The sequence below is a fragment of the Daphnia magna genome, linkage group LG1 (assembly GCF_020631705.1).
Source record: "Daphnia magna isolate NIES linkage group LG1, ASM2063170v1.1, whole genome shotgun sequence".
Taxonomy (NCBI): domain Eukaryota; kingdom Metazoa; phylum Arthropoda; class Branchiopoda; order Diplostraca; family Daphniidae; genus Daphnia; species Daphnia magna.
In genome coordinates this window covers 17,846,397-17,914,234 of record NC_059182.1, presented here as the reverse complement: position 1 = coordinate 17,914,234, position 67,838 = coordinate 17,846,397, and the positions used below count along the sequence as shown (strand labels likewise).

At 38.6% G+C, this 67,838-nt stretch overlaps 9 protein-coding genes across 20 annotated transcripts; 4 read left to right on the top strand and 5 right to left on the bottom strand.

Moving 5' to 3' along the window:
* Nucleotides 1–6,396: 6,396 nt before the first annotated feature.
* LOC116930854 (centrosomal and chromosomal factor) lies at nt 6,397–12,475 on the bottom strand. Its single transcript, XM_045177618.1, has 2 exons — nt 10,933–12,475; nt 6,397–8,963 (listed from the first exon to the last, which is right to left on the bottom strand). The coding sequence occupies exons 1-2, from the start codon at nt 11,906–11,908 to the stop codon at nt 8,386–8,388; spliced, it is 1,554 nt and encodes a 517-aa protein (XP_045033553.1). The 5' UTR covers nt 11,909–12,475; the 3' UTR covers nt 6,397–8,385.
* A 1,264-nt stretch (nt 12,476–13,739) lies between these two features.
* LOC116926238 (centrosomal and chromosomal factor) lies at nt 13,740–27,906 on the bottom strand. Of its 4 annotated transcripts, none has more exons than XM_045177630.1 (3): nt 26,521–27,023; nt 25,458–26,444; nt 22,692–23,407 (listed from the first exon to the last, which is right to left on the bottom strand). In XM_045177630.1, exons 2-3 carry the CDS (start codon nt 26,431–26,433, stop codon nt 23,121–23,123), a joined length of 1,263 nt encoding a protein of 420 aa, XP_045033565.1. In that variant the 5' UTR covers nt 26,434–26,444; nt 26,521–27,023; the 3' UTR covers nt 22,692–23,120. The 4 variants fall into 4 exon arrangements, with proteins under 4 accessions (XP_045033572.1, XP_045033565.1, XP_032788962.2 ...); XM_045177633.1 differs by adding an exon at nt 24,300–24,393 and having other exon boundaries at nt 23,271–23,407; nt 25,458–27,906; XM_045177637.1 differs by lacking the exon at nt 22,692–23,407 and adding an exon at nt 13,740–20,261 and having other exon boundaries at nt 25,458–27,904.
* Nucleotides 27,907–29,860: 1,954 nt separating this feature from the next.
* LOC116926231 (hypoxia-inducible factor 1-alpha) lies at nt 29,861–36,053 on the top strand. Of its 2 annotated transcripts, none has more exons than XM_045177580.1 (12): nt 29,861–30,136; nt 31,040–31,227; nt 31,345–31,502; nt 31,578–31,757; nt 31,860–32,119; nt 32,200–32,306; nt 32,422–32,569; nt 32,645–32,859; nt 32,958–33,295; nt 33,363–33,607; nt 33,700–34,225; nt 34,471–36,053. In XM_045177580.1, the coding sequence occupies exons 1-12, from the start codon at nt 30,105–30,107 to the stop codon at nt 34,735–34,737; spliced, it is 2,664 nt and encodes an 887-aa protein (XP_045033515.1). In that variant the 5' UTR covers nt 29,861–30,104; the 3' UTR covers nt 34,738–36,053. The 2 variants fall into 2 exon arrangements, with proteins under 2 accessions (XP_045033515.1, XP_045033525.1); XM_045177590.1 differs by having other exon boundaries at nt 29,862–30,136; nt 33,700–34,090.
* A 2,256-nt stretch (nt 36,054–38,309) lies between these two features.
* Nucleotides 38,310–41,459, top strand: LOC116926194 (activating transcription factor 3). Of its 4 annotated transcripts, XM_032933019.2 has the most exons (6): nt 38,310–38,490; nt 38,923–39,898; nt 39,979–40,216; nt 40,333–40,418; nt 40,485–40,546; nt 40,613–41,459. In XM_032933019.2, exons 2-6 carry the CDS (start codon nt 39,368–39,370, stop codon nt 40,842–40,844), a joined length of 1,149 nt encoding a protein of 382 aa, XP_032788910.2. In that variant the 5' UTR covers nt 38,310–38,490; nt 38,923–39,367; the 3' UTR covers nt 40,845–41,459. The 4 variants fall into 4 exon arrangements, with proteins under 4 accessions (XP_032788910.2, XP_045033577.1, XP_032788902.2 ...); XM_045177642.1 differs by having other exon boundaries at nt 39,346–39,898; nt 40,333–40,546; XM_032933011.2 differs by having other exon boundaries at nt 39,988–40,216; nt 40,333–40,546.
* A 25-nt stretch (nt 41,460–41,484) lies between these two features.
* LOC116926212 (actin-related protein 2) lies at nt 41,485–43,862 on the bottom strand. Of its 3 annotated transcripts, none has more exons than XM_045177650.1 (9): nt 43,701–43,862; nt 43,499–43,609; nt 43,400–43,414; nt 42,918–42,997; nt 42,719–42,854; nt 42,450–42,659; nt 42,234–42,383; nt 41,883–42,161; nt 41,485–41,818 (listed from the first exon to the last, which is right to left on the bottom strand). In XM_045177650.1, exons 1-9 carry the CDS (start codon nt 43,746–43,748, stop codon nt 41,651–41,653), a joined length of 1,197 nt encoding a protein of 398 aa, XP_045033585.1. In that variant the 5' UTR covers nt 43,749–43,862; the 3' UTR covers nt 41,485–41,650. The 3 variants fall into 3 exon arrangements, with proteins under 3 accessions (XP_045033585.1, XP_032788922.1, XP_032788932.1); XM_032933031.2 differs by lacking the exon at nt 43,400–43,414 and adding an exon at nt 43,128–43,145; XM_032933041.2 differs by lacking the exon at nt 43,400–43,414.
* Nucleotides 43,863–44,074: 212 nt separating this feature from the next.
* LOC116926174 (mucin-2) lies at nt 44,075–46,967 on the top strand. Of its 3 annotated transcripts, XR_004395894.2 has the most exons (6): nt 44,075–44,525; nt 44,592–44,769; nt 44,838–45,245; nt 45,306–46,426; nt 46,486–46,691; nt 46,768–46,967. XR_004395894.2 is itself a non-coding variant. In XM_032933000.2 (4 exons), the coding sequence occupies exons 1-4, from the start codon at nt 44,340–44,342 to the stop codon at nt 46,394–46,396; spliced, it is 1,863 nt and encodes a 620-aa protein (XP_032788891.2). In that variant the 5' UTR covers nt 44,075–44,339; the 3' UTR covers nt 46,397–46,967. The 3 variants fall into 3 exon arrangements, 1 of the variants encoding a protein (XP_032788891.2); XR_004395882.2 differs by having other exon boundaries at nt 45,306–46,691; XM_032933000.2 differs by having other exon boundaries at nt 45,306–46,967.
* LOC116926221 (macro domain-containing protein CT2219) lies at nt 46,659–47,964 on the bottom strand. The gene is made up of 5 exons (XM_032933051.2): nt 47,804–47,964; nt 47,473–47,730; nt 47,289–47,408; nt 46,975–47,078; nt 46,659–46,905 (listed from the first exon to the last, which is right to left on the bottom strand). The coding sequence occupies exons 1-5, from the start codon at nt 47,895–47,897 to the stop codon at nt 46,693–46,695; spliced, it is 789 nt and encodes a 262-aa protein (XP_032788942.2). The 5' UTR covers nt 47,898–47,964; the 3' UTR covers nt 46,659–46,692.
* Nucleotides 47,965–48,546: 582 nt separating this feature from the next.
* Nucleotides 48,547–49,309, top strand: LOC116926162 (ATP synthase-coupling factor 6, mitochondrial). The gene is made up of 3 exons (XM_032932977.2): nt 48,547–48,704; nt 48,841–48,998; nt 49,054–49,309. The coding sequence occupies exons 2-3, from the start codon at nt 48,850–48,852 to the stop codon at nt 49,217–49,219; spliced, it is 315 nt and encodes a 104-aa protein (XP_032788868.1). The 5' UTR covers nt 48,547–48,704; nt 48,841–48,849; the 3' UTR covers nt 49,220–49,309.
* Nucleotides 49,310–49,317: 8 nt separating this feature from the next.
* On the bottom strand, nt 49,318–50,571 carry LOC116926151 (protein NipSnap homolog 3B). The gene is made up of 4 exons (XM_032932968.2): nt 50,410–50,571; nt 49,997–50,249; nt 49,558–49,914; nt 49,318–49,487 (listed from the first exon to the last, which is right to left on the bottom strand). The coding sequence occupies exons 1-4, from the start codon at nt 50,413–50,415 to the stop codon at nt 49,414–49,416; spliced, it is 690 nt and encodes a 229-aa protein (XP_032788859.2). The 5' UTR covers nt 50,416–50,571; the 3' UTR covers nt 49,318–49,413.
* Between the last annotated feature and the right edge of the window lie 17,267 nt (nt 50,572–67,838).

Below are 67,838 nucleotides of genomic sequence, written 5' to 3'. Positions count from 1 at the left end.
TTTCAAGGGGGGAGGTAGAACCCCGTCGTCTTTAATGCGGCGTCCATTCGCTCCAATCGGTCAGGACCCATCTCATATATTCCTTTATCTTTTTGATGTATTGAATTTCTTTCTATCCGGGCAACGCCTCTTTTTGCACTTTCTGTAGACGACAGCTCTTTGCTCCGATTCCTAATCAAAAATTTTTTTTTTCTTGAAAAAAAAGTGGTAGGAAAACTCATTTTCCACGAATCTATTTTTCAATATGCGCGGATAATCAATGTCTAATTATGGCGAGTTTCTAGAATTGGTTTTTTGGAACAATTGATTTTTTTTTTTGTCGATCCACAATTTTATTAGACTTTGAACGTCCCTTTTGTGAGCGTTTTTATCGATTGCGGACTTTGAATGATACAAAGTAGTGCAATATACACTTTAGTATTGAAAGGGAAGATGAAATAAATCGATAGATCCCATTTTGATGTGAATCGAAGCTCCTTTTTTCTGTCCGGAGGCCAATGAAAACTGTCGTTAAGGATTTACCGTTACGCAATGACATCAATAACGGCGGAGCCCATCCATCAAACTGAGGCAGGAAATAACCAAATGTTTTCAAAAGAAAATTGGAGAAATCTGACAAGTTTCAATTGTCTTTGGTCATCTGCATAATATACTTCATCTGTTACGAATGGAAAGTTCGGAATCATCCCCCCCCCTTTTCAAACTAAAAATCGAAAGACGACAAGACAATGGTCATGTCATAAAAATTTTCGTATACGTTAATTGCCGAGTCTGTGGCAATCGACAGGGGCAATCCAGCTGGCCCTGACTTTTTTTTTTTTTTACTCCTCCGTCTACGTATATAGTTGCTGTTGACGAACACAACACGACACATGCAATAGAACAATAAAACCTATATCGATTTATTGACCTGTACTCCGCCCCTACACCGCCAGCCACCCCTCCGTGTGTGTTGCTTATCATTCGATGCCGGAGCTTTTCTTTTTTTTTCTTTCTTCCCAAAAGTAGAATTAATGGACACCCCCCCAGTCCCACCCCAATTTTCTTTTTTTTTTATATTTTATTTCCCCCTCCCTTTTTTCGTGTACGTGCTGGATCGTATCCTTATTTTTTTCTCCCTTTCAGCACAGCAGTTGTTCATTCTTCCTTAGCCTCACTTATCGGCTGCTTCCATTATTCTCATTTATTATAAATGGAGGAAATATCCCGTCTGCGTTACTGTCGCACGTCCCACATCAATTCAAAGGAGAGGCCCCGTTTTTATTTATTTTTTTTTTTGGGTTGGGACGTTTTGCTGCTGAACGTGAGGCTGAAAACGTTTTTGAAAGGTGTTGCCACTCCACCCTTCGTCTATACATCTTTCATGTGGGTTGTATATATAGGTAGTTGAATCAAGTTAGAACTCGTTGCTATTTTTTCTAATGAATTCTGGCGATGAAAGACATTTTCGGTAGGGTTTGAATGTTTTCTAATGAGCAAAAGGGGGGGGCCATTTCGATTTACTTCCAACGGGGAAGACAAGAGAGGGGGCACATGTATAAAAAGAATTATGCATATATTTGACGGATGGGAAGTTTAATCATCAGCTGATTTTGTTTTTTTAAAAAAACCCTTTGATCCATTCCAAATGGACTAGCGTATCCCAATGGGAAGAAGAAAGAACAACAAAAACGAGCCATTTCATCTATGACGCCATTTTGGCCGACACACAAAAGAGGCAATCACGAACGCTGGCTGTTCACGGCTCCAAATATGTCCAGCAACCATTTATTGGAAACATATTGGACCCATAAAAATGACTTGTGAAGAATTCTTCTTTTTTTCCTCCTTTATATCTGCAAAACCCTCATCCATCTTGCCACCATGTCGTTTAGACCAAGAATCCCCTCCCCAACATCTTTGATATGTAGAAAGTAATAAAACGCTGCGGGTCTAGTCGTCCGTCAAGAGCCTTTTTTTGTGTGTGTCTCTTTTCATCCGACAGGAATTTGTACGTCCCCCCTTTTTTTTAGATTTTTCCGGAAATATCGAGGAACTAACATGCGGAAGAATCATCATCCGCTGGACCACACACACACACACGAAACGGATCTACATTTTCGATTTTTATTCTTCAGCTGGACGAGATGTTACATTTCTCCCATGGTTGCCAATATGAAAATAATTTCACGTAGACGTTAAAAAAAAAACAAATTCGATTCAATCGAGACATGTGCAAACGACAATCGTTGAATGCCAGAGGGGGGGTACTTGTCTGTTTTTTTGTGTGTGTTGCTTTTCACGGTCGCGTGAGTGTGTGATTGAGTTGAGCTCTTCCCCTATCGCTAGAGATTCTGTCCGATTTCAAAAAAATATATATTCCTACTACCCCCTACTACTACCCCCGTCTGCAATGTGCCAGTGTCAACTCACAGTGCCATGGATTTCAACCTCCCCCGAACTTTTGATGCTGGGCCCCCATCGTCTCTTGTTCCATGCACACACACACACCAAAAAAAGGGGGGGAGGGACCCCTAGCAAAGCTTTCCAAGATTTGCTCTGGTCGTTAGTAATGGCCCTTTTCCCTTCTCTCTCTGTCTGAAGGCGCTCTATACACAACTGCTGGCAGCTGACAAACAAAGAGTCTGGCCATTGTCAACCTCCTCCGTTTCTTTAACGCTCTGTCGGTGTAGTATGTATTTATATATCTTGTATTTCTTTCGCAGGCCCCTCTACTTCCCTTTTTCAAGCTGGCCATGTGTCTTGTCTTTAAAAGATATACACACTCGCCCTTTTTTTTTTAAAGAAAAAAAAAGAGACGTCCGACTTTTTTCAATATTTGCCAGCCACCGACGCCAGACTTTAAAAAAAACGTGAGGATCGGCTGGACTGGCAAACGTGGAATACTTAAATAATTATGGGCCACTGTGACGAAGATGACTGATGAGAAAAGAATGTTACAAAGTTGTTAAAAATGAAATAAAAGATTCTTTTCTTGAATGTCTATTGTTATGTTGGGGAAACATTTTGAAAACAATGTGCAAGGTCTTAAACAAATGAGATTCTTTTTGAATCAGTGTCTCTTTTGTGTAAAAGTAGGATGACTTGGCATGGCACCAAGGAAATCTCTGAATAGATAAATCGCATGTTTTATAAATGTCACGTCCAATTTGAGCCAACTCTTTTTTAGATTCTCAATTTAAAAAAGGAGATTGAAAATCACCTGAAAGACAACAATCATGTTCTCCTTAGTATGAAACGGAAGAATTGCATCCTAAACAAGATCGACAAGAAACCGGTTATTTTTTTTTAAATATATAAATATAAACTTGTTTTTCCTTCTCCTCCTCATTTCTAATACATATAATACATCAATATTATACAAGTTTGCTGTCCCTTATTTTCTCTAGCAAGTCCTTTATGTACATAAAGGGCGAGTGGAAAAAAAAAAAAAGTTGTGTACAACAGACACACCCAAAAAAGAGAACGGCATCACAGAAAGAAAGAAAAAAAAGCGGAGGGGGGGATATATATACAAGAGGCTTCTTCGGGGGAGGGTATACACACTGTGTGTCGGATATTTGAACCATGTTGATATGCTTCATGGATCACACGAGCTGCTAGGTTCTCTCTCCTTTGTGCACACACTGTGCTGTTCAATGTGTGTTATGTGAGAAGAGAGAGGCTGTGGTACGGAATTATCCAGCTGGAAATTCTCAGGAAATTCTACACATTCAACAACACACACACACACACACACAAAAATTGAGATCACTTTTTTTTTTCTTTCTCTGTTTAAGAAAAAAAAAATAGAGAAATTCAAAAGATGGAACATTTTTTTTTTGAAAAAGGAAAAAACTTTGCTTTTATCCTCCCACATAACCGGTTTCTAAGCAATCGATCACGATCAATCGTCAAAACTCTTAGATAACGATTTGCTATAAACCCGTTTGCAGCTGTCGCAAAAAATTCGTAGGAGAAATGAATTCAAACTAAAAATATTAACTTTAGTTTTACAGGCCTCCGGTTGAAAGCAGGAAATGAGGGACGTCGAGAAGAATCACTACAAGTTGATGCTCTCGCAACGTGTGACACACACAAAGATGATTACAACAGCAGACGTGGCACAGAGAGGTTAAGGGTTGAAGAAGTGTCGTTGTGTCCGTTACAATCATTTCTTCAACTCTACTACATTTTAAGTCAATTAGCAGTCAAGGTGGAATAGTAGCAAGTTTACCGGGTACGTTGGACGTTTCGAATCAAACAAAGACGAAACGCAGTTGGCCTTTGTTTCCTTTTTAAAAGAAGAGAGACATAAAAAAAGATCGTACAACTTTTAATTGCTATACAGTAAGTAAGTAAGAAATGTAGGTACATAATTGTGGAAAGTTTGGACAAAGCGAATCTCTCTTTTTCTTTATTTCTCTAATGATGTTGTAAAATTTGGAAGAAAAACAAAATTAGAAAACGAGGGGAAATGAATTGCAACGATCTCTCAAAACTGGATCTTCATCGTTTGCAGCAGACGCAAGTGATTGGTCGGCAAGGACCCTGTCTACGACACGTAGAAATCCATCCAAGTTTAGGACACTAAACAGACGAGACAACTGGCCGATCTCTCGTAGGTCGTAACGTATACAATAGAGACCCCCCCCCCCACAAAAAAAATTAAGTTCTTTGACACACACACATAGAAATAAAAAGGGCATCTGCTGGGCCGCTCTTCGCAGTCGGAACGAGAAATACAAAGAAAAAGTACAAGTGGATGTTTCTACGCAATCTTTAAAAAACAACCTTTGGTGTGTGTGTGTGTGTGTGTACAGGGAATGATGTAACAAATATTCATCAATGTGTCTTAACAATTTCGTTTTTTTTTTTTTCTACTTTAAAGGGATTCAATCCAAACGTCTATTGTTGTTTTGATAACGAATTGAAAAACACGACCATGTTTGGGAGGGTTAGTCTTTTTTAGACAGAGAAGAACGGCGCTCGAGGCAACTAACTGAATTTCGTTTCATTCAATCGCGCCGCCACTGGTAGACGGAAGAGAGAACACGGTACACCCAATCAGATAAATAATACAGAAAGAGACGAATCATTTTCTGCCTTATTCAGCTCATTTTAATGAGCTACACACTTCCTTATATTGTAAATACATCCATTGATTTCCATCTTTTTAACATTCGTAATCAAAGAGTTTCCCCCCTCATGCCCCCACCTCCACCCCTAAATTGTTACATAATTGCAACGAGAAAGTTTGGGGACATCATTTCCCCCACCGATTGCCATCAACTTGCTTCCCATTTTAAATTCGTATATACCTCGGGAACAAACAAACAAAAAAAAACTGAGAGGGCTCTGGATGATAAGATCGGGTCGCGAGCCATAAGACGGAGGAGGGTTGTTTGTCACAGAGATATTGATCGATTGAGCTTGCGTGTTAGCGACTCTGAAGAAGAAGAAAAAAAAAAGGGAATCTTTAGAAAAAAATAAAAACTTATTTTTCTTGAGGATTTTCAGCACACACAATAACAAACACACACACACACACAAAAAAAGAGATAGAGAAAAACAGTCTTTGTCTCTATCGCTACTTTGTTTGTTTTCTAAAAAGGATGTGTATAAATAAGAACCCGGAGATTTTAGAGCCGGAGAAACCCTACACACACAAGTTGATGAATAACCTGATTCTTTCGTTTTGTTGTTCCAGGAGCAGAAAAAAAAAAAAAGGTCCATCTGGAATTCCGTACACGCACGCAGTCCTTTGAAACACAAATGTCAGCCGGAAGTTTGGTACACACACACACAAAAGAAATTCAAAATTTCGTAGTTTTCTTTTTTTTTCAATTCATTATTTTACCTTATGCAGCCAATAGTTTTCTTTTAAATTTTGCTTTATCGGCTGCGTATTTCATTAGCAAGTCCATGTTCGACGAACTCCCCCCTGAAAAAAAAAAATGTTTTCAAAGAATGGCACCTGGGTGGCAAAATAAAGAAAATAGGGCGCGGTGCCACATCTACCACCTTTTATTTTTGAAAAAAAAAAATCCTTTGCAGACGTAGACACAGCTTCGCAAGTGACACTGCATCGCTAATGACTTTCACAATCTTATTGCCTGCGCCTGAGAAACATTATCGTGTGGAGGGGGGACTGTGTGACCCTCGTCACACAGTTGTCCATCGCGTTATCAGACCTCGCCCATTCGGCTGTTCTTTGGCAACAAGGCGATTCTCTTTCAGTGTTTCCAAGAGCTGCACTTGTACACATTGTTGAAGAGTGTACCGTGCACGAGTAACTGCATATCTTTTTAGATATTCACAGACACTCTTTGGGTGTTATGTCGTCCATTTGTTGAGCAAAACAAAAATGTCGCCCCACTTTTCGTTGAAATTATTTAGAACAAAAAACAGCGGTTCTTGACATGAAAAATAATCGTGTATGATATCCATATTAAAGATGTAATAGTGTTTTTTTTTTTTGTTTAATTCACATACACACACACACACACAAGAGATGAGGGAGGGAGGGGCAAAATCCAGCAAAAAACTCGACCATTTTTTTTTCTTTCTTAATATATCACAGTTACAAGCACAAAATTGATTGATTTTACAACGAGACAGAGGGAGGGGGGGAAATGAAAATAAGCGCTATCGAAATGATGTACCGAAATCCATCGTGACCAATCATATAAAAGAAAATTAGAATCGTCTTACTTTTTTGTTGTTAGTTTTAGGAATTTGTTTTATTTAAAGAAATGCTAAAATATTCCCTCCTTTTCCGTGTGTTAAGACTTTTTTTTTTCTTTCCAAGTGTGTGTGTGTGTTCCATTTAAGGAGGGGGAAAAAATGCGACTAGTCACGTGACTGTGCCCGCACGTTCGATGAACCCATTTTTTTTTTCTCTCTTTCTGTTGTCAATTTTTTGCATCTCCTAAATTAAGAAAAAAAAAATAAACATACAAGGAGGAGGTTCAACTGATCGAACAGGAAGACTGTCTTCGTCCAAAAAAAAAAACAAACTGCAATCGCATTTCAAAAGAAAAAGACGACCGAAAAAAATCCAAAAATACACGGCCCCTGAGGATCAAACAATAAAAGGGAAAGAAGAAATGAAAAAGAAAAACGCGTGTGACATCAGAAATGAAAAAAAGAAATAACATGGGGTGGTGCATCCCTCCTCATTCCAGGTGAGAAAAGATGGCGTGTAAATTCAAAGGACTAGCAAAAGGATCCGAAAAATTATTTTTTTTTCGTCATACACACACAAAAAGTCACACACACACACATGGGGGGAAAAAAAATTAAATAAAAACACTGAAAATGGATAGACAGCATTTCTGAATCCCATTGGCCATTTCCCTATCCAACATTATACTCATAAATATGCGTGAAGACAGGGGAAAAAAAAAACAAGTGGTGAGGAAAGTAGAATGACGACAAGGAAATGATAAACAACGACGAGTTTTTTTTTCTTTTTTCGCTCTTTTTCCAGTTTTTTACAACTCGACTAAAAATGGGTTTCCCTTTGGAACATTCGAAAATAGATATATATATTTATTGTATATATATATATAGACCTATGTGGTAAAATTGTAGTATGTTTATGTATAGAAGAGGCACGTCAGAGATATAAAGTTTTTTTTTCCTTTCTTTTTAGACGTTTGTCGTGTGTAGGCCGCCATTTTGCGTTGACAAATGAGCCTATAACAATCGTACAAGCCGGAAAGGGATTTTCGGTTGTTTCGTTACACACACACACACACACACATAAACAGGGAAACGGAAAAGAATTGTGTCGTTCTCTCCCATTACTTCAAATGAATGAAAAAATGCAGCGCCAAAAAAAATGTCCCAATTTAAATCGATTTTTTCCTTCCCCTTCTTGATTCCTACCCTCACAAAATATTGGACGATAACACAAACAATCCAGTTTTGAAAAAAAGGAAAAATATGGGTTTTTTAAAAAACACCTTCGAGACGGGGGAGGAAAAATGAGGGTAGGATGATTCGATGACGCTGGATTGCTGATGGACGACAAGGATAACACACACACACACATACACACACATAATTTAAAATAAAAAACGACTGATGCGGGAATCCGAGCAAAAGTGTGGGTAAAACGGGGCGTGTTTTAAGGAATTAAAAGTTTGAATTGCAATTTTCAAAAAAAAAAAGAAGAAAAAAACGGAATAAGCATCACATTGGAAGAGAAACCAACTAACACAGTAATCAGCCTTTGATTTTGAAAAAAAAAAAAAGTTTTTTTTTTGTTTGTTTTCTGAGGAAAAACCGTCGCTGACAAAAAGAAAAACATGGCGGCCGCCTAACAAAAAAAAAAAATATGGTCGGGTAAAAAAAAAAAAGAAAAGGAATGGCGATTCCATCAAACAATTTCCTTTTTTTTCAGCAGTGAAACTTGAGAGGCTGAGCGGATGCATGCATCCAGGCTGGTGAGGACGTGACGTAACGGTGACTTGCGGCGGCGGCAGCAGCTGCAGCAGCGGCCACAAAAGCCGCCTCGGCCGCGGCCTGAATCGACGATGGATTCGGCATCCATTGAGCCGTCGAATAGAGTCGCTGCATCTTATCGGACGTGGTAGACATACCACCACCACCACCACCAGACGATGGAATCACTTCTGGTGAACGCTTCCGGCGCCTATTGATCACCGTTTGCGGCTGTTGCGGTTGCTGATCGATATTGTGAAATGCGGCCATCTGTTGGTAAGTGGGTTGTTGTTGTTGCTGCTGCTGCTGTTGTTGTTGTTGTGGTGGAGCGTAATTGAATCCGGCGGAAGAGGCGGTAGCGCCAGCAGGAGGACTCCAATGTTGGTTCATCCAACCCGCACCGCCACCCACGCCCGTTGGCCCCGCATAAACATTGGGAGGAGGAAGGCTGGGTCGAGCCGCTAAACAACAAGATGGGCATCCGCACGGAGCTCCTCCGCCGCCCGTAGAATTATTCCGGATGGCACCTGAAACTACGCACACACGCACAGAGAGAGAGAGAGAGAGAAACGGACCGTCAGCACAAAACGAAAAAAAAAAAATTCTTTTTCAAACTATAAAAAAAAAAAAGAAGAATCAACCAACCAAAATGTACGACATATTCTATTTATCTATTCTATTCCATCCTGTCAAGTCTCTCCGTCTCGACGCATTCACAAGGAAAAGAGAACAAGGAAAAAGAGATTGTGACAGAGGGGGGGGCGGATCGTCAAATGTCGGCCATTGGTTGACGTCACTGGAGCGGATGGAGGGGGTAGAGAGGCTATCTTTTCATCCATCCAAGACGGATGGAAGACTCTACAAAAGCTATTCCTGAAAGAGTCCCCCCTCTTCCATTTTCTATAGGAAAAAGAGCCAAAGCCATTCAAATGTTTTTTATTTTTATAATAGAGAAAGGACCAGCCAGAGAATCCGGCCGGATTTATCCCTGTCCCTTTAAAAAAAAAAGGGGGGGGGGGGAATGTCCATTATGACGACACGATGTCAATGTAATAATAGACGACAAAGACCGTTCCTTTTGGCCAATGGATGGCAACTCCAACGTGATAGTCGTGCGCATTTTTTTGTTGTTGAAACAATGGATGTGTCTACTTTCAGGGCCAATCGTTTCCCAAACTGCAATTGTCTTTTTTTTTTGTGTGTGCGAAGCCTTTTGATGAGACATTGTGAAGTGAGGCAATTAAAAAAAATAAAAATTGAATAATAACGTGTTTTATTTTGTGTGGAAAAGAGAGACGAATTCAACCGGAAGAGAAATTTCAGAGCGCTGAATGGAAGCTGCTAAATAGGAAACGGATTCAAACAATCAAGACGAGAACCAATTAATTTCCTGGAATTATTTTCATTTTGAAAAGAATTGAGAGGGGGGGGGATACAAAAATTGGCTCGAATAGAAATCTAGAGAATCTTAAGGATTCTTCCGCTTCAGCGATATTCATTCGAATATCTAAAAAATAAAATTGTGAGGATGTCTCGGACAAAGAAAGGGAAATGAGAAAATTCTGGAATGCCATCCGCATGACCGGAATCCAAGCACAAATATCATATTCTTTTTTTTTTTGTCCCCCCCCCTAAGAAATGGAATTCGAACATGAAAATAAAAGATAATAACGCAATGCAAGTCATAAATAGTTTTGCAACTTTTGTGACCGGAATAGAATCGCAATTTCTACGAAAGAAAAATTAATCCTCGGTACATAAAAAAAAAAGAGGCGTCGGAATCGGTCGCAATAAAAAAAAACCAACCAAACAAATAACGACATTTTTTTTTTTACGACATGAAAAAAAAAAAAATGTTCCGGCTGCTGGAATATTACTCGCATGGCTGGCAAAAGTCGTTTCGACAGGAAGACCCATTTCGAAAGTCTGGGCGGTGTGGAGAGAGAGAGAGAGAGAACAAATTATACTTTTTGCTCAATGTTCACTTGAAAAGGAAAAAAAACGGATGATGTGGGTTGTAAAAAAAAATAAAGTAGATTCCATGTATTCCCCTCCCCATTCTCAGACTACTACGCCATGTTTAATGATTACCTGGATATTATTACCTTTTCCTCCCTTCCATACCCGCAGGCTATTAATCCGCTTGATAGAATATCAATAATATCCAAGAGGAAAAAATCCCTCTCTCAAATAGATAAAGATGGCGTCCGGATAAAAAAAGGGGGGGGGGGGACGTCATTAAGAAGAGTTATACTATAAAGGGGAAAAAGAGGGAAGGGTATTAAATGACCTGTCAGGAGAAAGAGCGGATGGATTCCGAGGCCCTTGCGTTAATCGATACGAGCTAAAAAAGAAAAAGTAAAAAGGGGGAGGAAATGAGATTGAGCCCCATCACCTGATACCCGACGCAATTCCACCCACACAACCGTCTCTGTACGCCAACGGATGAGGATGAAATAAGATCGAAAGAGAAAGAACAAAAAAAAAAAAGTGACGACTTACTCGTAGAGTTGAGTTTCTGTTGTTGCATGGCTGCCGGATGAGACTTGACGGATGCGGCGGATGGCTTGTCACTTTTGATGCGAGTGCCTACCCCCTGCTGATTCCACTGGGGCGGATGGGACAGCGAGTTGGCCGTCGTCGTCCACGTCTGATAGCCAGTGGGCGTGGCCAATGGCACAGCAGAAGGACGAGGCGGGGCGAGGATCAGGAGCGGCTGGGCACCGGGTGGTGGACGTACAATCCGTGGCAAATCGTATTCGACGCTGCAATCCACGTGCAAAGGAGCGGAATAATCCTTTTTCGGATCGACCGATAGGCTGCGATTGACATTCGGCATCCGCACGGTGGTCGCGGCAGATTGATCAGCTGATTTCATTGCAGATTTCAAATTGCCAACGGCCGCCATATTGGTGGCCGCTAAAGATTCTTCGCGATTCTGATGTTTCTCCTGCAATGGCCGTCTGCAATCGTAGGCCTGTTGGAATCCATTCAACGACGGATATTGTTGTTGCTGCTGTTGTCTCTGCAAGTGACACATGGTACAACCAGACGGGCAAACACTAGCCGGAATGGAGTTTGATGACGGCCAAATTTGAGCGTGTTGATCAGACCAGACTGCTGTCGAACGCATTTTATCCGTGCATCGACGTTTGGCAGCCGGAGGCACATCCGTTGATGACGTCGTTCGTGACGACCAAGCCGATTCGGGTTGAGTCATTTTCATGGCGGTCGATTTGCCAGCACCAACGGCCGTTGTTGGTTGTTGGTGAAAGGCAGCAAAAGTGCTTCCGTAAGCCGGAATAGATGCCGAAGAGATTCGAGACGGTTGTGATGTCGCCATAGCGTTCGAATAAGCAGAGAATGAGCTGCTACGATTCGAACTGCTGCTGACGTCAGCCATATAACCGGCTGAGTAAACACCTCCTCCTCCTCCGCCGGCCGGAATTAATGGAGGAAACGCACACAAAGCCGACATTGTTGTATTGTGTATGTCGAGGCTAAAATGCCAGTCCTCCCCAATGGCCTAGGGAGCTTCTTTTCTCTCCGTTTCTCGTTGGGGCCCTTTTTTTTCTCTCTCTCTCTCTCTCTCTTTTACAAATGGCTGCCAGACAGCACGAAAAATGGGGGCCTATGGCGGGGGATGGAGAGTCGAGGGTGTGTGGAGGACAAGGGAAGAAAGAAAAAAAAAAAGATTCTGGGAACCACAAAACACAATGGAAAGAAAAAAGAGAGACACGAATTTTCTGCGTTGGCCACACTTGAAACACGAAAAAGATGAACACAGTATCACTAGATGTTATGTTGAAATTAATCCACAGACTAAATTTCTTTTAACACACGAATCAAACGAAGGGGATTAAAGAAATAAAAAGTCGAAAATGTTTCCTTTCTTCTCGGGAAATGTTTGAGTTTTTCTTGGTCTTGAGAAGCGTTGAAACGACCTTCTCTCTCACAACGTCAGTGGGCAACTGAAGTCGGCAAAATGGGCGACACAATGATGGGGTGTGCGATAGCGGTGGCGCTAGTATCGCCAAGCCAAGATGGCCGCCGCCTGGGTGCAGCCCGTAAGTTTTTTTTTTTTCTCCCCATTGAATCAACTCGCGTCATCAAGATCCCTATTCAACATCACGTAAACAAAACAACACACACAGACACACACAAAAAGTTGTGGCTAACGTTCGTTTGGCTTCTTCTCCGCCGCTTGATTGCGAATGAAAAAAACAACTCGATTTGATTTTTTTTTTTTCAGCCTCGTGGGCTACATATATACACGAGTCATTTATGATTTTTGATGGATGACGGCTCCGAAATGGCGCTGTGCCGGAGGGGGGATTCTCCCTTCCTTTTTCTTCATCTCAGCATGGCGGTAGATTTTTTTATTTTTCTCGTCCCAAAGACACAAACAACAGCCAGCAGGAAGAAGAGATGAATCGAGAGTTTGATTGCTACAACGAGCTTCTTTAAAAAAAAAGAGCTGCACGTGGAACAAGAAAGGGGTATGCCAGGGCAACCAAGAAAAAGACTGGACACATGTGACGTTGGTCGCGAACAAGTTGCAACATAAAACCGGAAAATCATCCAGGATTGGAAATTGTTTTCGAACATTACGTGGAAAAAAGGTGGCGAAGCATGCAATACAGGATATTATCATCTCTCTTTTTTTTTCGATGTTAAACTTTCGGGATGTTTATTGTGAAAAAAGAAAATGTTGCAACCGGCAACGTCATGGACCATCTTTTTTTTTTTCCTACATCCTTTTGACACGTCAGTAACGAGAAATCTACCTGCGTCATCTTTTTTTTTTTTTTTTTGAGTACTAGACATTTTCTCCGTATCCTTTCATCTTTTTTCTCTTTAACAACCCTCCCCCCCAGAAAATATCCTTTTTTCAATGTTTTATTCATCCCCCTTCCTTTTTAGATTTTGTCTGGCACAATCCGGACCATTGATTGCACCTGGCCCTCAGGTTTGTCTGGCCTTTTTTTTTTATATATATCTTCCGTCTTCTCTAAGCCGTCGTCTGCTGTCGTCTATTTCATCATGGCCATCGATTCTCAATAATAATAATAAATTCCCAATGACAGAAAACGATTCTCGGAATGCTTTCTAGTCGTATACACACACGTACGTTAAACATTGAAGGGGGGGGGACGTACAGTTAAAAGATTATTTCACACAAAAACTCCCGACATTCCGGCAATGATACGTTGTCTATACATAGTAGTAGCTCGATCTCATCATCATCACGTTTAATTAGAAGCCATAAAAAGCCCTTCCACCTTAAACAACAAACATTTTTTGTTTTCTTTTCAAACAAAAAAAAAAATATATAAATGTCTTAAATTATTGTTGGGGAAGAAGAAAAAAAAAAGAATAAACCGGAGATGCAGTCGTTGTCAAGTTCGCTGCTGCTGTTTTCCTTTTTAAAATGAAAACAATGGAGAGGTGGGGGCTGGAAAAAAAAACATGTGTGTGTGTGTGTGTGTTGTATCATCGTAGTGTGTGAAACACGCCATCTGACTATTAAAATAAAAACACTCGGGAGAATAGAAGTAGTAGAACGAAATAGTTCTACAACTCCCGCAGTCCCTTTTGTGTGTGCGTACCTGCGGGCGGCAGCGCTCCAAGCGGAGCCAGACTTTTTCGAACCCCAAAAAAATAAAAATAAAAACACATTACACACACCCCATTGTGTTTCGGGAGGAATAAGGGACGGATAATAACAGTTCGTTCTATACTACTGGCCCGTTTCTATGAAATACTAGAAAAGATTGAGAGAAGATGAGTGGGGTGGGTTCTTTTCTGAGTTTTCAGACAGACGGGGGGAGAAAAACCCAAGTTTCCTGTTGGGTTGCCAACTTAATGGCTATCCCCTCCAGGGGGGGTTAGTGCGTTGGAGGAAGAAAAGGTTCCCTTTTTATTTATTTTTTTATTTTTGAAAATAAGAAAAAAAAAGTTAATATACATATGAAGAAAGAAAAAGGGTGGGGGGGAGGGAAAATTCAGGATTAACAATACGACATATATGCATATGTACAATATATAGAATTTTTTAAAAAAACTTATGCTAGAGAGAAGATGATGATTCATGAGGATTTATCCGGAATTTTTTCTTTAATCACCGTTAGAAAAGTAAAATGTCTTTAACCGCCGGATTGGGACATCCTATTCAAATGGCGATAATCTCCCCACTATCGTAGAGGTCGTCAAGGGATTGGCGTAATCGTCTGTGATTAATGACACCATATTAAAAAAAGCCTAAAATATTATTCGGAAGGATTTTCTATAGGACGTTAATGGCACTGCAATTTCTCGAGTCGGCAGAGCAATGTACGACATTTTTCTCTTTTACAAGTGACAATAAAAAGCAAAAAATTGAGCAGCGTGAATGGCGAGAAACGGCGTTTGTTGATTGGCAAATAATGAATCATTGAAATAAGGTCAATTCGCTTTCTCTTGATGCCGGTTTTTACACCAAAAAAAAAATTGTGCGATCCCATTTGATCGTCGCCAACACAGCGGAACGCGGTTATAACCGAAAACGACATGTACGAAACAGAAAAAGAAAAAAAAATGGAAATAATTGACGCCGCGGGAGAGGTTCACTTAAAAAAAAAAAAAACCTCCCGCACAGGAAAGAACTCTCTCCGTTTTTGCTGCTCCCAGTTGGTCCCGACGAGACAAAAGAAAGATGATTTAAAATCATTGGGGGGTATATGCACACACACACAACTGGCTGTAATTTCTTTGTTGTTCACGGAGTCCTGGCCGTTGCGGTCGGTCAAGGGTACACACACAAGAAATTCACGCCAAGGAAGAAGAGAAAAAAAATGTGTGTGTGGTTTCTCCCTATTTTTTTTTTTCTTTTAGTTAATAATAACAAACGGTCGTACATTTATTCGTTCCGCGCCCTCGGTGACCTCCCCCGCATGACGCCATCGTCGGGTGTATAAATCGCTAGACGCGTTTCCTTTTTGCGCGCACGCAACTGAACATGAATATATTCTTTCATTTTGGAAATTTCCATTTTTATTTCCACGTCATAATTTCTCACCCTCATTGGCCGTGAATAGACGAGGGATTTAAAAAAAAAAAAAAACATATTTGAATAAAGCGGAAGAAAGAAAATCCGGATTATAACAGGACGCAAAGTTTCATTCATTTCATGTCGAGCTGACGTGTGTCCAAAAAGTTTGAATGTTTACACGTGTCTTAAAGAGATTGCAAATCATAAACTCTACCTCGAAGAAAACTTTGTCCAGGATGATTTAATCCCTGTCAAAATGGGACTGGAGAGATTGGATCAACTGATACGAAGGATTGATTTTTTTTTTTCATAATTCAATACACACGCAGCTGCACTCACGATATTCTTCTCATCTGGAACAAGTCCTCTATTCCAAAATGTGTTACACAAACATACTGGTATGAGGGCGATTAAGTCGAGATGGATTATATAATAAGCCCCCGTTCTTTTCCCTTGTCAGCTGTTGGGGCATACACAGCCCGTGATCGGAATATATTTTTTATTTGAAGTGGCACGATAGCCCCCGTGACTCAGCATCACCCGATGATAACAAGACTTTTTTTATATTTTTTATGAATATCACAAGATTATTGTCTATACCCCAGGTGGAATAAAAGCCTCCAACTAAATCGGATGCTGATGAGTTGAATTTCTGTGTGTGTGTGTGTGCCTTTAGCGATATTTCCTATCGTGTTGTAAAGAAGAAAGAAAGAAAAAAGAATTAATTCAGTTCCAGACGTGTATATAGTCGAGGGTTCATAGAATATTATTACAAGTGGCTGCAACGCGCTCGTTCCAGCTGATGCAGATAAGATGCATTTCTCTCTCCCCCTCCGTCCAAACTTTTGTGTGCGTACGTTCTTTCGATTGGTTGCTGACGGAATTAAAAAGCAATCAGTTCCTTTTTGCTTCTCTCCCCCATACAGAGAGAGAGAGAGAGTCCCCTGGACTGACTATAGTTTCTTTTTTTTTATGCTGGAACACCACATGGAACGCAGGGGCTGAGGATTCTCTTTTTCACAGAGGCGGTGTCGATGGATCTATAGAATCTGTTGTTAAAAAAGGTTTCCTCCTCCTTCTACTTTTCATTTTAGATCTCCTCCTTCCACCCTCAACTTAGGCCTGTATGGTATAAATCAAGGTCGTAAACAACATCTCCTGGAACATTTTTTTTTTTTTTGCGGCGAAAATGTTTGATCCGCTGGAGTCGTGCCGCGTTAAACAAAAAAAGATGAAATAAAAATGGAGACTTGAAAAAAAAAACATATCTAACAGCCCTATGGTAGATCTAGAGAAGTATAAAAAATAAAAATCCTTGACCACGCCCACACCATAAAAAAAAGGAGACTTGCACATCTCTATAAGTAAAAGCTACGAGCTGCACTTTACTCTTTAAAAAAAAAACAGATGACGAATGAAATTTCTTTTTGATACAATTATTCATGATTGGTTGAGTGGCTATTCAATGGAAAATTGGTTTTAAAGAAAAAGGCCAGAAAAAAAAAAAGATAATTTGAGAAATGAGCGCGGCCTTCTCAATTGCCTTGGTTTGCGGCTGTGAATCGCGGCCGCGTGAAACGACACTTGATTGCAATGATCCTTGAAAACATCTTTGAAAGAAACCAGGTTTCCGAATCTATTGCAATCCAGCAGCTCAGCAATTCTTAATTTATTAAACACTTAAAAAGCATCTATTGATTGCAAAGTTGTTGGAAAACATTAACTTTCGAGATTAGGGCGTTCCAGCAACGACATAATCTATAAGACTCTCTCTCTATATCATACAGTATTTATTTCAAAAAGAGAGAGACAGCCACCGGTACACACACATATATATGAAAAGCATCATACATATAGATTACGTTGGCTGGGGGGAGTAGGGATCACTTGATACCACCGGGCAAAGTGCACCACAGTCTGCGTTGTAAGGGAATATGGAAAAGTCAGTCAATCGTCATCATCAAGTAAAAAATAAATAAAAATAAGAAAACAAGTTTCCATGTTTCCTAGCTGCGTTGCTATGGTTACCGTCTCTCCATATATAATATGAAACAGGGTAGCACATTCAACTGTATCAGTAAAAAAAAAATTAAATAAAAGGAGACTGGATAATAAAAGATCAGCGCCGCCCTGGTGTGTGCAACTCTTATTATTCTTTTATGATGTTGTGTAGTAGTATAAGCGAGTTGGCAGAACTTTTCGGCAGACGGTGAATCTGCTTATTAAATGTTAGATATAGGACCCATTTTGGACAGCACACATGTTGTTGCTTCCGCGAACTTTGTGCCACCTCCCCTTCAACTGTATTATGCATCTCGTGTATCGCTTTCGGGCACACATATCGAACCGTTTTGTGCTCTGCCAGAGAGAGTAAACAAAGTTCTCCTTGAAAACCGAAACTCAAATAGATTATTAGTTGAATGCTTGCGTTATAGGTTGAATTGTGACGAAAGTGAATCTAGTACATGTTCTACCTGTACATGCGGGCATTTTCGTGATTACACACAGCTGGCCGTTCACCTGCGCAAACACAGCCAATATGAGTAGGACACTTTGGTGTGTGGGTCATAAACAATTGGTATGTATACGAAAAATGGTCCGTGCTAAACGTGAAACAATAGCTAACCCCATCCAAGAGTTAATACATTTTTTTAAAAATGAAAAACAATAGGCACCTCCCCTTTCATTGGGTTTAACGATCGAATTGAATAGGGATCCTCATCAGGTGAGGGAAATAACAAAAGATTTTCGTATAGAAACATAACCGAACGTGCAACAATGGGGCGCGTCACTCAAAACCTCTTTTTTCGATCGAACGTTTCTTTTGTTTTCACGTTATTTATACACGGCGGAGAGAAATTCGAGAGAGAGAATTGTTGATAAACATGTTCAAAAGGCATATCTTTAAACATAGCCCGCAAAAGAATATCCCGCAGAAGCCGCAGGCAATGACTCACGGTCGATTTCGACAGGGAAAAAAAAAAAACTGACGTGGATATCGTGTGTGTCATTCACATGGCTCGTGAATACATTTATTTTGTTAGGTATTTATCCCCCCACGTTTTTCACATCTGTCATGTCCTTGCCTGTTTTTTATTATTTTTACGTATACTGGTTCACCTAGAGAAAAAATGAGATATGCAAAACATGTGGCTTTCCTTAACATCTATGAAAATCTAGAGCATTTGTGCATCTGGAAATATGAAATTTGTTTGAAAATTTAAGTTTAATGTTGTTATTGTTGCACTCCTAATTATACAGAGGGTTATTTGTTTCGAATCGCTCTAAATCTTGTCGCCAGAGGTGGTAAAAATTTTTATTTTTTTTTACCTGAAAAAAAGTTGTTTTTATTGAACCACAATGTTGTTTATAGGCTGCGCAAGTACGCCGTTGGATATGATTTTGATTATAATTTTAGCAGAGCATGTGAAAAACAACAACTTGGGCGACTCCCATTTAATGACCATCTATTTCTTGCATGTGCCATCGACGAAAAGTTTTCAACAAAACAAAAAAAAAACTTCTCATTTTGAAAATAAAAAAAAAAACACCGACGATGAATAACAAGTTTCTATAGCCCTGCGGAACAGAGCCCCCCTCCTCTACCTTTCCAATGATTATTCATGAAAATTCCACACACAAAAGGCCTTTAAAGTCGATCGTGCAACAGGGGGCTCAATTTCGAATAAATAGGCATGTGCTGCAAGAAGAATTTCTGAATAGATTTGGGCATTTGTGTGTGTCTAAATTATTCCATACATTTGGCGAGAATGAAGAAAAAGGTAGTCCTCATTATATCCATATGTGATTCGGATTGTTAAAACGTCTAGACGACATTTCCCGAATGAATTAAACACGATCAAGAAATTTATTTTAAACTATTCTCTTTTTTTTATCAGCTACTGCTGAATTTCCCCGGAAAAAAAACAAAAGAGACATTGACATAAATTTATATATGAACCGGTTACGTGAGATCGTGTTTCTATTAAATCTTGATTTCAATACTTGTATTGATATGTTTTATGTGTGTGTTGTTATTGACTGATGTGTGCATAACAGAATGACGATCAGGGTGATATTCACACACAACTTTAATTGAAAAAAAAAAAAACACATTCTTTTGGACTGGACGCTTAAAAACGATTTTCTGAAAGGGGAAACGAGGGGAAACAACTAATGGGTTCCCGTGCATTTAAAGTGCGTGTGTGTCGACGGTTTAATGACGTGGTAAACTGTTCGTTTTTTTTTTTGAAGGGGAAAAAAATATATATAAGTGGAAGAGCATTAAAAAAAAAAAAAAATTCAAACGGCGCCATTTTTGCCAAAAGGAAGGCCGACAGCTTCGGAAAAGTCAGTCGTGAAATGTTTTTTTTTCTTTTCTTTCCCCGTTACTTGTTTACACAGACGTGTGACACACCCAACCGCACCCTTAAAACGAACACAAAAGAATCCAATTTGCAATTATTTATTTGAATAATTGAACCGATTCCAAATTTCAAAAAAATCCTTTTCCTGCCCTTTTGAAATCTTTTTTGTCCTGTTGCCAAACTTCAAGAAAAATGTGTCTCTTTTTCCGAAAATAAATCCGGGTTTATTTGAAGAAAAGGACAACTTTCCATTTCCATGAGACGAAAAAGCTTTAGTGCAGTAGCAAATGCTAGAGTTGTATAATGAAGTCTAAAAAAGAAGGTAGTTGTTGAGTTAATGCGTTCGGCTTTGTTGGCAGTTGGCCCAACCATTTTGCCCGTCAGTTAATTGGCGCCGACGTGTCTTCGCGTCCTTGTTATCTTGTCCAGGTTGCCTTAGGACAAACAAAACAAAAAATCTTACATCATTTAAGTTTTCTTTCAAAAAATCATTTAAAAAAAAAATGAACGACTAATTTGGTTCATCCTAAAAAAAAAAAAAATGGTTTGTACCGGACATTGTTGTTTACTGTCCCTCAGGCCATATTCCAGAGAGTAAACACACAGGTAAGAAAAAGTTTTGCGTGCAATCAGGAATGCTCAGCACGCATTGTGCTGGCCCAAAACGAATACTTTTAAATGGACACACACACCAATAATAAATAAGGCTTGAAAGGAGGAGGGAACAGGTTCGTGATTATATGGAGATGACAATCGCACAGGGACGTATAAGGTTTGTCAGTGACACACGTCGATACGTTCCTTTTTTTTTGGGTATTAGGGGAAGGGATAAAAAAAAGGAAAAAAAGAGTTGGTGATGCAAGACCCTCATCAACCCAAATAATTCCATTATTCATTCTGGAAAATGTTTTGTTTTTCATGTCAATTCTTTTTTTCTTTAAATTAGAACGTCCGCTATATAGAATTTGAAAAAGGTTCTTATAATTGCGGCCGATGTATAATAAGAAAATAACGAACCCCCTCTCTTTCGAAGCAGCTGGTAATCAGATTTTTGTTTGGGGGGGGGAAAGAGATTTATATTGAGGGATATAAAAAAAAATTCGAGACACACAGACAAAAAGAAATGGGAGGATAAAAACACAGCAGGTTTCAATCAAAAATTCCATATCGGCTCTCTGGATAAAATGACGTCGTTCTTTTATTTTTTAAGGGTTCAGTACAAATAATAAAAAACAAAAAAACAGTGAATTGTTCTACCGTATAGTATATATTTTTTTAATTTAAAAAGAATTACAACATTTTGTTAAGCCTTACCCCATTTCGATTATGAAAAAGAAAAATCGTGATAGGGAAGAGATGCCGAATGGAATAAACGCGTTTATTGTCTCCGGAATTCCTTTATTTTTATTTAAAAAAAAAAACACGTCGCGCATTCGACGCGGATCGTTTGTAAGAAAAAAAAAAAAAGTTTTTTCGTTGTCAATCCGACTCGGTTCTATAACGTTGGTCGTTACGCTCGGTCGTGTTAGTCGCGTGATATATTCCCCCTGGAGGCATATAACGCAGACACGGTAATTTAAGTAAACCTTTTTTTTTTCTTGAAAATAATAAACATTTCTTTTAAAAACAAGCGAATTTTTTTTTTTAAATTGATGATGGGTACCTCCCCGCCTGCCTATATATACACGTATATATTTAACTTTTACAATAGGTAAATGACGAAACCCCGTCCCTTTCATTTTTTTTTTTTTACCTGTTCTCTTCTTTTTTGGGGGGTTTTTTAAGGACCAATTTTCAACAGAGAAAAAAAAAAGAGGTAATTTTCGAGTGAATTGCAATTTCGGAAACCAATCAAGTCGAAGGGCGCGCGCGCGGCATTTTCAAGAAAAACCGGCCTAAAGGTAATTTTTGTTCAAAATGCGATGGAGGAAAGATTCCGAGAAAAGCCCCAAAGTTTCGTGTGTACCTGGTTTTTGTGGGCCAGGTTATTTCCGTCTTTCTAAAAAAACAAAAAATAAAGGAAACGCGAATTAAAATGCCGGCTTGTGATGGATGTCATTTCTCCATAAAAAAAAAACAAAAACAAAAAAATGGAGTCTGGCATCGGAGGATTTCCACAAAAAGCTTTTGCTTATTATACACAGTGACGACGTATAGGCGGCCCGAATGGCCCACTGCGGCCATTCATTTTTTTTTTTCTTGGGGGTTCACGACGCCGATGAAAATACAAGAATCCTTATTTCGATGTTAAGAACACGCCTATTCTAAACAAAAGCATTTTGTATGCAACCACTCCCATTAAATCATGATTTCACGACATTTTTATTTAACAAAAACGGACCCTACAGAATGTCGTCTACATTGTTTAACATCTTTTATGATTTTTCATAGCAGGAAAGAAGCCATTCAATTGTTTCTTTTTCGAAAAGTCACCCTTCCCGCTGCCGTGTTAATTGAAGAGGGAAATGCGCAGCCTGGCATGAAACTTTTGTTTCTCCTTCTCGCATAAGAGGCGTGAGAAAAATGTCTTTGGTCGGAACCCCATTTTTGCGCCACAGTCCAATGCGTTTTTGTTTTTATGATTTATGTCTGTTACAAGGTCAGTTGTGTGCGGTTCCGACTTTTTTTTTTTTTATTCACGCTAATGATCTCTCTCTCATTTTTGGCAACTGATTAAAATCCGTCAAAAAGACATTCTTGTCTTATCATGTTTCGAAAAATGTTTAAGGCGCCAGACTTGATGTCACGACGGTAAGAACACAAACGTGCAGACGTCAATCATCATCACTTCCATCTGTCGAATATAAAAAAATTGAGCTATCCAAAAATGTGTTTGTGCCGGTTTAAAACAAAAAGAATAAATCGACTATTTTGCCCATTAAAGGTTTTGTATTACAATCGATCCCCCCTCAGGCCGAAAAAAAAAAAAACACGCTATTTTTTTTAGAACCATTTTTCTTAATTTTCTTGCATGTGAAACGAAAAAAATTTGTTTTTTTCAGGATTGAAATGTTTTTACATGAGACAAAAGAGGAGGGGATTTTTAAACAAGGCCAACGACGTATCACAGCACCTTTCTCCACACACACGAGACACACACACACACAGAGAGAGAAAAACAAAAGAAACACAGTCCCCGATCTTAATTCAAAACAAGAAAAAAACAAACAACACACACACAAAAAAAGAGAATGAGAAAAGAAAAAAAACCCGTTTGACAAATGTGTGTGTGTGTGTAACTATGTATAATATATATAGAGTTAAAGAAAACTGATATTTGAATTCGAGATCATTTAAATATGAAAGGCGGCCATCATTGAAGAAGACGACGGATGGTTGGTGTAGTGGGGATTGGACTGGAGATCCACCACGGATGAATCGTTCCATCTTGCCCAGCTTGTCGTTTCGACATTTTGTTGTTGGAGGATAACAGGAGCTGGGCAACCGTGTCTGGCGGCCATCATGGCTGTTGTGTTGTACGGAGCCCATCGTTGAGCTGGAAATGGATTCGATCGAGACGGGCAACAATGACATCCTGACTGGTCCGTTGTTGTCATAGAAACTCGCGCTCGTGCAGCTTCTACAATCCCATGAAAAAAGAAAGATACATCAAAAATCAAATTTCACGTCTAACATTGTCGGCCAAATTACACCACCCCCTCTCTCTATTATTTTCTTTTAAAGAATCACGTCCCGTTTCCAAGTGAAAACGAGTCGCTACCAGTTGTGAAATGTCTGTGACGGTCGGAAATGCGGTAACTAGCGTACATCTTATTAAATACGTAATCAACATAGAAAGAAAAAAAAAGCGGTCAAGATGATGATTACCAACCGCTCGTTTCAACAGGAAATGGTTAAGCCGCTGGAGTTTTTTTTTTTTATCCCCAAAACAAGAAATTCTTTTATTTTTGTGTGTGGTTGTTAACCACCCTCGTACATTTCCTACTTTTTTTTGTTTTGGGAAGAACCCAAACCCCCGGTGGAATTATACCGCAATCAACTTTAATTCTTCCTCGGAGAAATAAAAAAAAAACGCTCCCGGTGATTTTGAAGAATAGCACGACTTTCCCGAAAAAAAAGGGAACCTGATGGCGCGTGAAATCAAGGTCAGTACTTGTTTTTCCAAACTTCCTCACGCCGTGAAAACCGTCCAAGGTAATGAGAAAGCGAATTTTCGTCTGCACGATCTCATCATTAACGACGCCCCCCTCGACGTCTCGACGCCAAATTGGTTCTTCACTCGAAACATTTTCCCAATTGTTTTTTGTTTTTTCACTCGCAAAAAAAAAAAATTACCGCTACCCTAATTTTCTCTCAAACTTCCTGTCCCGCTACATTAGTCAACTGGAATACAACATGTCGTGTTTTTTTAATTTTCTTGAAACTCAATCAGCCCGAGTTCCTGTTTAAAACATTCAATCTAGGTCCTTGCAAGTTGAAAAAATCAGTCAAACGGAATAGATGTTAATCACCTTGTGTTTCACAGTAGCCCACCAACTATCCCCCCTCTTCTTGTATCGAATGTCAAGGGGGGATTCTTAGATGGCCACACGCAGGAAATCGATCCTACAACCCCAACAAAAAAAAAAGTATGAAGGAAATCTCCAATAGAAATGGCCCTCGTATTCAATTTTCAACAACAAAATGGGAAAAGAGCTTTATCTTTTTTCAAGATGGACGATAAGAAGAGGCCAATCCTTAAAAAAGTAAAGAGCAAACGAAAGATGGGAACAACTAGATAAAAATGACCCTTAACAGCAGAGGAGGGGAGAGTTCTAAACAGGAAATGCCAGTTTGGTGGAATATGGACTGTGTTAATGAATTTCCATTTTAAACGTATATTTCGATTGTAGCAATCGGAAACCCGTTTCCTTTAAAATTCTTGATGACATTTTCGAATTTGGAAACACCAAAAAAAGCCAATTTTAGGAGAATCACCAAATTTGGGCAGACGAAAAGAAACAAGAAAGTTAACATAAAAGACGTCCATTAAAATGAAAACTTTTTTAAAATGATTTCTCCTTTTCAGATTAAAAATCCGGTCGACATTCATCATTTCCGTGACGAAATTTCCAACTTAAATTCCGGACAAAGTCAGATCCCCCCCTTCCTTTTTTGCTACTCCCGCGGCCTGTACGGTTATTAATAAAATGGTAAATAAATGGGACCGACGTCTGTCGCACAGTCCATTTCTTTTGATGAATACTGACGCGATGGCAGCGGGTGGAATAATTGAATAAACGGACATGGAAGGGAGAGAAACTTCTTTTTCACTACAAAAAAAAAAGAGATGCGTGTCACGGTGCGCCCTAACGGCGGGGTGTGTGTCACATGGCCGTGACGTGTCTCGTAACGAGGCGCAGAGAATAATAATGAAGCCCGATCCTGTATGCAACGTCACGAACATCCTCCCCAACTCCCCCCCTTCTCTTCTTGCATTTAAAGTGAAAACCCTCCCCCCCTCTACGAGCCACTCCCTACTAACATCGCGGATATAATAATCAAATCAAACGTGCATACAGATATGCTGCAACCTTTTTTCACATGACATGTTTTATCCATTCTCTCTCTCTCCCCCCCTAACGCCGGCGATTGTTACTCCCTCGGCAAGTAAAAATATCGTGACTGACCTGCTGGACGGGGATGTTGAGGAGCCGGAAGAGCTGTTGGTTTCATGTGCTGGCTGTATTTTAATTGTTGTTGGCGTAGGAGAGACGTCCATTGTGGTTCTGATGCATTCATCCAATTATTGTTGGTCGTTGGCGGATGATGAGCTGTGGCAATTCGATAAGAGTTGCTGGTCACGGGACTAGATGCCGACGGATGCTGTTCGGAATCCGTTCCACGGCCGCTATCTTCCGAGCTCGACGAGCTGACGGGTGCAATGTTCATCACAAAATATCCGGTACAATCCGGTCGGAATTGAAATTGTTGACTTGATTGTTGTTGCTGCAGCAAAACTTGATGAGTTGCTGTTCTGATGGTGGGATTCCATTGCTGTTGCCTTTGTCTTGACGGTGATTGGCGTACTGCCGGAGGCGGGGGAGGAGGAGGTCGACGGGCAATCAAAAGCAAAGGCTTGGCTCCGGGCGGAGGCCGACTCACGCGCGGTAAATCGTATTCGATGGAGCAGTCAACCGTCAATGGTTGTGAATAATCTTTTAAAGGATCCAGCGACAATGGCCGCGACGGATGCACACTTCTTGCGGCTGCGACTGGATGACACGATGCGTACAGACTCTGCTGAAGTTGAGCAATCCGCTGAGATACTTTGCAACTTGAAGCGGCCGGAATAGCCTCAGTCAATGCATCCTCCAACCTCTTCCGCCGTGAGGCACGTGACTGCTGGCTGGATGTGACGGCTTGTTGTTGAGGCATCAGAAATTGTTGTTGACTATTGCTACTACCGTAAACTGTTGTTGTAAACTGGTCTACCGGTTGATGACAAGGAAGTTGTTGTTGCATTCTGTACTGATTGCTGTTATTCAATTCCATCGACATGAATGAATTCTGTTGTTGTGGAACAGCCATAGCGGATGGTCGATTGAAATGATGATACACGACTGGCATCGAAGAAGAGTTGTTGACTCCGCCGCCGGTGGCCATTAAACTAGGCACTGCACAACAAAGAGCGCTCATTTTAATATCACAAACACGACTGAAAATCAATTAAACAAAATAACGTTGGCCTACCAACAGAAAAAGAATATTCAAAAATTGTTGACTATAAGTTTAAGTCTCATCTGTGTGAACGGCTTTTGTTATTTTTGGGTCTCTCACAAACACACATGAAAATCGAAAGCAGATGAACACGTTGCTTGTTGACGGCGTGGAAGCTCGTCACCTACTGACACGAACAGGCGGCCAAGGTTCGACAGCTCGATGAGGAAACACTAGCGCCACATACCGGACAGAAATGGAAATACATGCCGGGAATCTGTTTCGATCCGCGTGTTCCACGGTGAACACATGCGATGCCTGTGACCTTCACATTTTTTTTTTTTTATCTGGCTGAAAATAACAAAAAAAGGGAGAAAAAATGGAGGCAGAGAGAGAATTCCGAATCGGATGATCACGGGACAACGACACACATTCTTAATTCAGGCTTATAATTTCCCAATGTCTCTCTCACGAGACAAGAAAAAAACAAAATGAAGGATTTCTATCATGACAAACATATCTTGGAACCTGTTCATCAATAAAAGAAAGAAATTATACTTTTTTTTTGGGGGGTGGGGGGTACACATTAAAATGTATTGCCTTGCCCGACTACCTGGGAAGTTTGTCTGATTGCTCATGTATACGTCAATGCTTTCATTTTTATCCCATTTTCTTGACGAAGGCAGTTGACCTTTTCTTGACACATTTTTTTTAAAATACAAAATGTTGGCAAAAAAATAAAGTCACGGGAAAGGAATTGGGCGAGTGATGGAGTACAACGTGAAATTGGATTCTCGGTGCTCGTCTTCTTAAATCCAGGTAAACAAAAAATATATATATCGTCACGCTAGGCTTGTCAAACGGGATTATCGTGAAAGAAACAACTTAAAACTGACGTATGTTAACGATGAATTTCTAATTGTTTTTGGGATGCATCAGGATGACTTTGAAAAAACTCATTTTGCGCGGTGACAGAGGAGTGGGTTACACCTACCGATTAAATTGCGCGCAATTCATTTAGAGCAAATTTCCTAGTAATAAAAAAAAAAAAGAAAAATTGCCCACAGCTACGTATATTCGTCTAGACTTGAATTCATTTCCAAATAATGGGCAATCTTTAAAATCGAACTGTGACCGAATTAGCATTTTCGCGTTCACACTGTTACTTACACAATCGGATTTGGAATCAATTGAAGTGTTGTGTTGCTTGGCGTAAATGGGATTACGTTTTCGCTTGAAAGAGGCCGCTTGCCTATTTCCGTGTGTTTGTGTGCGTACCTTTTTCGTTTTTACCTGTGCGTGTTATTTTTACCGAAGGCGTCGTGTCTTGTGCTTTGGAACGACAAAGAGGAGGAAACAATACACACGTCCTCCCCTAAAAAAGAAAAAGGTAAAATTTATGCGTATAAAACATACCCAACGCCTCTTCGCCTTCCATTCGTTCGAGGGTTTATAACGGCAAAAAAAAAAGAAAATGCATTGCATCGAACACGTGGCGCCTCCCGCGCGCCACCTATCGGCCGATCCAAAAACCCCAATCAATATTTGCAGTCTTTTTTTTCAATTTTGCAGCCAAATACTCAAAGGATTTTTATTACAATACAAATTACTCCCCCCCCCCCAAAAAAAAAAATTATCTGCGTGTGCTAGCTAAACAGCAAAGCACTTTTGGATTCCCTTGACGTCAAGTCATTCTAGGAAGATGGAAAAAGCGATCGAATCTCCTTTGTTTAGAACTTTTTTTTTACGACGTCTGCAGACAATATAATAATACACGCCATGACGTCGTGTCGAGTAGTTCCCTTCCCCACATATTCTTTCTTAAGTCACCAAAAGATAAAAGAAAAGGCTGGGATTTTGTACGGCTGGGTAATATCTTCTGTAGACGTTATACATAAATGACAGATAGACGATAAGGTTTTCACAAGAACATTCAAATTATATTCGCCGAAGTGACGGCAAAAGAATTTTCTGTTTCACGTCCCATTGGGATGTTTTTTTTTCAAATCCACGAGAAAACCCCTACGACTCGAAAAAAAAAAGATTAAAAGGCATCCATCTTTTCCTGTTTGATCCTTGCGCGAGAAATAAGTTTGCCTTACCCTCTCTCTGTTCTTTTGTTTTATCTTGAGGAGGAGAACATGTCGCCCCATTGTTCAAGGATCTTTCCTTTTTCCCCCACTTTTTTGTTGTCTGATTTTGGGATGAGTTCAAAAATTTTCTGGCTCTGCTCTCGAAATCCCATGGGCATCTTCTCTTTTGCTTTCCAAAAAAGTCTTCTTAACCAACCCGTAAAAATGCTTGGCAGCAGAAATATTTGTTGGCGAAATAGTCATCGTTCCAACATGCACAGACACACACACGCACGTGCATATTTCGGACACGATCCCGATCTGCTACGAACCGGAGTCCAACAAGACGGAAAAAGACAACCTGTTGTTGCCCTTCGGAAATAAAATTCAACGTCAAAACATCCTATGTTTACATGTTTTTCTTTTTCATGTTTGTTTTCTTTTCTTTTGTTTTTGTTTTTGTAGTTAAGACTACGCACTTTCGTAAATGTTTTTGGTTTCATATTCCCAATTTGGACTAGACAACGTCGCGAGTCCAACTTGTTTTTCGGCATTCGTATTGCCATTTGAATGAGTAACTTCCCATACGGGAATGAGTGTGGAGGGTGGCGGTGGGGGTGAAAATTTAGTAAATGACCCACCCGAAAAGTCTATCTACGTCGGCGGGATCCAAAAACGTGATGCACGTGATCCGAAATTTGTCTAAGCAAATACCACGTTTGCGGTTTGAGAAATGAGGAGCATGCTTGAAAGATACGCCACCTAGTATCTAAGAACTAAACTAATATTGGAATTGTCGACCCGATAGATGGCGTTTTTAAGACAAAAGAGATGGGTAACTTCAAATCGTGTCATCCCACGGACAGATCACAGTGACACAGAACGTTGAAACCAGACACCTCATTAAAATCAAAATTAGCAACGTCTAAAACCACTAGGAATCGAAATCATGTAGAATAAATCTGCTTTCCATACGTTTGGCGATTCCAGTCAGAAAAGAAATCAGATTTCTACCAGGGGAGAAATCCCCTAACAGGGATTTAACTACGATGTAATACTTTGTAAGTTCATTTAACTGAAATTTTAACCATCAAAAGTGAAAAAGATATCATCCCAATGCTGCGTCTTCATTCTAAACACGGTGGAATTATATACCGAAACCACCACAGCCACAGTGTTGTTTACGTTTAAAATCATCTTGAGGCTCCGTCTCGCAGATGGCGCTACGATCAGTCAAATTTTGCAGCAATTCCAGTCTACTTATTTCCGTAGTATCATCAGGGCATGAGGCCATAGCAACAGATCTGTATGACTTGCAACTTTCACGAGTGAGGGGCCAACGCAGTTGGGCCCCCCTAATTAGTTTTCGATTCGCCTTCATCGAGGAATTGTCGTATTGCTGTTAAATTTAATTGACGTTTCGTGTCAAACATTGTTTGTTTTAAACATTTGTGATAGAAGAGAAAACAAGTGTGGTTTTTTGGCGCCAGTCGGCTAGTTTACGCCATTGGAAAACAAAGTCAACGAAATCCTGTACTTTCCAACATGGCGACTCGCGCACCAAAGGAAAAGAGGCGGTAAGAAGATGCTGTTTTAGCCAATATCAACATTGTCTTCTTAAATGTCGACCATGACATCTGGCACTTCCTGATCCGATAATGCTCATCTTCTTACACGGCATAAAAATTTTATCAAAATATTTCTCCCTTCTGATTGCTGGCCAATTATTGTATGTAGAACGCAGTAGGTTGGGTTTAAGGTTTTTATCCCGAACGCAAAGCCTTGTGCTGCAGATTACATTGGCGGGCTGTGTGTATACCAGATATGATAAATAGTGGACTGACCAGTTGGCACGAGTGGCCTGAGTTGCAAATGGTTGGAGGTCATCATTAGATGATGACCTTGTAGCACTTGTAATCCATCGGAAAAATCTCTTTTTTGGAGATGTTGTTGCTCTAAAAACAAAACAAAAAAAAGTTGTTGGCCGAACATTTTGTTTTCCCTACCGACTGGAAATCACGTGATCGTTACCTATTTCTTGCTAGTTAACATGCGTCTCGTGATTTTGGCAACGATTCAACTAATATTGTCGAGTCATTCTCAATATACATCCCATGTGTCTTATAGTACGGGTTCTTTTTTTTCACGTTCTTATTTTTCGGTTGGGTCCGTGACCCCGCAGTCGACTCTCGTGCGACTCTTAAACTAGTCGCGCGGTTTCCCTTCGTTATCATTCGCTCGATTCTCAACGTCCTTAAGTGACGTACCAAGTTGTTTGTGCGGTTAAAGCATTATTTAAAAAAAAACCTGTCGATAAGGCAAACCTAATTTAATTTCTTTGCACGAGCTAGTCTATAAGTTGTTGTGTTGCTGTGCGTCAGGTCATTGCGTACTTGCCACTCGACGCTTATAGAACCAAAAATGAACTTCGATTCTTTTTTTTCAATCGCTCCGGCCACCAATCGTTTTCGTTCCATTAGGAATTCGGAAAAGCGCAAGGAGAAATCCCGGGAAGCTGCACGTTGCCGCCGAAGCAAGGAATCGGAAATCTTTACCGATATGGCCAATTTACTTCCTGTGCCGGCCAGTCTCAGCTCTCAATTGGATAAGGCATCTATCATGAGGCTGACCATAGCTTTTCTGAAAGCACAGTCTCTCCTTGGCAACAGTAAGACAATCTATTTTCTCTCAGTATTCAATTTAAAAGAAAAAGAGAGAGAGAGAGAGGCTATTTGTAATCGCATGCAATCGTTTTTCTCCATTTCTATCCATCCTTTTTTGACAGGTGTCCAAGAACTGTGCAGTATGTGGAATGAAGAAAAATGTTCGATGGCCGACGCTTGTTGGCCTCAAGCTCTTGGCGGTTTGTTATTGGCTCTATCATCTGAAGGAGATATCATCTACCTGACTGAAAACGTAACCCAGCAACTGGGTCTCCCACAGGTACGAATCTCATCCACAGAAAAACATACAGATCTTTTTCTTAATTTAATTTGTTTTTTTTTCCCCTGGCAACAGATGGACCTGATTGGGCAAAGCATTTACGACTATTGCCACCCGTGCGATCACGATGAACTCCGTGAAGTGCTTTCCCTTCGTCCTGATGGTGATTTAACGCGCTCTTTTTTTCTCCGCCTCAAGTCAACAATAACGACCAAAGGACGGAGTAATAATAACCTGAAAGCCGCCTCTTACAAAGTACTGATCTCACACAAAATTAAAACAAAAACTTGTTTCAATTTTTCTGAAAATTTCCTTTTTTTTTTTTTTCATTTTGGCACGTTTCTGGATTTTTGCCAGGTTATGAATTGTTCGGGGCGCATTGTATTGGCGACTGCGAGCGCCCGTAATACTTATTCGCAAGAGCGAGCTTTCGATGAAGAAGACGATTTACTAACTGAGGACGATTTGGAACTGGAGGCCAAGGCTCCGACTAGCCACTTTCTCGTCATGGTCGGCGATCCCATACCGCATCCATCCAACATTGAAATGCCGTTGGACAGCTACACTTTCCTTACTAAGCACACCTTGGATATGAAGTACACCTATGTCGATGAAAAGTAAAAGAAATAGATACCCAATTTTCGTTTTAGTAGAACAGGGCTTCTAAAAAAATATATTATTTCATCATAACGTGTAGGATTTACGAGTTTTTGGGATACACGTCAGAGGATTTGGAAGGTCAGTCGGCGTATCAGCTACACCATGCGCAAGACAACGAATCTATACTCAAGAGCTACAAAACGAGTAAGATCAGACGACGCTTGCAATTTTTGTCTAATAATTTCTTGACGTCATTCGTACTCACGTGAACTTTCTGTTCTATCCTTTTTTTTTTTTTTTTTTTTTTTTTGATACACAGTGTTTACCAAAGGGCAAATCCAAACCCCTCCTTATAGATTCTTGGCAAGGCATGGAGGTTATGCTTGGGTCCAGACCCAAGCCACGCTCGTGTATGGCAACCGAGATTCGAGGCCACAAGCCGTTGTATGTGTCCATACTTGTCTTAGGTTAGTGGAAAAGAAAGTTCATTCGGTACAAACAGATTAACTTATTTTGAAATGGCAACTGCGTCAATCAAACAGCGAAATTGAGGATGGAGATCAAATCCTATTCGCTAGCCAAGCTGAATCGTCACCTATTAGTCTTGCCCACCGACCGCTGGCTGCTGCTCCTGGACCGTCAAGGAAGCCGCCCACTGATTGGGTGCCACAGAATATGACTTCTAAGCTATTTGTACCTAAGACTGCTGAAATGAACGAAGGATTCTTGATCTTCGACAAGCAAAATCGCGCGACTGGTATGTTTAACTTTAACTAATAACCTCCGTCGGCGAAAAAAAAAAGTTGTTTTCATTTTCTTATCGTGTTTGTTTGTTTGTTGTTTTTTCTTTTAAAGTCCTGAAAGAGGAGCCAGAGGACTTGACGCACTTAGCCCCGGTCGCTGGGGACACGTGCATCCCATTGGACATGCCGTCCATCAGTTTCCCAGGCGACATTTTCGATGTTGAGCAACTGACGCCCGAGTTTTTCGATTGTCTGCCTCTAACCGGTTTTGATATCCCCTTGCTGATGGAATCTGAGCAATGGATCGCTAGCGATGGCAGTGGTGCAATGGAGTCGGTCGATTTTACCGTCCCTCCCGTTATCAAGCAAGAAGATCCATTTATTTTTTTCAATAGCGAAACTCCTCTGCCGAGTAGCTCGTCTAATATGTCGTCGCCCATGGCATCCAGCGTGAGTTACTCTTTAAATAATCGTTCGTCCACCAACAACTTTTAAATCATAAATGTTTCCTGTATAGTCACAGGGCAATGAAGATTATGAAATAGATTATCGTATCGATGTTGCCAGTCCATCATTCATGGACGAAACTTTTATGGCATGCTCATCATTGAAGAGCTCGAAATCTCCTTTGGAAGATGAAGATGAATTGGATCGAAGAGCTCCTTACATATCGATGAACGAAAGCGACGATTTGCCGCTATTTGATCCATCTGAGCTTTTTAGTGGTTTGGATTTGGAATGCTTGCCAATGCTACCTATGCAGTAAGAAATAAGTGTCCTGTTCAGTGACGATTGCACCATTCATCCCCAATTCCCCCCTTTTTTTTTCCCCTTCCTCCTCGTTTTCTGTCCAGGAAAACTGGTTCGACATTCACCGAAACGGATCAATGTGTTCTCGTCAAGCTGTTACAACAAAGTGATCTGCCAAAACTAGTTGGAGGACCGCCAAAATTAATGGAATGCCGTCCGCCAGTTGTAAAGGAAAGTAGTCCTCTAGAGACAGTGGCTGCGTCCTTTTTGGCTTCACAACAAGCACTCAAGCGCTGTAGTCTGGGCCCGGCTGATGATTCGAATCCCAAGCGATTGAAAGCGCCGACATTGAAAATTCCTACAGCTGGGCCGTTGGCAACCCGCGTGGTACCATTGAAGCCATCGAGAGGCGCCACATCCAGTTTAATGGAATTGCTCATTGAGAGGCCCACGGAGCGGAGCAATCAATCATCCAGCGTTCTTCAAAACTTACTGGTCAGTGGTCATGACTTGCGCACGGGTCACGATCTGCAGAAGAGACGCTCTTCTTCCTCCTCATGCAAAGCTGTCTCTTCGACTTCTTCTTGCTTTGTTTCTCTTCTTCCTCCTCCTCAGCTTTCTTTGGAAAAGGTATCTTTATTTTGACCGATGTTGGTCTCACTTTCTTTCTTCGTCTGTCCTCTGCTTTGTCTATCGAATGGGTGGGGAGCCCGACTGTCTATATCCCCCGCTGGATTCATAATCGCTTTTGCTGAAAAGGGGATGTTCTAGTGCGAGTCTTGCAACTAACGTGTCTTACATGTTGATTGTTGTATTGTTATTTTTGAAATAGTCGTAACGATCGACGAACATTGTTTTTATTTTGTGCTACGCAGGTTCAGCAACCACTTCTAAAGAAGCAACTGCTGATGGAGCAGCAGGACCAGTTTTACGGTGATCGGTTCGACTCGTCTAGTGACGCGGGAAGCGATACAGACACGAAAGTTCGTCATCCGGGAGCGTTCAGTTCGTTGAATAATTTCCCCTTTAATATGGAGGCGTCCCCCTGCTCTTCCGTATCGCTCGATATTGACGCAGGCGATTTCTTTGACACGCTTAACATGTCCGGTGAATTTGTGGCCACGGACGGTGCAACCGAGTGATTTAACAACTTCCCAATCTTAAACAACAACAACAACAAAAAAAGAACAGCGTTCGAGATAGGGAGACTTTGATTTCTTTTTATTTGGTCGCTAGCAACCTGCTCAATCAAGTGGGGGAAAAAATATTTTCAGGCAAAAAAAAAAATAAAATAAAAATTATATTCATTTTAAAGGGTTGTTTGTGCGCGTCGAGCAAAAACGGTAGTCGGAGACAGGAAACCGTCTTGCAATATATAGCTGGAAATTCTCTGTAGGTCTAAATGCCGTCTATTTGTTTCCCTTCGTTAATTCTTTCTTTTTAATTTTTTTTCCCCCTCAAGTAGTTCTGAAAAGAAAACTCTTGCCGATGTGAAGGTTAACATCCCAAGCATTTATTTGTCTAATAATAATTTTTCCCCTCTTTGTTTTCTTTTTACAGTTATCTTAATTAATCAGTGTCTCGTAACAGAAATCCAATTCAAATAGCGCACTTTTGATTTTTTATTTACTACAATTTAAACGTTGAAAAGGAAAAAAACAAAAAAATTGAATACCATCATATTGGCTTTTGTCAATTGCTCGTCTGTCCGACTGTATTGACGGTAAGCTTATATTCCGTTCGTCCCTCTTCTGCTGCCCGTCTTTCTGCGTCTCCCCAAACTGGGACAATGTTGCCGCAGTTGTCTTTCCGATTTTGGTTTCTCTCCCTCTTATTTCTCTTACACTTTTTTTGGGCTTAATTAAGATGAACGACAGATTCATATAATTCCCATCACCTGCGACAGGTGAAAAACAAAAATATATACGCCTTTAATCCATTAGTTGCTTTTCTCCTCTGCTCACCATACCGACTCGTCTTTCTTTCCAGCCTCTTCGCCTTTCCCTGGTTTTTTTTTTTTTTTTTTCGAGGTTAAAAAAACTTTTTCTTGTTCTTATTTTTAGCTCCTAACCCATTCAATTTATTGCGTTAGCCTGTAGATGGGGCTCATGGTATTTTTTTTTTTTTTGCATGTGAACCAGCCGAGTTTATGTTTATTATTTTCACTCGTCTCTTGTCACTTTCCTTCTTCTGTTGCATTGGCAGATTCTCACGACCCATATTTGGAACAGACCACATGTATGTTTGTAAAGTAGGAAAGAAAAATATCTATCGAGAAAAAAAAAGAAAAGAAAAATAGTGTTCCCCGCTCCCTAATTTAGTGTTGACACCACGAAAATGTTGCACTTGTAGATTTTGAAAACGAAGAAGAAAGAAGCTGTTGTCTGTTAAAGCAAGAAAAAAAAAGAGTAGAGACTTGTTGTGAAAGAGATAAATAAATATACTCGGTGACTGCAAATATTCGAAAGTGTTTGGTTGATCTTTCTGCGAAGGGTAAAACGCCAGAGATTGGACGATCGTTACATAGGGTCGTCTTTCCTGTGGAGCCGGGCGTCCAATTCACGCCCCAACTAGGGAGCGGACAGGTTGCCGGAACAGTCCGACGCATGTGGAAAGCGGCTGCGTGCCACCTGCTCAATTATACCAAATTCATATGGTGGTTTGGTTTTCCGTATTCGTGTATGTAAATATGCGCATGTGTGTGTGTGTGTCTGTATACATAGGACCCCCCTCGGTCCTCACGATAGCCAAGAGAGAGTAAAGGCATTTCTCTGGTTTTTCGTCGAAGGGATCCGCGGATCCGAGTCTGTTGCGCGGATTACTAACCACCCACACGTTCACAGCGCACTAGATAACCATTCTAAAGAAAGAAAAGAACTCGCTTGTTGCGCAGAGAAGAAAGGAAACCTCCCATTTTAAAGCCCGTGGCGTGATTTTGGCTTCTCTTTTTATTAATTTCTCGCATTTTTGTATTTTATTTTGAAAGAAAATGAGGAGACGAAATTTCAGGATGAAAGAAGAAGACGCCCATCAGGCTTTTCAAGTTTTTCCTACTTGCTGCTCATTGTAAATGAGATTAATGTTGGATTATTTGTCTCCATCCAATGGTTCTTCCCTTGCTGTGTCCCATTCGTTCGTGAAGAGGACAAAAACGAAAATTCAACAGGTTGGCTGCCACACCGTAGTCCTCGCCTTTTATTTTTCCTATTCCTAATTCCTCCTTCCCGTGTGTGTGTTGATATGTGTTTTTGTGTGGGAACGATTGATAATTTATTTTCTTTCAATTTATCCCGGACCAAAGTTGGGATTACAGCTTTTGTTGTATTGTTGTTTTGTTTTGTTTCGCTTCATCAGGGCGTGTTTTCTCTCTCCCTTTACATTTCAGTGTGGGCGTCTGCCTGTTTTGACCCCATTTTTATATCTTCGCCAGCGTAGGTTTATTTTTTTTTTTTGAAAATCTTTTAAATACCCCCTTTTTTTTATTCTTTTCCTTTCCATCTTTATTTTTCTGTTTTCCCGTTGCCTTTTTCTTTTCTTTCACTTGTATTCGTATATAAACCCTCGAAAATTCAAATTGGATATTTAATGAATGGGCGATTCGTATAGAAAAATACAGGTTCCTCATTCGTCTTCGACGTAGTGCATAAACACAACGTCAAATTCGTCAAGTTCCAACTTTCCCAACAACGATCGACAAAACACACACCCAAAAACAAAAAAAAGATGGGCAGCAAAAGGAGAGACTTATCTTTGATCCGATAAAATGTAATTATTTTCTGGGAGGAGGGAAGCCATATAATATTTGAGACTACAGGAACAAGACGTGACTTGAACCTTGAACGTGTACAATCCCGATCACTAGCAACGGGATTGTGGTGTAACAAGAGTATCTCATTTCAGGGTGCGTTTACATCCACGGACCTTTTTATTTTATGTATATATTTTTTTAAATATTTTTTTCATTTCCCTTCTGTGTGAAATCTTTAGTTCTGATCTAAATAATCCCGACAAAAAAAAAAATGAGTGATTGGTAAGCATGGGAGAGTTGCTAGGGGAAACGTCACAGCCGCGATCCAACAAACATTTCCAGCACTTGAGAGAGAATCGGAGACTTGTATGCTGGCCCTGCTTCTCCATTTACAACGGCTGATAACGAACCGAATTTCCCGAGATTTACAGACCCCCACACATTACTACCGTACGAAGATATGGCGATATAAATGAATCAAAGAACTCTTAGAAACACACTCTAGAATAGACTTTATGGCACCGCATATTGTACAGCTGTTTTAACGTAGGTGTGATATATACTTTTCCAATTGTGTTGGGGGAGCTCAGCTAAAGATGTTTGATTAAACAGTTTTGCGACAAGTGCTTATTGGCGGGTTAGGGGAAAGGGGGAAACGTGAAAAAGAACGAAAATAAAAACGGGGCTTTTTCATTTGGCATTTGACACTGGCTTCTCACACGGCCAGAATGGTTGTGTGTATACGAGTGTGTGTAACTTGATGGGTGGAAATGGGGCAGCTTGTGTACGCGGGACTGAATCTATTGACGGTAGGTGGTGGGCGAACAAGTCCCGCGGGCAGCCAATGAGCGCAAAGGAAAAGTCCAAAGCTGACGTCCTGGTTGCTGCGCGCCGACCAATCGGCGTTCTTCCCAATGACATCAGTGACTATTTCGGGTACGAGTATATAACCGGCGCTGAGATCGCTGTCCTTCGCTCAGTGATCGGCCGACCGTCGCCCTGGAGAGACACAACAACAAAAGTGCGAGCGTTCGTGCGCGTGCGTGAGGAACGTGTTCTTTTTTGTTGTTTGTGTATGTGTTAGCGCGCGGACCCCGTGGATTATCTCAAGCACAAGGTTTTTTCCCCGTGACATGTCCGTCAGACGGTAAGTTTCATTCTTACAACACGCAACAGTGTGCCTTTCTTTTCATTTGCTTTCTTGAATACATAAAAATCGTTGGCGTAATATACATAAGCGTAACTACACGCAAACGAAAAAAGAAAAAGAAAAAAAAAAAAAAAAGGGAAAATTAGGAAGGAAATGGACTAATGGTTTAGGAAACGTTGGCACTATCAATAGTTCTCCATTTCCGTTGGCAAATGTGTCGCCGGCTCGTTTTCCTTTCAAACGTCGGAGAGAGAAAACAAAAGCTTGAAAAAGTCAATAAAGCGGACGGAATAATAATAGACACATGATTATAAAAATACGTTTTGTAACACAAAATTTAAAAAAAAATCAACAAAACAATCAGTAATGTATGCATAATGTACAATATGGAAACTGATTGGCCTTTTTGGAAAAACAATCAACATACAGGTGGTGGGGCGCCGGGTTGCGACCAACGCCGCATTGACATCCGCCAGCAGCCGCTTTTGATTTCGTTCGAGCGAACGCCGATCTCTCTCTCTCTCTTTCTATTTCATGGATATTCTCCGTAGACTGTAGAGCCAATTGTTTTTCCTCCTTTCGGGTGTTTATTTATTTATTATTCGAACGCTCGGTGACATGTGATCTTTCGAAACCATAAATTTACGTGTTGGATAGCATTAAAGAACGCGGTGTAGATTGGTGTTGGATTATTCCGGATCCGTGTGGGAACGGCTAAAAGACTGCTCCCGCTACGAATTTCTCGAGCGGTTCGAACAGGAAAATATTCAAGTACAAAGAACGAAAGAACAAAAGGTGGAAAGAGCACCCGATGACAAAGACGCCGATGGTTTTACTGGAAATCTCACGCAGGTGAATCCCGATCGCCATTTATATGTATCTCAACGTCAATTTGGCTTCCAATGCTTCCGGCGGAGGTGGTGGAACTGACTCATCATCAACTGCAGCCGGTTCTTGCACAACGCCACGTACTCCGGAGATTCTCAATTTGCTTGCCGGAGCTCCGTTCGACAATGTTCCATCTTACGGAAGCGGAGGAGGACGCTACGGATCTGGCATTAACGTTGGCAATGCTTCTGGCTCTTCGTCTTTCACGTATTTTCAGTCTTCCACCTCCACATTGGGAAGTGCAGGAGTCTCGGCTGGCCTTCCAGCTTCGACCCCGGGCGACGGCCCATCATCACCGGGGGAGCACGCCTCCTCTTCTTTCTCTTCTTTTTCATCATTGTGTTCATCACCGGCTACCCCTTCTACTCCGCCAGCCGGTGGTCCACCATCTATCCAGAACACACGAACGTACTTAATAAAGGAAGGACTAAAACTAACGATCCAGAGCAAGCGATTGGCTTCCGGTCGAGGCTCTCTCGAGTCCGATCAGCACGGCCATTTGCCACTGAAAGATGAGGTAACTTTCTAGTTATTTTGCAAATTTTCGATTTGAAACAGCAGCTGGTAACTTTCTTTTAATCTCTGTGTTCCGTGCGGATGGGACAGCTGACAACTGAAGATGAAGAACGCCGTCGGAGAAGGCGTGAGCGGAACAAAGTAGCCGCTACCAAATGCCGTAACCGCAAAAAAGAACGGACGGGCATCTTGATGCAAGAATCGGACGCACTTGAGGATCAAAATGTTAACTTTCGTTCAGAAATTCAAAGGCTGGAGGCGGAAAAGCGCCGGTTGATGGATGTGCTGGCTATGCACTCGCCCACTTGCTTAAAAACAAGTGAGTTTTAATCCAGTCTTGCCCATTTTAAAATTTTCTCGTTTCCTTCATTTCGGTTCTTATTTGGTTTGTTGAATAATCTATTTTTTTTTTCCTCCCGTCTTATTTCAATTTAGCCGGCGGAAACCAGCGCCCAAATGCAAGCGGTTGTTCCACCTCTGACTTTATACAACACAGTTCCAACAACACCAGTGGCGCCCAGGTAGGAACGCGAGGTGCTGAATCAGTTATTTCGTTCGATAACCAGGTTACTGTTCCTACGGATCAGGCTTACGTTATGTCAGGTGGCCTATCCTCTTCCAATTATGGGCCGATGTACGACTGTAACAGGTAAGCACAGCCTTGAACAATTTGAAATGCGTGTTTAATTTTCAAATGGTTTCGGTTTGCAATTAGATCGAGTTCAGAAAGTGCTACCATGGCCGCCAACATTCCTCATCACCACCACAATTCGTCAACCTACGATGTTTCTTCCGAAGCATCTGCCAATTACAGCAACAACAACAACAACAACAACAATGGTGGCGGCGAAGTTGCTTCCTCGTACAATAGTCAAGTTAATATGCTTCAACAACGGGGTCCTTACAGCGGTGGAGATAATAATATGCCCGGGCAGAGTTATCGTTGAATGATACGAAAGGTGCAAAATACCTAGTACTACGTGCCATCCTTTTGTATACTGTCCGTTAACGATATGTGCTGTTTTGCTTCTCATGTCAATCAACAAAAAAGTTGGGACCAACTAAATCATTTCATGACGTGTATTTATCCAGTAAGAGTTGGGTTATTGTTTTCAAAATTGTTGAAATATTTTTAATTTTTTTTTTTTTATCTCCCTGTGTAAAGAATAAAGGTTGAATACGGATTTTTCTTGAAAGATAAGAAGAAAAAAAAAGAAAAAGGGAAGTCGTTAAAAAAGTTGTGGTCGACTTCTTCTATTTTCTTTATTAAAGAAAATTAGAGGGAAATGGACAAGTAAATTTATTCTCCTATTCTACGCCTGTGCCTTATCCAAGAATTCACATATCTCGTGTGCGTTTCTTGTGACTGTTTCTAATGATGACGTTGTTAACCAATTTAAACTATGGCTTCATGGTCGTGCCCAGTGTAACCTTTTAAAAAGGTATTTTCCTCCGTTGTTTGTGTTGCCTTGGGAATGTTAAATATGTGCTCTTCTCTGAAATTACCTACTACAACGGCCATACGTTTTCCCTGTGTGCAATAATAAATTGCTTGAGTTTTTTTTCCCGCCTGCTAACTTTCTGTAATTACAGAGGCTATTTTTGTTTATTCAGGCAGAATTTTTTGGGTCAACAAAAATTTGGGAGGGTGGGAATGTGAACCCAGCAACATGGAAATGGACATCTGATTAGTAAATAACGTGGCCTTCGATGGGAATCGGAAGAAACGAGGAACGGCGGTTAAAATTGCGCGTTAGGAGCGGTTGACGAGCTTGTCCAGCACGCGGATACCACGCTCACTGTATTCTTCTCTTGACATCCAGAAGGATTCCTTATCTTTCATAACGTCGGCCAATACAGCTCCACCAATGAAAACCATGTCCTTGCGACGTGGGGGATCTTCAATCCGAATTTTGAATTTCTGTATGGCAAAAAGGGAAATTAACAATTTTAAATGAGACAACTGTATCATATCTGAGCAAAACCGTAAGTTTCTCCGTGTCGCCTTTGAGCACCCGTTCTAGGTACAGCTGCTTTATTTCGCGCTCGAGCCTCGACGGAAGTCCAGGATACATAGTTGAACCGCCTGAAAGGACTATGTGTTTATAAAGCGACGGACGAACATCGATATCGGCTGCTTGGATGGTCGAGAAGACCAGTTCGGCAATTCCTGAACCTTCGACGTTGATCAAGTGAGGTTGAAAAAGTGCTTCGGGGGCTTCGAACCGTTCACCGCCCACTTTGATGACGCGCCCATCTGGAAGCTTTTTTAGAAATCGACTATATATTTTATGTCATGGCCATGGGAAAACGAAGGTAAACGTCGCGTGACTTACTGTGTATGATTCAACTAAAACCGTTGTTTCGAGAGCCAATTTTTGTTCCGTTTCGATGTTATAACCTATATAACAAAGCTTTTCCTTCAACTGACGCACCGTTTCAAAGTCCGCTGTGTGATTGAAAGCATATCCTCGCAACAGCAGGAGCTATTAGAAAATGATTGGTGTTATCATAGGGAAGAGCTTCTTGGCGACTAAAAAGGCGAATCTTACCTTGATCAGGTACCGGGTTATGTCTCTCCCTGCTATGTCAAGTCGTCTGGTTAAATGAGGCATCGCGAATCCTTCGTACACAGGACATATGTGAGTGACACCATCCCCAGAATCGACGACCACTCCAGTCAGTAGACCCTGCGCGTAGAGGGTTAAAACTGCCTGGATGGCCACGTAGGTACCGGCAAATCCATATTTTTCGAACATGACCTGGAATAAGATGCCATCGTACTTTACATGCCTTAATCTGAGTTAATTTTTACTATTACCTCAATCATTTTCTCGCGATTCTTCAATGGGTTCATTGGAGGCTCTGTCAACAAGACTTTGCACTGATGGGGGTCAATATTCATTTTCTCAGGACCAAATGTATAATCCCATACGTGGCACATGTCTTCCCAATTTCTGCAGAATAAAAATGATAAGCTATAGGGAAAGGCATTATTCCATTTGTTTATCAACAAATACCTCACAATTCCATTTTCCATAGGGTAATTCACTTCAAGCATTGAGCGAAGCTTACTGGCATCATCTCCAACCATTAAATCCTATTAAGCAACAACTTGATTAGTTTCTATTTGATGAACCCCTATAACAAGAAATTGGAAACTACATGCAAGTTAATTTCAATGCAATTCCAACAAACAATGTCACATCATAAAAGTGCTCAATACTTACAGATATGTGAGCAAATCCCTGATTGAAAGGCAAGCAATTAAGCCAAAATTATGATTGAATTCGTTAGCAAACATTAAGTCTCTTCAAACATACACAACACGTTTGTACTGGGTCACAACAACATTTTCGAACAAATAAAAAAATAAATAAACTATAGGTGTCCAGCCCTGTTTAAAAACTAACTGTGTTATAGGACTTCACACAGCCGTTAATGACATTAAAATGCACTAAAGTCAATGAGATTCCCTTCATACTTATCCTTCAATTGTCACCTTAATTTGATAGCCCTGGAATATTTTGTTTGAAAAACGCAAACCGCAAAATGGAAAATAAAATTTAAACTCCTTCGACTAAAAAGATTTCAATCATACCTTGACTTCTATGTCACCAATCTTATTCGCAGCTCGAATAATAGGACGGCCGACCAAAGAGGGGAAGATATGGGCCGGAAAATTTGATCCTGCATACCCGACTTTGACAAACTAATCAAAGATTGACAATTGCGATTTGTTAGCCGGTAAGTTTTTATACAAAGTTTTATATTTGAAAAGTAAAAAAACAAAACAAGCTTACGCCCGTTCCATTATCACAGACTAAAACTTTTCTTCCTTGACTATCCATTCACAAATTTGGTAATGGTAATTAAAATAAGGACAATCTACGGCAAAAACACTTGACAGCGCCCCAAAAGTTGACTTCCGTAGCTGACGATATCAGCTAGGCAGCGGGGTGGGGTGGGGGTTACCGTGGTAACGCATTGCTCAATCCAGGCTTAACTCGTAAGTCGTAATTGATTGCGAAATACATGATTAAGCTACGAAAAAGGCTTCCGGTCCAATTTAACTTAAACCAGCTAAGATGAAGCACTTGATTGTTAATACCAGTAAAATAATAGTTGGACTGACAGGATGTGTGTCTGGCAACGCTGCATAAGCACAGAACACTCAGACTCCTTGACTCATAAAATTGATACTTTCTGTCGTCTGCATCAGCTAGTTTGTATTTTATAGTAGGTAAAATCGCTAGTATTCTTTTCACAGGTTGGTCGCGCAACTAGATGATGCTTATTGTAAAGCTACACCGGCACTTTTTCCGATAGAGACGAGTCCGAGTGACACTTATAGTCTAGCTGAGACTTACTAATTAAGAGCCCATCATTATTGTCTGTTTGTCTCGCAACAGCATCAGACGAAAATTACAATATTATGAAAAATGGAATCGCTTTATGATGTCGACCCGTCTGAGGCACCAAATAATGCTAAAGAGAAAGGAAAAAAGAATAAAAAATTGGTTAAAAAAGGTTTTATTAATTATAAAATCAAGAAGTCTTATTCAAAAGACATTCACTCAAGCAGTATTTCAACCAACAAATCTAGATGGGAGCGACTACTATTTCTTGTAGGGATTTATAATAGCAAATGTTTGGATTGTAAGCTGGTAATTATATGTTTTGGTTTTATTAAGGCATATCAACTAGCAAGGGATGCAGGTGTCGAACTTCTCCTTTTTGGATACTTCCCCAATGACATGGTAGGAAGTTGTGGCAGTTGGTCATTTGGTAAGATCACCAAATTGTTGAAAAAGAAACCTGATACCACAAAGTATTACAATTATTGGGAAACATTTTTTTCCCTGATTGAAGGTACACATGTTTTTTTAATGTCTAAAATATTTTTTTATTGCTCTGCTATATTATGACATTTTTTTTAGCACAACGACAGAACAAAGAGACTTTTGATGTTGAAAAATGCCATGAAGCAGCAACTTTCAATTTTTTTGCCTCTGAAAATATGGATTCTGATGGTGCTTCAGATGTGGAAAATGAATCTGAAGATGCAGATGTGGAAAAGGAATCTGAAGATGCAGATGTGGAAAAGGAATCTGAAGATGCAGACGTGGAAAAGGAATCTGAAGATGCAGATGTGAAAAATGAATCTGAAGATGCAGACATGAAAAATGAATCTGAAGTTGAGGCTCTTGAAGAAATTGTTATTCCTTCAGATGAGAAAAATTCAATGGAAACATTGGAATCAGTGGAATTTGAGTCAGTGGATCAATTACAAAGATGGCTGAATTCAGCTAATGCAACAGAATCAAGTGTAACAGAAACAGAAATAAGTAATTTTTTTGTTTTTCAATGTTATATTTATTGAGCGATAGACTAATTACGATGTTTAGTTTTGACTATAGATCCGGAAACTTCGACAGTATCTTTTCCAACATCACTCCAAAATGCAACTGTCACTGCAAAAACCCAACCGCCACCAGCCTTTAAGGTTCCTGACACACGTATGTCATCAGTTTCAGTCACATTTGACGATAAAGCTACAAGAACACTTACACCAACGCCACTAGCCACTAAATATCCGGCAACCACGCCGCTGCCTACAGATTCGTCGTCTACGCCATTCGTTTCATTGGGCGCTATCTGTGTCAATTGTGCCGCCAAAGTTTCGGAAACATTGCCAGCCACAAAAGATCCGGCATCATCGCAACTGCCCAAAGTTTTTGGTCGTGCGCCGTCAGCCGCTAAAGCTGAGGGAACACCAACGCTGCCAGCCACAAAAGATCCGGCAACAACATCACCGCCTACGAATTCGGATCTGACGCCATCAGTTCCATTGGACGTTACATTTATCACATCGGCCGTTAAAGCTTCGAAAACGCAGCAAGCCACAAAAGATCCTCCAAAAACATCGCTAACTACGTATTCGGATCCGGTGCCATCAGTTCCATTGGACATTACATTTATCACATCGGCCGTTAAAGCTTCGAAAACGCAGCAAGCCACAAAAGATCCTCCAAAAACATCGCTAACTACGTATTCGGATCCGGTGCCATCAGTTCCATTGGACATTACATGTGGCGCATTGGCTGCTAAAGCTTCGAAAACGCCGCAAACCACAAAAGATCCGGCATCACCTTCGCTAACTACGGATTCGAATCCGGCGCCGTCTGATCCATTGGGCATTACATGTGTCGCATTGGCCGTTAAAGCTTCGAAAACGCAGCAAGCCACAAAAGACCAGGCAACAACATCGCTGCCTACAGATTCGAATCCGGCGCCAGCAGTTTCGGCCGCGTCGGCCATTATCAGGAATCAGCCGCCGCGGAGTCATGCTAAAAAACGAACAATCACTAAAGTTCTAGCATCAACACCACTGCCTGCTGAATCGTCTCCTACACCATCAGTTTCGGCCACACTGATCGCTAAACGGAAACAGCCACCGCTAAAAAAAGCTAAAAAAGCGGAAGTAGAGGCTAAATAGACAAGCTGTAATGCGGATGTTTGTTAAGAGGTAGAGGTTTTATTTACACAGTACCCACTAAACGACTAGTTACACCCTCCTTTTTTCAGTGCGTTCTCAATGCGCTACGTGTCTCTCTCAGGAAAACTTTTGTACAATTTTTATGGTTGGAGCAAGATTTTTTTCCCCCCTTCATCAGGCATTGTTGTCTTTTGCCAAGATTGATGTAGTATGCTATAGACAAAAAGAAATGTTTTTTGAGGACTATGCAACAATATCTAAATGATGTCCAGTCCAGTGTATCACAGTTTTCAAGGTTAGTCAAGTTTTGTTACATCACCACAGGAAGGAAAATATTCAGGCAGTAATTCTTTATAGAATCTTAAATCTAGATCTAAAAATACGCAGAAGATAACTCTTTCTACCGATGATACTTCACATTCAAGGAACTTTCGCACTGCTGAAAGTGCTACTTCAGCTGCATCTCTGTTTGGAAAACCATAGACCCCAGTTGAAATGCATGGAAATGCCTGTTGAAAATTTGCTGATAAGATAATGGAAGTAAACAAAATTACAAAGTGTAAAAACTCAAGATTTACTATTGATTTTAGGTTGTTTTCCTTGGCAAGTTTAAGGCTATTAGCATAACAAGCCGACAGCAATGCAGGGTCATGAGTCATAGGCCCAACAGTTTGAATGACATCTGAAATGATAATACACTAATATGTAATACTGTAGTAAAATTTCAGCATGGTTCCTTTGGACATCAATGATCTTGTAGATTATCTAAGTTATATTTATTCTTTAAAAATTTAAAAACTGAAAAATGGATAGTAGAATAGAAATAATAGTAGTCTATCTATTTTAAGAAATAATTAGATTATGTGATTTACAGTAAGGTACTGAGACTTACATTTTGCAGGTAATTTATATCCTCCTGTCAATAATGCATCCCCTGTTGGACAACCATTTTTAATAGATTTACATTCACTGAGAAGAAAATGACCAGCTGCTTTATGGATAGCTCCATCAACTGAAAAATTACAAAAATGTAACATAACTCTGATTACCCAAAGCCTACTTCAAGAAAGTTTCACCTCCACCTCCACCAGCCAACCTGCTATTGGCTGCATTTACAATTGCTCCAACCTCTAAATGAGTTATATCTCCTTTCCAAACAGATATTTTTGAATTGAGATCTCTATTGGCCTGTAAACCATTCTTTTCAACTGATGCAGACGAAGAAACTTCTTTTGATTCATCTGCCCAAGTTGGAATGTCTTCCAACGTAAAAAAATTATTTTTGCAAAAATAATTTCCACGTCGGGTTTCGATGTTTTCTTCCAGATACTTGGCTGTTATTGGGACAAATACATAAAAATTATATATCCAATTTCCATTCATTGGTTTAAATTCAAACGGAAATACCTTTGGCTTCTTTCCACGTTGGACACTGTTCAGCCATGGCGAATATTGCTCTATTGAAACTTTTTTTATGTACTAAAAACTGACGAAGAAGCATTGATGAACGGATACACGTCGTCAAATTCACGAAGTCACGAGCGACTGCTAGTATCTGAGCGGGTAGCACGGGGTAGCATTGAACAGTAAACACAATTATGGCTAGGCCCCGGTTCTTGAAAACCCGGGTTACCCGCGGATCGTCGCAAAAAATAGTCGCCCATTGGCGATCCGGGTAGCCTATTTCCCAAAATGGGTAGGCTGGGAGGATTTGATAAGCAAACCGGGTATACCCACCACCATCTTGGTAAATGGCAGCTTGAAAAACGCCAAGTTAAATTAAAAGGGAGAGTAGCAAAAAAAAATTTTTGTGCCGGAAATTAAAAGCGCGTGACTTGATTTCGGGAGGTAATCGGGTAGGAAATCGGGGCTAACCGGGTTTTGAAACCGGATAATGGAACTGGTTTTTGAAATTGTGTTACCCACATGAAACCCGGGTAGGTAATGGGCACAAAGTCTCAGGAACCGTTACCCACCGGATCCAATTTTTTTGCTGAGAAGACCTACCCATTCGCCCATTTACCTACCCATTGGACACGGGGTCGAGCCCTAAACAGAATACACAAGTATCCTAGATTTGTGTACTATTTATAATTAGCTACTACTTTTTAGCAGCTTTCGTTTTTTAAATGACATAAATATAAAGCTTATTCTTCTATTGAAATTGAGTTTATTCGGTACGGGAATTTTAAAGCTCGTGTGTGTTTAGGGACTTTGGTTTGTTACTAGTGATGGCGCTGCTGCGCTCGTTAATGTAGGAGGAAAGTAGACGACGGTAGACATATTGGATTCGTCTCAAGCCAATCACGTAAGTAAATATGTCCGTTCTTATACTAGAAAAAATTTTACCGTGCCAGTGAATAAGCCTGTTACCACAATTTCAACACGGTTGTCGTCCAGTTATGCAGCTGTTTAAGATAATATAGTGCAATCTTAACTTTCAGGTCATCAACATGCTTGCTACTCGCACCCGATTAGCCGTTCGTCAGGGAACTATCCTTCAAAGACAATTTGGACTATCTGCAGTTGCTGCTAACAAAGCAATGGATCCCATTCAAAAATTGTTTTTGGATAAGCTGAATGAGTACAAAGTTAAGAGCAAGTATGTACTAGATACTTTTACAGTTGGAACCAATTGTTAATCAGAGACTTCCTAGAGCTGCTGGAGGAAAAATGGTTGACCCATCTCCTACTATCCAGAAAGAGATAACAACTGAATTAGACAGAGTTCGCCGTGTTTTCGGTGGAGCTGATGGGACTGACATGACTAAGTTTCCCACCTTCAACTTCCCTGAACCTAAAGTGGATCCCATTAACTCATAAACACTGAGAAAAATATAGTAGTGTTAAGAATTTGAGACTGCTTCGGATCTTCTTTGAAGAATCAGGTGTAAATAAAAATTAGAAAATGAATTTTTGCATTCTGGTCTAGGGAGAGTTTCTCATTGTATTTGAAAATTGGGTAACCCTAATGTCTTACATGAATGATACTGTAAGAGTATTTGTCTACATTATCACTATTGTAATGGGGATACTTTATGAGGCACCAAAACTTTAGAATGTCCACTACAAATGTGTTTCCAGTCATCATCTGTGGAAGTAAAAAAAAAAAAAGTTACTTTCAATGGTTATCAATTTAAATATTCTGATAAAAAACTTACTCCTCATTTGTTCAGAGACAAAGTTGGTTGCTGCTGTAAGTGAACTGTGCTTCCAAAGCAAAATCGCTGAATTCAGATTTCCGTGTAGTGTCTTGAAAGCTCCAATGAGATGATCGCTCTTGTTACCCTTAAAAATAGGTGATGGTGCGTGTGGTGAAAAATCTGGACTCGTGGCAAAGGTTTGAAGTTGATAAACTCCTTTCTCTATGGAGTTGCTAAGTGGAATTCCAGGTATGACTGATATCACCGAGTTTTGTTGTCCGCTCATCCAAGGTAATATTTTGGCAAAATAGCGCTGAATCCATTCGGCATTTCCGGCCAAATTTGCCCGTACTTGGGCCCGATGTTCCAAACTGTCTGTAAAATGGATTTTTCTGTGTCGTTTAATCAAACAACAACAAAATACTGTCAGATGATCATTAATTTAAAGTTTGTTTACCGTATTCCCAAATATGCACAACCTCATTAAGTCCACCTAGCTCACTTGTCCAGTAACCAATAAGTTTGGACTGTGCAGTTCTCAGGTGGAACTCCTCTGATGTCAAATTCAAAAAATCTTTGATGTGTTGTGGCCATATAGCGTAGGTACGTAACTCGTAAATTTTTGTCGTTGTAACCACACTTTCGGTATGCTGGTTCCGTCGACCTTGGAAAGGGAAGACCAACCGACGCAAAAGATTCGTGTTTCTTGCCTTGAATGTAACGGAGATATAATTTCAGAATACGTTCACTTCGCAATTTATAGTTTCAAGAGGCGCTAAAAGTATTTTGTTTTCTTAAAAGATTGCGCCGGCAGAATTTAGTCGTTTACAATTTTTGCAAGTATACCAAGCTATGAACAACATACGTTACCAACATGTTTCCAATGGCAGTTATGCGGGAGCAAACAAGTGTGCCTGTTATCTGAGACGAGAGTTTGTACAGAAATGAATAAAAAATAGGTTGGCTACTCCCGCAGGGCTTTTGGCTATTCGGATCATGGAATTTGTAGATTTTCAAAGTAGTAGGCGAAGCGTTCAGAAGGTTCTGTTTTTCACGCTTGTTTTTTTATTGTGTAAAAAGATTGCTGCGAATAATTTATAGACACGGGTGGGAATAAAGAAGAAAAAGAATAAATAAGCATCACTGCATCAGTTGCGTTGTTTATGCAAAACTAAGAATAAATAAATGAAAAGTATGAGGAATGTGGATTTGTTGTTAACTGTGGCAAAGCTGTACAAAACAAATTACATAAGTTTTCAACTAGGGAGGTCTCATTTGCCTTTAAAGTTTTTGGAAAGAATACTACCAGAGAGTGTGCTTGGATTTCTTACTGGGGATTTTGTCTAGATGACTGATATTACCACTGACAACTCGACAGCTACCACCGGTACTGTTTTCACAAACATTTTTGCCAATAGATGGCGTTCATTGTTCAAGACAATTCAACCATCTTTTTGTTGGCGCGCCAGTACCACCTGTTTGTCAGTTGTTCTGAGCTAGTACACCCAACTACGGAACGCCGTTTGTACGGAACGCAGTTTGACCCACTTTTTTTTTAGTCAACTCTTTTTCGATGGTTGTCCGTTTATTTTGCAAATAAATAGACAACTTGCATAGCCATCTAGCGTTCAAAATCGTCACTTGAAGGAGGGATTTGAATAGATGACGTCTTAGGAGGAGTCTACCTAACTATTGTTGATCGATTGTTAGGTCGATTTCGATCGCCATTGTACAATTAATGGCGTCGCGCATTGGAAGTATATGCGTGTGTGAATTTCGATGAGCGTTGCACAACTTAGACGCCTCGTTGGTAATCGTATTAGGGGCCCTCACTCCATTCAGGAAGTTCCCGATAGGGTACGGCCTGGTCGCCAATAACCATAATATCTCGGAAACCGTTTGATTTTCCGGCAAAACTGACTCCGTATCCATGTCCTATGAAGCGTGCGGTGATCATCCCAGCCTTTCCACTTTTGTCAAAATCGGCCAAAAACGAAATCTCTTGAAATTCTCCAAAAATCACACGGTATAATCGAAATTGAACACTGATTTCGATTTCGTCATTGATTTTCTCGTTAAACTAGCCGTTTTAAAAATTAAAGAAAACAGTGCTGTTAGCGCACCAACTTAATTTATGGTTTTTAACGTTTAAACCAAAAACTATAAGACCAACAGTAAAATAAACCTGATTTCCGTGATTTTCATACCATTCTGAATCGAAATCATGTATTTTAAGCAAAATTTGAAATTTGGCCGAAAATGAAAAAGTGGGAAGGGTATTGCCTTCCTACTTTTGTCAAAATCGGCCAAAAACGACATCTCTTGAAATTCTCCAAAAATCACACGGCATAATCGAAATTGAACACTGATTTTGATTTCGTCATTGGTTTTCTCGTTAAACTAGCCGTTTTAAAAATTAACGAAAACAGTGCTGTTAGCGCACCAACTTAATTTATGGTTTTTAACGTTTAAACCAAAAACTATAAGACCAACAGTAAAATAAACCTGATTTCCGTGATTTTCATACCATTCTGAATCGAAATCATGTATTTTAAGCAAAATTTGAAATTTGGCCGAAAATGAAAAAGTGGGAAGGGTATAGCCTTCCTACTTTTGTCAAAATCGGCCAAAAACGACATCTCTTGAAATTCTCCAAAAATCACACGGCATAATCGAAATTGAACACTGATTTTGATTTCGTCATTGATTTTCTCGTTAAACTAGCCGTTTTAAAAATTAAAGAAAACAGTGCTGTTAGCGCACCAACTTAATTTATGGTTTTTAACGTTTAAACCAAAAACTATAAGACCAACAGTAAAATAAACCTGATTTCCGTGATTTTCATACCATTCTGAATCGAAATCATGTATTTTAAGCAAAATTTGAAATTTGGCCGAAAATGAAAAAGTGGGAAGGGTATAGCCTTCCTACTTTTGTCAAAATCGGCCAAAAACGACATCTCTTGAAATTCTCCAAAAATCACACGGCATAATCGAAATTGAACACTGATTTTGATTTCGTCATTGGTTTTCTCGTTAAACTAGCCGTTTTAAAAATGAACGAAAACAGTGCTGTTAGCGCACCTACTTAATTTATGGTTTTTAACGTTTAAACCAAAAACTATAAGACCAACAGTAAAATAAACCTGATTTCCGTGATTTTCATACCATTCTGAATCGAAATCATGTATTTTAAGCAAAATTTGAAATTTGGCCGAAAATGAAAAAGTGGGAAGGGTATAGCCTTCCTACTTTTGTCAAAATCGGCCAAAAACGACATCTCTTGAAATTCTCCAAAAATCACACGGCATAATCGAAATTGAACACTGATTTTGATTTCGTCATTGGTTTTCTCGTTAAACTAGCCGTTTTAAAAATTAACGAAAACAGTGCTGTTAGCGCACCAACTTAATTTATGGTTTTTAACGTTTAAACCAAAAACTATAAGACCAACAGTAAAATAAACCTGATTTCCGTGATTTTCATACCATTCTGAATCGAAATCATGTATTTTAAGCAAAATTCGAAATTTGGCCGAAAATGAAAAAGTGGGAAGGGTATAGCCTTCCTACTTTTGTCAAAATCGGCCAAAAACGACATCTCTTGAAATTCTCCAAAAATCACACGGCATAATCGAAATTGAACACTGATTTCGATTTCGTCATTGATTTACTCGTTAAACTAGCCGTTTTAAAAATTAAAGAAAACAGTGCTGTTAGCGCACCTACTTAATTTATGGTTTTTAACGTTTAAACCAAAAACTATAAGACCAACAGTAAAATAAACCTGATTTCCGTGATTTTCATACCATTCTGAATCGAAATCATGTATTTTAAGCAAAATTTGAAATTTGGCCGAAAATGAAAAAGTGGGAAGGGTATAGCCTTCCTACTTTTGTCAAAATCGGCCAAAAACGACATCTCTTGAAATTCTCCAAAAATCACACGGCATAATCGAAATTGAACACTGATTTCGATTTCGTCATTGATTTACTCGTTAAACTAGCCGTTTTAAAAATTAAAGAAAACAGTGCTGTTAGCGCACCTACTTAATTTATGGTTTTTAACGTTTAAACCAAAAACTATAAGACCAACAGTAAAATAAACCTGATTTCCGTGATTTTCATACCATTCTGAATCGAAATCATGTATTTTAAGCAAAATTTGAAATTTGGCCGAAAATGAAAAAGTGGGAAGGGTATAGCCTTCCTACTTTTGTCAAAATCGGCCAAAAACGACATCTCTTGAAATTCTCCAAAAATCACACGGCATAATCGAAATTGAACACTGATTTTGATTTCGTCATTGGTTTTCTCGTTAAACTAGCCGTTTTAAAAATTAACGAAAACAGTGCTGTTAGCGCACCAACTTAATTTATGGTTTTTAACGTTTAAACCAAAAACTATAAGACCAACAGTAAAATAAACCTGATTTCCGTGATTTTCATACCATTCTGAATCGAAATCATGTATTTTAAGCAAAATTTGAAATTTGGCCGAAAATGAAAAAGTGGGAAGGGTATAGCCTTCCTACTTTTGTCAAAATCGGCCAAAAACGACATCTCTTGAAATTCTCCAAAAATCACACGGCATAATCGAAATTGAACACTGATTTCGATTTCGTCATTGATTTACTCGTTAAACTAGCCGTTTTAAAAATTAAAGAAAACAGTGCTGTTAGCGCACCTACTTAATTTATGGTTTTTAACGTTTAAACCAAAAACTATAAGACCAACAGTAAAATAAACCTGATTTCCGTGATTTTCATACCATTCTGAATCGAAATCATGTATTTTAAGCAAAATTTGAAATTTGGCCGAAAATGAAAAAGTGGGAAGGGTATAGCCTTCCTACTTTTGTCAAAATCGGCCAAAAACGACATCTCTTGAAATTCTCCAAAAATCACACGGCATAATCGAAATTGAACACTGATTTCGATTTCGTCATTGATTTACTCGTTAAACTAGCCGTTTTAAAAATTAAAGAAAACAGTGCTGTTAGCGCACCTACTTAATTTATGGTTTTTAACGTTTAAACCAAAAACTATAAGACCAACAGTAAAATAAACCTGATTTCCGTGATTTTCATACCATTCTGAATCGAAATCATGTATTTTAAGCAAAATTTGAAATTTGGCCGAAAATGAAAAAGTGGGAAGGGTATAGCCTTCCTACTTTTGTCAAAATCGGCCAAAAACGACATCTCTTGAAATTCTCCAAAAATCACACGGCATAATCGAAATTGAACACTGATTTTGATTTCGTCATTGATTTTCTCGTTAAACTAGCCGTTTTAAAAATTAAAGAAAACAGTGCTGTTAGCGCACCAACTTAATTTATGGTTTTTAACGTTTAAACCAAAAACTATAAGACCAACAGTAAAATAAACCTGATTTCCGTGATTTTCATACCATTCTGAATCGAAATCATGTATTTTAAGCAAAATTTGAAATTTGGCCGAAAATGAAAAAGTGGGAAGGGTATTGCCTTCCTACTTTTGTCAAAATCGGCCAAAAACGACATCTCTTGAAATTCTCCAAAAATCACACGGCATAATCGAAATTGAACACTGATTTTGATTTCGTCATTGGTTTTCTCGTTAAACTAGCCGTTTTAAAAATTAACGAAAACAGTGCTGTTAGCGCACCAACTTAATTTATGGTTTTTAACGTTTAAACCAAAAACTATAAGACCAACAGTAAAATAAACCTGATTTCCGTGATTTTCATACCATTCTGAATCGAAATCATGTATTTTAAGCAAAATTTGAAATTTGGCCGAAAATGAAAAAGTGGGAAGGGTATAGCCTTCCTACTTTTGTCAAAATCGGCCAAAAACGACATCTCTTGAAATTCTCCAAAAATCACACGGCATAATCGAAATTGAACACTGATTTTGATTTCGTCATTGATTTTCTCGTTAAACTAGCCGTTTTAAAAATTAAAGAAAACAGTGCTGTTAGCGCACCAACTTAATTTATGGTTTTTAACGTTTAAACCAAAAACTATAAGACCAACAGTAAAATAAACCTGATTTCCGTGATTTTCATACCATTCTGAATCGAAATCATGTATTTTAAGCAAAATTTGAAATTTGGCCGAAAATGAAAAAGTGGGAAGGGTATAGCCTTCCTACTTTTGTCAAAATCGGCCAAAAACGACATCTCTTGAAATTCTCCAAAAATCACACGGCATAATCGAAATTGAACACTGATTTTGATTTCGTCATTGGTTTTCTCGTTAAACTAGCCGTTTTAAAAATTAACGAAAACAGTGCTGTTAGCGCACCAACTTAATTTATGGTTTTTAACGTTTAAACCAAAAACTATAAGACCAACAGTAAAATAAACCTGATTTCCGTGATTTTCATACCATTCTGAATCGAAATCATGTATTTTAAGCAAAATTTGAAATTTGGCCGAAAATGAAAAAGTGGGAAGGGTATAGCCTTCCTACTTTTGTCAAAATCGGCCAAAAACGACATCTCTTGAAATTCTCCAAAAATCACACGGCATAATCGAAATTGAACACTGATTTCGATTTCGTCATTGATTTACTCGTTAAACTAGCCGTTTTAAAAATTAAAGAAAACAGTGCTGTTAGCGCACCTACTTAATTTATGGTTTTTAACGTTTAAACCAAAAACTATAAGACCAACAGTAAAATAAACCTGATTTCCGTGATTTTCATACCATTCTGAATCGAAATCATGTATTTTAAGCAAAATTTGAAATTTGGCCGAAAATGAAAAAGTGGGAAGGGTATAGCCTTCCTACTTTTGTCAAAATCGGCCAAAAACGACATCTCTTGAAATTCTCCAAAAATCACACGGCATAATCGAAATTGAACACTGATTTCGATTTCGTCATTGATTTACTCGTTAAACTAGCCGTTTTAAAAATTAAAGAAAACAGTGCTGTTAGCGCACCTACTTAATTTATGGTTTTTAACGTTTAAACCAAAAACTATAAGACCAACAGTAAAATAAACCTGATTTCCGTGATTTTCATACCATTCTGAATCGAAATCATGTATTTTAAGCAAAATTTGAAATTTGGCCGAAAATGAAAAAGTGGGAAGGGTATAGCCTTCCTACTTTTGTCAAAATCGGCCAAAAACGACATCTCTTGAAATTCTCCAAAATTACACGGCATAATCGAAATTGAACACTGATTTTGATTTCGTCATTGGTTTTTTCGTTTAAACTAGCCGTTTTAAAAATTAACGAAAACAGTGCTGTTAGCGCACCAACTTAATTTATGGTTTTTAACGTTTAAACCAAAAACTATAAGACCAACAGTAAAATAAACCTGATTTCCTGATTTTCATACCATTCTGAATCGAAATCATGTATTTTAAAAAAAATTAAAAATTTGGCAAAAAAAAAAAAAGGGGAAAGGAAAAAAGCCTTCCTACTTTTGTCAAAATCGGCCAAAAACGTCTCTTGAAATTCTCCAAAAATCACACGGCATAATCGAAATTGAACACTGATTTTGATTTCGTCATTGGTTTTCTCGTTAAACTAGCCGTTTTAAAAATTAACGAAAACAGTGCTGTTAGCGCACCTACTTAATTTATGGTTTTTAACGTTTAAACCAAAAACTATAAGACCAACAGTAAAATAAACCTGATTTCCGTGATTTTCATACCATTCTGAATCGAAATCATGTATTTTAAGCAAAATTTGAAATTTGGCCGAAAATGAAAAAGTGGGAAGGGTATAGCCTTCCTACTTTTGTCAAAATCGGCCAAAAACGACATCTCTTGAAATTCTCCAAAAATCACACGGCATAATCGAAATTGAACACTGATTTTGATTTCGTCATTGATTTTCTCGTTAAACTAGCCGTTTTAAAAATTAAAGAAAACAGTGCTGTTAGCGCACCAACTTCTAATTTATGGTTTTTAACGTTTAAACCAAAAACTATAAGACCAACAGTAAAATAAACCTGATTTCCGTGATTTTCATACCATTCTGAATCGAAATCATGTATTTTAAGCAAAATTTGAAATTTGGCCGAAAATGAAAAAGTGGGAAGGGTATAGCCTTCCTACTTTTGTCAAAATCGGCCAAAAACGACATCTCTTGAAATTCTCCAAAAATCACACGGCATAATCGAAATTGAACACTGATTTTGATTTCGTCATTGGTTTTCTCGTTAAACTAGCCGTTTTAAAAATGAACGAAAACAGTGCTGTTAGCGCACCAACTTAATTTATGGTTTTTAACGTTTAAACCAAAAACTATAAGACCAACAGTAAAATAAACCTGATTTCCGTGATTTTCATACCATTCTGAATCGAAATCATGTATTTTAAGCAAAATTTGAAATTTGGCCGAAAATGAAAAAGTGGGAAGGGTATAGCCTTCCTACTTTTGTCAAAATCGGCCAAAAACGACATCTCTTGAAATTCTCCAAAAATCACACGGCATAATCGAAATTGAACACTGATTTTGATTTCGTCATTGATTTTCTCGTTAAACTAGCCGTTTTAAAAATTAAAGAAAACAGTGCTGTTAGCGCACCAACTTAATTTATGGTTTTTAACGTTTAAACCAAAAACTATAAGACCAACAGTAAAATAAACCTGATTTCCGTGATTTTCATACCATTCTGAATCGAAATCATGTATTTTAAGCAAAATTTGAAATTTGGCCGAAAATGAAAAAGTGGGAAGGGTATAGCCTTCCTACTTTTGTCAAAATCGGCCAAAAACGACATCTCTTGAAATTCTCCAAAAATCACACGGCATAATCGAAATTGAACACTGATTTTGATTTCGTCATTGGTTTTCTCGTTAAACTAGCCGTTTTAAAAATGAACGAAAACAGTGCTGTTAGCGCACCAACTTAATTTATGGTTTTTAACGTTTAAACCAAAAACTATAAGACCAACAGTAAAATAAACCTGATTTCCGTGATTTTCATACCATTCTGAATCGAAATCATGTATTTTAAGCAAAATTTGAAATTTGGCCGAAAATGAAAAAGTGGGAAGGGTATAGCCTTCCTACTTTTGTCAAAATCGGCCAAAAACGACATCTCTTGAAATTCTCCAAAAATCACACGGCATAATCGAAATTGAACACTGATTTTGATTTCGTCATTGATTTTCTCGTTAAACTAGCCGTTTTAAAAATTAAAGAAAACAGTGCTGTTAGCGCACCAACTTAATTTATGGTTTTTAACGTTTAAACCAAAAACTATAAGACCAACAGTAAAATAAACCTGATTTCCGTGATTTTCATACCATTCTGAATCGAAATCATGTATTTTAAGCAAAATTTGAAATTTGGCCGAAAATGAAAAAGTGGGAAGGGTATAGCCTTCCTACTTTTGTCAAAATCGGCCAAAAACGACATCTCTTGAAATTCTCCAAAAATCACACGGCATAATCGAAATTGAACACTGATTTTGATTTCGTCATTGGTTTTCTCGTTAAACTAGCCGTTTTAAAAATTAACGAAAACAGTGCTGTTAGCGCACCAACTTAATTTATGGTTTTTAACGTTTAAACCAAAAACTATAAGACCAACAGTAAAATAAACCTGATTTCCGTGATTTTCATACCATTCTGAATCGAAATCATGTATTTTAAGCAAAATTTGAAATTTGGCCGAAAATGAAAAAGTGGGAAGGGTATAGCCTTCCTACTTTTGTCAAAATCGGCCAAAAACGACATCTCTTGAAATTCTCCAAAAATCACACGGCATAATCGAAATTGAACACTGATTTCGATTTCGTCATTGATTTACTCGTTAAACTAGCCGTTTTAAAAATTAAAGAAAACAGTGCTGTTAGCGCACCTACTTAATTTATGGTTTTTAACGTTTAAACCAAAAACTATAAGACCAACAGTAAAATAAACCTGATTTCCGTGATTTTCATACCATTCTGAATCGAAATCATGTATTTTAAGCAAAATTTGAAATTTGGCCGAAAATGAAAAAGTGGGAAGGGTATAGCCTTCCTACTTTTGTCAAAATCGGCCAAAAACGACATCTCTTGAAATTCTCCAAAAATCACACGGCATAATCGAAATTGAACACTGATTTCGATTTCGTCATTGATTTACTCGTTAAACTAGCCGTTTTAAAAATTAAAGAAAACAGTGCTGTTAGCGCACCTACTTAATTTATGGTTTTTAACGTTTAAACCAAAAACTATAAGACCAACAGTAAAATAAACCTGATTTCCGTGATTTTCATACCATTCTGAATCGAAATCATGTATTTTAAGCAAAATTTGAAATTTGGCCGAAAATGAAAAAGTGGGAAGGGTATAGCCTTCCTACTTTTGTCAAAATCGGCCAAAAACGACATCTCTTGAAATTCTCCAAAAATCACACGGCATAATCGAAATTGAACACTGATTTTGATTTCGTCATTGATTTTCTCGTTAAACTAGCCGTTTTAAAAATTAAAGAAAACAGTGCTGTTAGCGCACCAACTTAATTTATGGTTTTTAACGTTTAAACCAAAAACTATAAGACCAACAGTAAAATAAACCTGATTTCCGTGATTTTCATACCATTCTGAATCGAAATCATGTATTTTAAGCAAAATTTGAAATTTGGCCGAAAATGAAAAAGTGGGAAGGGTATAGCCTTCCTACTTTTGTCAAAATCGGCCAAAAACGACATCTCTTGAAATTCTCCAAAAATCACACGGCATAATCGAAATTGAACACTGATTTTGATTTCGTCATTGGTTTTCTCGTTAAACTAGCCGTTTTAAAAATTAACGAAAACAGTGCTGTTAGCGCACCAACTTAATTTATGGTTTTTAACGTTTAAACCAAAAACTATAAGACCAACAGTAAAATAAACCTGATTTCCGTGATTTTCATACCATTCTGAATCGAAATCATGTATTTTAAGCAAAATTTGAAATTTGGCCGAAAATGAAAAAGTGGGAAGGGTATAGCCTTCCTACTTTTGTCAAAATCGGCCAAAAACGACATCTCTTGAAATTCTCCAAAAATCACACGGCATAATCGAAATTGAACACTGATTTCGATTTCGTCATTGATTTACTCGTTAAACTAGCCGTTTTAAAAATTAAAGAAAACAGTGCTGTTAGCGCACCTACTTAATTTATGGTTTTTAACGTTTAAACCAAAAACTTTAAGACCAACAGTAAAATAAACCTGATTTCCGTGATTTTCATACCATTCTGAATCGAAATCATGTATTTTAAGCAAAATTTGAAATTTGGCCGAAAATGAAAAAGTGGGAAGGGTATAGCCTTCCTACTTTTGTCAAAATCGGCCAAAAACAACATCTCTTGAAATTCTCCAAAAATCACACGGCATAATCGAAATTGAACACTGATTTTGATTTCGTCATTGGTTTTCTCGTTAAACTAGCCGTTTTAAAAATGAACGAAAACAGTGCTGTTAGCGCACCAACTTAATTTATGGTTTTTAACGTTTAAACCAAAAACTATAAGACCAACAGTAAAATAAACCTGATTTCCGTGATTTTCATACCATTCTGAATCGAAATCATGTATTTTAAGCAAAATTTGAAATTTGGCCGAAAATGAAAAAGTGGGAAGGGTATAGCCTTCCTACTTTTGTCAAAATCGGCCAAAAACGACATCTCTTGAAATTCTCCAAAAATCACACGGCATAATCGAAATTGAACACTGATTTCGATTTCGTCATTGATTTTCTCGTTAAACTAGCCGTTTTAAAAATTAAAGAAAACAGTGCTGTTAGCGCACCAACTTAATTTATGGTTTTTAACGTTTAAACCAAAAACTATAAGACCAACAGTAAAATAAACCTGATTTCCGTGATTTTCATACCATTCTGAATCGAAATCATGTATTTTAAGCAAAATTTGAAATTTGGCCGAAAATGAAAAAGTGGGAAGAAGGTATAGCCTTCCTACTTTTGTCAAAATCGGCCAAAAACGACATCTCTTGAAATTCTCCAAAAATCACACGGCATAATCGAAATCGAACACTGATTTTGATTTCGTCATTGATTTTCTCGTTAAACTAGCCGTTTTAAAAATTAAAGAAAACAGTGCTGTTAGCGCACCAACTTAATTTATGGTTTTTAACGTTTAAACCAAAAACTATAAGACCAACAGTAAAATAAACCTGATTTCCGTGATTTTCATACCATTCTGAATCGAAATCATGTATTTTAAGCAAAATTTGAAATTTGGCCGAAAATGAAAAAGTGGGAAGGGTATAGCCTTCCTACTTTTGTCAAAATCGGCCAAAAACGACATCTCTTGAAATTCTCCAAAAATCACACGGCATAATCGAAATTGAACACTGATTTTGATTTCGTCATTGGTTTTCTCGTTAAACTAGCCGTTTTAAAAATTAACGAAAACAGTGCTGTTAGCGCACCAACTAAATTTATGGTTTTTAACGTTTAAACCAAAAACTATAAGACCAACAGTAAAATAAACCTGATTTCCGTGATTTTCATACCATTCTGAATCGAAATCATGTATTTTAAGCAAAATTTGAAATTTGGCCGAAAATGAAAAAGTGGGAAGGGTATAGCCTTCCTACTTTTGTCAAAATCGGCCAAAAACGACATCTCTTGAAATTCTCCAAAAATCACACGGCATAATCGAAATTGAACACTGATTTTGATTTCGTCATTGATTTTCTCGTTAAACTAGCAGTTTTAAATAAAGAAAAAAAATTTAAGGTTTTAAAGCAGTGCTGTTAGGCACCAATTAATTTATGGTTTTTAATTTAAACCAAAATTATATAGATTCCAAAATAAGGATATCGAAATTGAACCTGATTTTGTTATTTTTTCTCGTTAAACTAGCCGTTTTAAAAATAAACGAAAACAGTGCTGTTAGCGCACCAACTTAATTTATGGTTTTTAACGTTTAAACCAAAAACTATAAGACCAACAGTAAAATAAACCTGATTTCCGTGATTTTCATACCATTCTGAATCGAAATCATGTATTTTAAGCAAAATTTGAAATTTGGCCGAAAATGAAAAAGTGGGAAGGGTATAGCCTTCCTACTTTTGTCAAAATCGGCCAAAAACGACATCTCTTGAAATTCTCCAAAAATCACACGGCATAATCGAAATTGAACACTGATTTTGATTTCGTCATTGATTTTCTCGTTAAACTAGCCGTTTTAAAAATTAAAGAAAACAGTGCTGTTAGCGCACCAACTTAATTTATGGTTTTTAACGTTTAAACCAAAAACTATAAGACCAACAGTAAAATAAACCTGATTTCCGTGATTTTCATACCATTCTGAATCGAAATCATGTATTTTAAGCAAAATTTGAAATTTGGCCGAAAATGAAAAAGTGGGAAGGGTATAGCCTTCCTACTTTTGTCAAAATCGGCCAAAAACGACATCTCTTGAAATTCTCCAAAAATCACACGGCATAATCGAAATTGAACACTGATTTCGATTTCGTCATTGATTTTCTCGTTAAACTAGCCGTTTTAAAAATTAAAGAAAACAGTGCTGTTAGCGCACCTACTTAATTTATGGTTTTTAACGTTTAAACCAAAAACTTTAAGACCAACAGTAAAATAAACCTGATTTCCGTGATTTTCATACCATTCTGAATCGAAATCATGTATTTTAAGCAAAATTTGAAATTTGGCCGAAAATGAAAAAGTGGGAAGGGTATAGCCTTCCTACTTTTGTCAAAATCGGCCAAAAACGACATCTCTTGAAATTCTCCAAAAATCACACGGCATAATCGAAATTGAACACTGATTTTGATTTCGTCATTGGTTTTCTCGTTAAACTAGCCGTTTTAAAAATTAACGAAAACAGTGCTGTTAGCGCACCAACTTAATTTATGGTTTTTAACGTTTAAACCAAAAACTATAAGACCAACAGTAAAATAAACCTGATTTCCGTGATTTTCATACCATTCTGAATCGAAATCATGTATTTTAAGCAAAATTTGAAATTTGGCCGAAAATGAAAAAGTGGGAAGGGTATAGCCTTCCTACTTTTGTCAAAATCGGCCAAAAACGACATCTCTTGAAATTCTCCAAAAATCACACGGCATAATCGAAATTGAACACTGATTTTGATTTCGTCATTGATTTTCTCGTTAAACTAGCCGTTTTAAAAATTAAAGAAAACAGTGCTGTTAGCGCACCAACTTAATTTATGGTTTTTAACGTTTAAACCAAAAACTATAAGACCAACAGTAAAATAAACCTGATTTCCGTGATTTTCATACCATTCTGAATCGAAATCATGTATTTTAAGCAAAATTTGAAATTTGGCCGAAAATGAAAAAGTGGGAAGGGTATAGCCTTCCTACTTTTGTCAAAATCGGCCAAAAACGACATCTCTTGAAATTCTCCAAAAATCACACGGCATAATCGAAATTGAACACTGATTTCGATTTCGTCATTGATTTTCTCGTTAAACTAGCCGTTTTAAAAATTAAAGAAAACAGTGCTGTTAGCGCACCTACTTAATTTATGGTTTTTAACGTTTAAACCAAAAACTTTAAGACCAACAGTAAAATAAACCTGATTTCCGTGATTTTCATACCATTCTGAATCGAAATCATGTATTTTAAGCAAAATTTGAAATTTGGCCGAAAATGAAAAAGTGGGAAGGGTATAGCCTTCCTACTTTTGTCAAAATCGGCCAAAAACAACATCTCTTGAAATTCTCCAAAAATCACACGGCATAATCGAAATTGAACACTGATTTTGATTTCGTCATTGGTTTTCTCGTTAAACTAGAAGTTTTAAAAATGAACGAAAACAGTGCTGTTAGCGCACCAACTTAATTTATGGTTTTTAACGTTTAAACCAAAAACTATAAGACCAACAGTAAAATAAACCTGATTTCCGTGATTTTCATACCATTCTGAATCGAAATCATGTATTTTAAGCAAAATTTGAAATTTGGCCGAAAATGAAAAAGTGGGAAGGGTATAGCCTTCCTACTTTTGTCAAAATCGGCCAAAAACGACATCTCTTGAAATTCTCCAAAAATCACACGGCATAATCGAAATTGAACACTGATTTCGATTTCGTCATTGATTTTCTCGTTAAACTAGCCGTTTTAAAAATTAAAGAAAACAGTGCTGTTAGCGCACCAACTTAATTTATGGTTTTTAACGTTTAAACCAAAAACTATAAGACCAACAGTAAAATAAACCTGATTTCCGTGATTTTCATACCATTCTGAATCGAAATCATGTATTTTAAGCAAAATTTGAAATTTGGCCGAAAATGAAAAAGTGGGAAGGGTATAGCCTTCCTACTTTTGTCAAAATCGGCCAAAAACGACATCTCTTGAAATTCTCCAAAAATCACACGGCATAATCGAAATCGAACACTGATTTTGATTTCGTCATTGATTTTCTCGTTAAACTAGCCGTTTTAAAAATTAAAGAAAACAGTGCTGTTAGCGCACCAACTTAATTTATGGTTTTTAACGTTTAAACCAAAAACTATAAGACCAACAGTAAAATAAACCTGATTTCCGTGATTTTCATACCATTCTGAATCGAAATCATGTATTTTAAGCAAAATTTGAAATTTGGCCGAAAATGAAAAAGTGGGAAGGGTATAGCCTTCCTACTTTTGTCAAAATCGGCCAAAAACGACATCTCTTGAAATTCTCCAAAAATCACACGGCATAATCGAAATTGAACACTGATTTTGATTTCGTCATTGGTTTTCTCGTTAAACTAGCCGTTTTAAAAATTAACGAAAACAGTGCTGTTAGCGCACCAACTAAATTTATGGTTTTTAACGTTTAAACCAAAAACTAAAAGACCAACAGTAAAATAAACCTGATTTCCGTGATTTTCATACCATTCTGAATCGAAATCATGTATTTTAAGCAAAATTTGAAATTTGGCCGAAAATGAAAAAGTGGGAAGGGTATAGCCTTCCTACTTTTGACCAAAAACGACATCTCTTGAAATTCTCCAAAAATCACACGGCATAATCGAAATTGAACACTGATTTTGATTTCGTCATTGATTTTCTCGTTAAACTAGCAGTTTTAAAAATTAAAGAAAACAGTGCTGTTAGCGCACCAACTTAATTTATGGTTTTTAACGTTTAAACCAAAAACTATAAGACCAACAGTAAAATAAACCTGATTTCCGTGATTTTCATACCATTCTGAATCGAAATCATGTATTTTAAGCAAAATTTGAAATTTGGCCGAAAATGAAAAAGTGGGAAGGGTATAGCCTTCCTACTTTTGTCAAAATCGGCCAAAAACGACATCTCTTGAAATTCTCCAAAAATCACACGGCATAATCGAAATTGAACACTGATTTTGATTTCGTCATTGGTTTTCTCGTTAAACTAGCCGTTTTAAAAATTAACGAAAACAGTGCTGTTAGCGCACCAACTTAATTTATGGTTTTTAACGTTTAAACCAAAAACTATAAGACCAACAGTAAAATAAACCTGATTTCCGTGATTTTCATACCATTCTGAATCGAAATCATGTATTTTAAGCAAAATTTGAAATTTGGCCGAAAATGAAAAAGTGGGAAGGGTATAGCCTTCCTACTTTTGTCAAAATCGGCCAAAAACGACATCTCTTGAAATTCTCCAAAAATCACACGGCATAATCGAAATTGAACACTGATTTTGATTTCGTCATTGATTTTCTCGTTAAACTAGCCGTTTTAAAAATTAAAGAAAACAGTGCTGTTAGCGCACCAACTTAATTTATGGTTTTTAACGTTTAAACCAAAAACTATAAGACCAACAGTAAAATAAACCTGATTTCCGTGATTTTCATACCATTCTGAATCGAAATCATGTATTTTAAGCAAAATTTGAAATTTGGCCGAAAATGAAAAAGTGGGAAGGGTATAGCCTTCCTACTTTTGTCAAAATCGGCCAAAAACGACATCTCTTGAAATTCTCCAAAAATCACACGGCATAATCGAAATTGAACACTGATTTCGATTTCGTCATTGATTTTCTCGTTAAACTAGCCGTTTTAAAAATTAAAGAAAACAGTGCTGTTAGCGCACCTACTTAATTTATGGTTTTTAACGTTTAAACCAAAAACTTTAAGACCAACAGTAAAATAAACCTGATTTCCGTGATTTTCATACCATTCTGAATCGAAATCATGTATTTTAAGCAAAATTTGAAATTTGGCCGAAAATGAAAAAGTGGGAAGGGTATAGCCTTCCTACTTTTGTCAAAATCGGCCAAAAACAACATCTCTTGAAATTCTCCAAAAATCACACGGCATAATCGAAATTGAACACTGATTTTGATTTCGTCATTGGTTTTCTCGTTAAACTAGAAGTTTTAAAAATGAACGAAAACAGTGCTGTTAGCGCACCAACTTAATTTATGGTTTTTAACGTTTAAACCAAAAACTATAAGACCAACAGTAAAATAAACCTGATTTCCGTGATTTTCATACCATTTTGAATCGAAATCATGTATTTTAATGCAAAATTTGAAATTTGGCCGAAAATGAAAAAGTGGAAAGGTTTAAACCTTTTTTTTTTTTTAAAATCGGCCAAAACGACGACATCTCTTGAAATTCTCCAAAAATCACACGGCATAATCGAAATTGAACACTGATTTCGATTTCGTCATTGATTTTCTCGTTAAACTAGCCGTTTTAAAAATTAAAGAAAACAGTGCTGTTAGCGCCCAATTAATTTTACCAACTTAATTTTTTTAACGTTTAAACCAAAAACTATAAGACCAACAGTAAAATAAACCTGATTTCCGTGATTTTCATACCATTCTGAATCGAAATCATGTATTTTAAGCAATGAATTTGAAATTTGGCCGAAAATGAAAAAGTGGGAAGGGTATAGCCTTCCTACTTTTGTCAAAATCGGCCAAAAACGACATCTCTTGAAATTCTCCAAAAATCACACGGCATAATCGAAATCGAACACTGATTTTGATTTCGTCATTGATTTTCTCGTTAAACTAGCCGTTTTAAAAATTAAAGAAAACAGTGCTGTTAGCGCACCAACTTAATTTATGGTTTTTAACGTTTAAACCAAAAACTATAAGACCAACAGTAAAATAAACCTGATTTCCGTGATTTTCATACCATTCTGAATCGAAATCATGTATTTTAAGCAAAATTTGAAATTTGGCCGAAAATGAAAAAGTGGGAAGGGTATAGCCTTCCTACTTTTGTCAAAATCGGCCAAAAACGACATCTCTTGAAATTCTCCAAAAATCACACGGCATAATCGAAATTGAACACTGATTTTGATTTCGTCATTGGTTTTCTCGTTAAACTAGCCGTTTTAAAAATTAACGAAAACAGTGCTGTTAGCGCACCAACTAAATTTATGGTTT

Coding starts and splice junctions, on each gene's coding strand:
- LOC116930854 (XM_045177618.1), bottom strand. CDS start 11,908: ATGTCGGCTTTGTGTGCGTTTCCTCCATTAATTCCGGCCGGCGGAGGA. Junction 8,964..10,932: donor ACAGAAACTCAACTCTACGA/GTAAGTCGTCAC, acceptor GTGTGTGCGTAG/TTTCAGGTGCCATCCGGAAT.
- LOC116926238 (XM_032933071.2), bottom strand. CDS start 26,466: ATGAGCGCTCTTTGTTGTGCAGTGCCTAGTTTAATGGCCACCGGCGGC. Junction 23,408..25,457: donor TCAACATCCCCGTCCAGCAG/GTCAGTCACGAT, acceptor ATGGGATTGTAG/AAGCTGCACGAGCGCGAGTT.
- LOC116926231 (XM_045177580.1), top strand. CDS start 30,105: ATGGCGACTCGCGCACCAAAGGAAAAGAGGCG. Junction 31,758..31,859: donor TGAAAGCCGCCTCTTACAAA/GTACTGATCTCA, acceptor GATTTTTGCCAG/GTTATGAATTGTTCGGGGCG. Junction 32,307..32,421: donor ACTCAAGAGCTACAAAACGA/GTAAGATCAGAC, acceptor TTTGATACACAG/TGTTTACCAAAGGGCAAATC.
- LOC116926194 (XM_045177642.1), top strand. CDS start 39,368: ATGTATCTCAACGTCAATTTGGCTTCCAATGCTTCCGGCGGAGGTGGT. Junction 39,899..39,978: donor ATTTGCCACTGAAAGATGAG/GTAACTTTCTAG, acceptor TGTTCCGTGCGG/ATGGGACAGCTGACAACTGA. Junction 40,547..40,612: donor CCGATGTACGACTGTAACAG/GTAAGCACAGCC, acceptor GTTTGCAATTAG/ATCGAGTTCAGAAAGTGCTA.
- LOC116926212 (XM_032933031.2), bottom strand. CDS start 43,748: ATGGATAGTCAAGGAAGAAAAGTTTTAGTCTGTGATAATGGAACGGGC. Junction 42,162..42,233: donor TTTTAGTTGAATCATACACA/GTAAGTCACGCG, acceptor TTTCTAAAAAAG/CTTCCAGATGGGCGCGTCAT. Junction 41,819..41,882: donor GCGACACGGAGAAACTTACG/GTTTTGCTCAGA, acceptor TTTGCCATACAG/AAATTCAAAATTCGGATTGA.
- LOC116926174 (XM_032933000.2), top strand. CDS start 44,340: ATGGAATCGCTTTATGATGTCGACCCGTCTGAGGCACCAAATAATGCT. Junction 44,770..44,837: donor ATTTTTTTCCCTGATTGAAG/GTACACATGTTT, acceptor CATTTTTTTTAG/CACAACGACAGAACAAAGAG. Junction 45,246..45,305: donor TGTAACAGAAACAGAAATAA/GTAATTTTTTTG, acceptor TACGATGTTTAG/TTTTGACTATAGATCCGGAA.
- LOC116926221 (XM_032933051.2), bottom strand. CDS start 47,897: ATGCTTCTTCGTCAGTTTTTAGTACATAAAAAAAGTTTCAATAGAGCA. Junction 47,409..47,472: donor GTTGGCTGGTGGAGGTGGAG/GTGAAACTTTCT, acceptor GTAATTTTTCAG/TTGATGGAGCTATCCATAAA. Junction 46,906..46,974: donor AAAACAACCTAAAATCAATA/GTAAATCTTGAG, acceptor AATTTTCAACAG/GCATTTCCATGCATTTCAAC.
- LOC116926162 (XM_032932977.2), top strand. CDS start 48,850: ATGCTTGCTACTCGCACCCGATTAGCCGTTCGTCAGGGAACTATCCTT. Junction 48,999..49,053: donor GAGTACAAAGTTAAGAGCAA/GTATGTACTAGA, acceptor GAGACTTCCTAG/AGCTGCTGGAGGAAAAATGG.
- LOC116926151 (XM_032932968.2), bottom strand. Junction 49,915..49,996: donor TGTGCATATTTGGGAATACG/GTAAACAAACTT, acceptor TCCATTTTACAG/ACAGTTTGGAACATCGGGCC. Junction 49,488..49,557: donor TGTCTCTGAACAAATGAGGA/GTAAGTTTTTTA, acceptor TTACTTCCACAG/ATGATGACTGGAAACACATT.